Below are 72,089 nucleotides of genomic sequence, written 5' to 3' on the forward strand. Positions count from 1 at the left end.
GAGAGTACAATACCTGTAAATAAAATGTGATCATTCAAATAGACTATAATGAACTAGTAACTGAGATGATTATAAATAGCGTATAGGGGATTGGGAGTAGTTTTTCCATGAATGAGATCTCTGAGGAGTTTTGTTATTGCCAAGACAGATTTGTTGCATGCATCATAAATATTCAAGTTCTAGTTTGTAAGAAAGTAATAGTTTTTTGTAATAAAAACTCTTTAACATATGGCTTGTTTATATCATGAAGGTTACAGTATTTTGTGTACCTTTTTTTTTTGCCCTTTCGAGTGACAAAACAGATTACAAAACATATTCAACTGTTCTGTCTGTATCTCGCAGTCACTAAAAGAAAAAAATTAGTACCCATGCTTCAGACTCACTGTGGGTTTTTAAAGCCCTATTCATCATAAGCTCTCACTTAATACAAAAAATTGTAGTGTTTATAATGATACTTCTTTTATAAGTGTTTTGATATGCAGAGAAATTCTTAACTACTGACATCTGAGCTACTATCTACTGAATGCTCAAACTCTGTAGGGTTTCTCCTTTATGCTGAGACCACTTTACATCTCTCTGACGACATAAAGTGGACATATCACATTTATATTCATTTTTGGGCTTCTTATTACTGCCAGGCTGTTGTAAAGTTGCCTTAGTTTTGATCTGCACTCAAAAGTTCTGTCAGGCACATAAAATACTAAATGGGAATCAGTAATAGTGCAGATACCACTGCACTTTAATATTGGGCTGAAATTCTGAGAAAAAAATCTTGCTAGTCTAAGAGGGTTTCCTTATGAACCATTTGACTTGAACAAAGAAATATGTATATTGTGATAGCAAGTTTGGATAGGTGTTGTACAATATAGTCTTGAGCTTCTTGATTGACTTTTGTTCTGTTCTCTGTATTATAGCTGAAAAAATACTGAAGAAAAATTGGTAAACATTGAACTATGCAGGCAGAGCACACTTCTAATGCTGCATATGTTGTATAGAAAGATATGGCTATGTTAGTTTGGTCTTTTAAAAATAGTTTATTAAATAGTTGCTATTAGAAGAAAATATTCCTGGGCAGTTTTATCTTAATTAAAAAATGAATTTCAATACATTGCATAGAACAGCAGGGCTCAGGCACATGACTAAACCACATAAACGTACATAGCTCTAATGGCATAAACAGTTAGGAAGAGTTGGAATACTTGCAGACAATTAGGTATGCTGTAAAGCATGTTCTATGTTCCTCACGTTGGAAGAGAATCCACATTGCAGGTCAGGAACAGAAGGCTTGCTTAGAAAATATAAAAATGTCTGTTTGCGTTTAGCCCCAGCCAGTGACCAAGCACCACGCAGCCGCTTGCTCACCTCCCCCTCACCCAGGTGGGACAGGGGACAGAATCGTGGAAAAAAACTCATGGGTTGAGATAAAACCAGTTTAATAGGACAGCAAAAGAAGAGGAAACACCAATTATAACAACAATAATAATATTATTACTGATAAAGGACTATACAAAACCAAGAGATGCACAATGCAGCAGTTGCTCAGCACCCGGTGATCGATAGCCCGTCCCTGAGCTGCGATCCCCGCCCCCGGCCAACTCCAGTTTATATACGGAGCATGACATTATATGGCATGGAACATCCCTTTGGCCAGCCTGGGTCAGCTCTCCTGGCCGTGCCCCCTCTCAGCTTCTTGTGCCCCTCCTGGCTGGCAGAGCGTGGGGAGCTGAAAAGTCCTTGGCTGAGTGTTAGCACTGCAACTGCTTAGCAACAAGGAAAAACATCAGTGTGTTATCAACACTATTCTCACACCAAATCCAAAACATAGCACATTACCAGCCATCAGGAAGAAAAACCACCTCTAACCCAGCCAAACCCAGGACAATTCATAAAGGATGCTTTTTTTTTTTTTCCTTTCTTTCTTAACTTTTTTTTTTTTTAAGATGTGGAGAACGTTACTTTTCCTACCATCTCTTTGCTATGTAAGACTTTGCAGGACACCGAACTTACACAGTAATTTTAAGTTGCACATCAATAAGCAGATGTGGATGCAAGAAATCCCCACAACAGTTTAATTCAGTCAAACATAAGTCATAGGAGGTAGAAAAGGAAGAATGTTACATTGTCCCATTACGTATTTAAACAAGCTTGGATGCCTGTCTCAGTCACAAAAAGAAAATATTCTAAACAAGAAATGCCCTCCCCCTATATTTTTCTCCCAGTCCTTCAGAGCTTTCCCACAATTCATAACATTCAAGCACAACATACGAATTTCAATGGTATAAGTGCCTGTACTCCCATTCCTAATGAGATTTTATCTTGTGCAAACATTCTGGTATTTCCAGACTTTTCCAAATGTTTTTACATTATCTATTCAGCCACATCAGATTTCTGCTTCAAAGCAACTATACTTTCTGCTCTCTCAATAACTTTCTTCAGCATGTAGAAGCAATACATGTGAATGACTGATTATTTCAGGATCAAACATATGTCCCATTGCATGATTTCTGACCAGTTTTTAAGAGACCGAGTGCTTTTTGATGTTCGTGTTACTTAGAGCTCTGGGCAACACCCGTCTGTCATTCACAAGATGGATGTTTGTTACTGCTATTATGTCTGCTGCGTGCAGTTTCAGAGTCACTAATATAAATGTTGTATGGTTTATTGCTTCATGGAAAAATGAGCCTCTTAATGCAGCATGGCTCTGGTTATTCTTCATTACCTGAAATACTGTGGAAGAGCTTGTATGTCTAATGAGAATTACAGATTCAGTGCAGAGTGTACAAAATATAATTATCACCGTTTCCAGACCATAAAAATGTCTTATTCATCATGTGCAAAAATATTCAGGCAACATTGAGAAACTTCCTTCTTACTTATTAGGCTGAAACTGACTGCATAGAAAAGTAGATAATACTACGGAAGCAACTATAAATCTTCCCACTTCAGTAGGTCTTTTGTGAAACATTTGTCTGATCATGAATGAAGGTGATGGTCTCTATGGCAGAGCCTTGTGTGCAAGCACAAATATTATCTATTTTCCTCCTTCTGTTTCTGTATATAGAAATGTATAATCGATCATAACAAATACAACTTTGCCTTCCAATTTCCAGTAACGTGCTAAAAGATGACTATAGATTAAAATCTAAATATCTACTAAATATATACAGGCTGCAGAACACTAGGAAAAAATTCATAATGACCTAAGTGGGGAGGTTGCTGTTTAGACCTGGCTTTTCCTCCATAATAATGTATTTGTTCAGAAACATGACTGTGCATATCCATGTGCCATACAACATGACTGCTTCTTAGATGAGAATAAGTAGCAGATAATCACCATGTTCTAGAGTTATAGTTAGCATTATGGCCTTACCATAGACTTTTAGGAAAAATCTAGGGGACTTCACATCTTTATATGTTTTTATAATAAAGTGGTACAAGCAAAAGGCAGAAAAGTCTTATAGAACTTACAAGAGTATTTTGGTAAATATATTTTAATTTGAAATATGCACCCATCTTGCACTGAACGTGACAAATTTCCACACATTCAATCATGGGCAGCAGCTTTTCAGAAGGACTAGAACAAAAAGAACTTTAACTGTTTAGAATTGCCTTCAGTTTAGTTGGGTTTCATAGATTCAGTTTTAGGGATTTTTTTCACTTAGATTAGTCTTAGTCTTTAAGAGGTGTTCTCCCTAATTGCTGGAGCTAATCTCTGAAATGAAAAGCTGTGTCACCAGCATATAAGACCATGTAAGACTGTGGTGTTAGCACACACAGAAGTTGACTGAGATTAACTTCCAACCTTGCCCCAAGGCTACAGAAAAAGTGTGGGGAGGGGAAAGTGGGGTGTCCCAAGTTTCTCATAGGTTTAAAGATAATTTTCCTCTGAGTTGTATAAAGGAGCTAGGCAAAAATAATAAAAATGCATTAATGACTTGGGGGCCTGTAATAAGTGAGAGATGGAGAAGTTTTTCTGTCTGCTAGCTAGCTAGGGGAAACCAGTACTTGGGAAAGGAAAAGACCAGATTCCAGTTTAATAATTAATAATAAAATAATAATAATAATAATAAAGTTTAAATCCTATACCATATGTGAATAATTATATTGCACTGGAGATAAAGATTCAGACCTAAACCATCTTTTGCTAAGAGAGTGAAATAACCACTGGTTTTATTGCCATGCGCTCTCCTTCTGTCTCTTGCCATATGGTCAGTGACTTATTCCATGGAATGACGAATAGCTTATTGGAAAGGGTATTGTGAGGCCTACTCAGGACGTTCTGTAACTTGGTAATTGATTTGCTGTCCATGTAGACAGGTACTAAATGCCTCCAAAATCATGCCTCAACTGCCTCATTGCAGTGACAAAAGTTAGGTGACACGTAGGTGTTGAACTCCTTTCCTGAGTCTGTCATTACATATTAAAATAGTTAATGAACGCAGTATGGTTTTTAAGGAATTGAAATCAAATAAATATAACTGTGTTGAATTGGAGAATTTGTGCGAATATGCTTTGAAGCTCTTCATTCCTCAGATATGCAGTACACATCCTACAGGTTTGTGAAAAACCTTGTGACCTGTTACAGTCTGTTAGTAAGCTCACGATTTCCTGGATGATATAAAAAGGTAAGTTTTCCTCTTTTTTTTTTCTTTTTTTTTTTTATCTCTTTAGCTAATCTAAGCAATTTTTAAATTTGGAATGATTCTCTTTGGCCAGAACAATATTGACCGTAGCATGGTAAAGCTAAGAATGCTCTGCATTTACCTCATTGAAGCCAGTGAAATTACTTTTACCAGGTAAGAAACAGAACTATTGCACCAGGAAAGATGATCATGGATGATTGCATTATTTGTTAAATGGATGGAGGACTTACACCCAAACTAACAGAAGAGTGCTAAGCCACTGAAACCAGGTAGCATTTCTTGAGGGTCTCTCTCTACTTTAATCTGATTAATAAATCATACAAGCATGCGTACCTGCCTAGGTCTTCAAAATCGAGAGTAGAAGAGTAACCATGGGGTATACTGGGGAAGGGAGAGGGAGTAATAAAGCAAAACAGAAACCTTAGTGGTTTGTCATTCAGATCTATTCATTCATCCCTAATTACCATAGAACCCTCTTCACTGGTGTTGCTGATACTTGCATCACAAAGCACTATAGAAGAGATTTATATAACAGTCTAATAAATGAGAATTTCCGAGTGAAACTGGCTTTTTTCTCCCTCCTGTAAGCAGAAAAAAATGCAAATTCAGATAATAAATCTATAGAATGAAGTCACTTCACAGATGTGTTAAATCAAATTAAGAGCGCTTTTATAATATTGAGCAAATGGCAGCTGTACAGAATTACTCATTTGTAAGCCTCATCTATTATAGTTAATTTTGCTGACTTCAAGTACTTAATTTACATTTGTTAAACTAGCTAAATAATGTAGGAGATGGTATGAATGGTATGTTTGTTCATACTAGAATTTATCACGTAGCTTAGGATACAAGTGTTTTGCCTACTTTGGCATTTCCTTGTTTTCTTGATAATTTTAACCAATGAAATGGAATTGCTAAAAGTTAACTTTAAGATTTATTTTAAAGCTGGAATCTACTTTTTAAAGGACAACCAGACTGTGGTAAAAAATTCCACCAAAAGAATGCAGAAGATACAAGAAATTAGAAGGTTGTCTTAAAGGTTTTGGTTTCTGAGATCTCAGAAATGGTCACAGCTTCTTGACCCTTCTTACAAAAGCAAATAAATTGTTGTTCTGTGGGTTTTCTCCCACTACATCTCTTTCTTTAGAGCACGCCAAATAGAATTTAAAAATTGTACAAGACCATTAGGATTTGTATGGCTGGTGTTCCAAGTGGAAGTGCGACACATAGTCTTTCAGGTTCTTTTTTCTATTGATGCAAACACATATACATATTTTAGGAATGTATATGTCACTTACTTTTGGACTCTGCAGAGAACCAACCATATAGGTAGCAGGTAAGCTTGTTCCTGTCTTTGGTTAAAATTGATTCTGGTGCCAGAGTTCCTTGGGAATACTCAGGTGCTAGCATTTTATTTACCTTAGTGAAAAAAGGGAATAGGTTTCCTACGTGCTGTTTGACCTGTTTTTGAGGATTGGCTAGAATGTATAAACTGAAGAAAACCACATTTAAAAAAAAAAAAAGTGCCCTTAATATATAATACACAAAGTCCTGTCACATATTTTCTCTGCAAGAAGTTCTTCCAGCAAAATATAGAGCTGTAGGTATTGCTTGGCAGAGTGAAAATAAAGGTGTCCATGAAGACAGTATAAATTACATTGAAATATTTGGTTAATGACATTGGATAGTTACCATCTTTTCTGAGGTCATTTTTATAAATTGCCTAGCAGAAAATTGTATATAAGAACACAGAAATACCCAGAGGGGGTTTGTGCAGTTAGTAGCTCTCAGTGTTTCTCTTTTCAAAGTGCTTTTTCAGTCTCTCCCTAATTCCGAACATTTTACTTGCGTTGTGGCTGCCATCAAGAACTAAGCTACTGTGTGACCATGCTATTGTCACAGTTTCAAGATTACTCAAGCAGGGTGACTTCAGATGCTATGATGATGGCTTTGTTGCTGTCTGGGGTTAAACCATGTCAGTGACCATTTCTGAATGCTTTGAACAGCACAGGACTCAGCATGCACTCTTGTGCAGCTCCATTGTTGACTTCCTTTTTTAAGAAGTGCTCCACCCACTACAACTGACTATTTGCTTCCACTCTCTTATTTCTCTCTTTTAAAATTTTTAATTTATAATAGGACCCTTTTTTACCCATGGCTGATTAGTTTTCTCAAGAGCCCTGGCAGGTGATACCAACTAGGTTTCCCACATGCTTGCTGACCACTTCGAAGAAGTCCAAGAGGTTGGTAGAACAGGACTTTGCTTTGCAGAACTCTTACTGGCTCTTGCAAAGAAACTTGCATTTTTCTAGTTCACTAATTCTGTCCTTTAATGTAGTCTCTGCTAACTTATTAAATAACATCAAGTTTAGAGGTCTGTAGTGCCCTGGATCCCTCTCCCCTTTTATAAGACTGTTGCCATGTTCGCAACAATTTTCAGACAGAAGAGAAGTTTTAAACATGGGGTTACACTCTACCATTAGCAACTTTCCTATTTCAAGAAAACATACAATCTTAAGCTGTTTTAACAACTCAGTGTAAATGTTAGAACAGGGAGGAGGGCAGGGAGGTTACTGATAGCATGTCCATAGCTGTTACGTACATTGGAAATGTTGACATTCATCACTAGTGGAGTTAAGGCTTGGTTTTTTTATCGAAATGTCAGTGGATGAAGGGAAATAAATGTGAGTTTGCGGCTAATTAACATGAAAATCTACTATATGGTGTTAATCTTAGTGGGTCTCAGTAACTAATATAACGTTAGAAATCTGAGGTACGGGAGTTTAGAAGAACATGAGCAAGTGACATACAGACAGTACAAGCTTACTTGATGTTTGTCACTCGGAGCTAAACAGAATAGCAAGAAAGCACCACAGAGAAGACATTTCAAAAGTATGCAGAACTGGGACTTTTCATTTGTAAAGTTTTAAAACAGGCTTGACCAGAAGCAAATGCCTCATACAAATACTTCTATAAAACTGAGAAGTAAGAACTGTGTACTGAGATGACATACCTTCTGCTCTTTTTTTCTCCCCAGAGAGAAAGCTGAAATATTATATTGCAATAATATGTGATTTTTTTAATGTATTGTTCTTATCTACTAGCTATAAGACATGGCTACATGACAAACTTCAGATGTTGTTTATGAACTGCTCTTATGAGTGCTGTTTCCTTGACATTAGTTTCTAATATCTTCTTCATTGGTCTTTAACTGTTCTGGGGGGATTCAACAAGCAATTTGTATGCGTGACAGTAAAACAGAAATTTTGTGGATAAGAAAATCTGATGCAGATCCCTGGGTAGTATTCTTCAATAGTTGTTTAACATTAAACAAAGCCTGAAACACATTCAAGAGACATAGCAATAGGAACATGCTGGTTTGAACGTCCCAAGGATATTCAAAATTTTCAAGAGCTATTCTAACTAGTCTGGAGGAGAAGGGGAAGGTGAAGGAGAAAGGGAAGGTGAGCGAGCAGGAGAAAGTGTCCCCCCTTGTCTCCCTCATAGACTGGCTCTCTGAGGAGAAAAGGTAAAGAGTGTAATTATTAATAGTTTCCAAGAGACGGTTCCTGAAGTATGACAAAACCAGAAATGCTGAGTAGAAATACCAGATTAGTTTCAGGACCAGTAATTTTATCATATCATAAGCCAGTGTTGCACAGTACAGGAAAACGATAACCTTAATCTAGCCCCCTGAGTTGATAAACAAAACAACAGCAAGTAAAGCGTGACATAGCACAACTCTGAAAACAATCACAACAATTCTGAGAGCAAATAAATCAACACTGTGACCAACAACTATTAAACTAACATAATGAACACTTGTAACAAATTTGTTTTAACACGCTCTGGTCAGATTTGTTGTTATCTCAACCTTTCAAGCCCCTTGTTGTGTGCCAAAAAGACTGTTGTGCTTTAACCCGGCTGGCAGCTAAATACCACGCGCCCATTGTCTTACTCCCCCTCAGTGGGTGGGGAGAGAATTGGAAAATAGGTAAAACTTATGGGTTGAGATAATGACAATTTAATGGGACAGAAAAGAAAGGGAAAATAATAATAATGCTAATATATAAAGCAAGTGATGCACAGTGCAATTGTTACCACTTACTGGCCAATGCCCAAGCAGCAGCCGCTGCCCGCTGGCCAACTTCCCCCAGTTTTATTGTTCAGCATGATGTCATACAGTATGGAATATCCCTTTGGCCAGTTGGGGTCAGCTGTCCTGGCTGTGTCCCCTCCCAGCTTCTTGTTCACCCCCTGCCTCCTCTCTGGCAGGGCAGTATGAGAAGCTGGATATCTGAGAACCTTGACTTAGCGTAACTATTGCTCAGCAACAGCTAAAACATCAGTGTGTTATCCACATTCTTCTCATCCTAAATCCAAAACAGAGCACTATACCAGCTACTAGAAAGAAAATTAACTCTATCCCCGCCGAAACCAGGACACAAACCTATACCTGCAGTTATACCAGAAAGTTTGAAGTGGCTCAATTAGTGTTTTGCTTGACTTTAGAATGTTTATATTAGTGAAATGAATGTGTACTTTCATTGATGTATCAAAAAGCAAGGGAATACAAATTGTAACAAACCTATTGTCTTCAAGAACATCAGCAGTATATGGTGATTGTGTCTAACAGGTTAGCCAACTGCTTGTCTTAGCTTCGATTCCACAAAGAGTATCCCACTGTCTTTGCACAACCCTGATGTTGTCATAAGTAGTTTTAAGTCTATAATAGGAGAGGGAAAAAGTAATTGGTAGTTTCATGATACATTTCTAGCTGTCAGTTTAAGGGACAGTACAGAAGAACAACTCCACTAAAAGCTAAATTGAAGTAACATTCAGGATTCTGGGATTCATCTCTCAGAGATGATGCTGGAGTTCACTACCCACAAAAAAGAAAGGCACAGTCAGGCATACCCATAGGAGGAAGCTGAACAAAGAAAGAGAGCAGAACAGAAGATACAGAAAGATAATGTAATATCTCCAAGAAATGTTGATGCCATCCTTTTACCAAAATGCACCTGCATGTTATATTTGATTCATAGATTATGAAAAGCAGCCCTCTGGAAGTTGTAGGATATAAAAAGGGTGTAGGAATGCTAGTTTCACATGGCAGTAAGAGATAAAAAAGAAATGATAATACCTCAGATGAAGAAGAATGACATATTTTCAATATTTGTGTTAAATAAGGAAAAGTGATGTCATCTAGAACACAAAAGGGTTAAAACTCCACAAAATTGATAAATTGTAATCAAAGTTCTGAGCTATGCTGAAACAGTTCTAGAAATGCCAGTTAATAATGTGATTTTTTTCTTTTATTTAGTGTAGTTTTATCAATAAATGTTTTCACATAAAAGCTGCCTTTTTTTATTAGAAATGCTGTATTTATAATCATACCTTACTTCATGAATAGGTTTAAGCTACTTGTGTTTTTGTATTGCTGCTAGCTTATCACCAGGAGCTGTCAGCCCGCATGAGCTGGCACATTGATTATATCAGCATGATTAGTAACAGTAAAGCCTGAATTGTGATCAGAAGTTCCTTATCCTAATCCCACAGCGTACAACCAAATGAAAGAACCACTGCATTAGTGCAGAGCTTCACACCTGTCAACCAGGTTCTGCCTGGTCATCATCTCCTATGAATGCACCGTTGTGTTTCAGGCCAAGACAACAATGGCTGCAGAATGATGAAATAGTATAAATCTGAAATGCAAGGCCTGTAAAAATCATTGAGGATGCCTGAAGTAATAAGTGAAATCAGAAACAACCAGCCAAACAGTAGAGAAAACAAGCTCAAAATTCCACGCATTGCTCCAACCCCAGGAAGGGCAAGTAGACAGGCAAGAAGTCAGTAGGGTGATTCAGACACATAAGTGGAGAGTTTAAAATGACAGATGGGACCCATGTACCTGGGAGTCTGACGCATTTCGTGCTCCTGTGTTCATCTAAGGTTCTAAAGTCCGTACTCTTGCGGTGACAAAAATCTTCCTGATAAACAAAATGACAAAGAGGCAAAGCATTGAAATAGGAAAGGAAGTAAAATGCAAAGAATTCAAGGAGAAGTGGGGGGAGGGATTGTGAAAGGGTAGAGGAGAAGAGTGCTGGGAGAGAGCTACTGGTAACACCTCTTATGTGAGGTGGGGTCTGGACTCACTGTGCACATCAGCTCAGACGCTGCATTAACATCTGCAGAAGATGACGAGAGGAGACCGCTGAAGTGTTTAAAGTAGTAGGGCTTTGGCGTCTAAGGGAATGTGAATCATCCATATTTCTGAGTATCTAGTAGCACTGGCAACAGCATTATGGTGTATTGACTAATGGCCAGGCATGAAAGCCTTTATAAAATAAAAGGGGTGTGTGCGTGATGCAAAAAGCAGTAGTAGATTTAGTACAGAAAAATCATGTCATCTCCTCCTCGTCAGGACTGTTAGAAAAAGATTGTTTGGAGCAGTTTTCAACATTGACAAATTTCTCAGCCAGACAGGGAAGCCCTGAACCTTGTGGAGAAATCCAAGCAAAAAACCCCAGACACTAAAAAGAACAAGCCTTTATTTGCACCTTTTTTTCCTGATAAGTCCTCTGAGGCATGTTAAAGTTAGATACTTGATAGGAAATTTCTGTGTGAATAAGCATGGCTCTAAATTTTTCATATGAGCATCATTTTAGACCACAGACAATTCAATATTATTTAATTTAATCTAAGTATTTAATCATTAGATAAGATTTGATGTTCACTACCCAGTTTTTGTGAATTCCTACTTGACCTGGTAGCACATGAATTAAAGTTGCCTTATTCTTATCTCAGAAATGTGATTTTCGTTTTGTTAAAAGAATTAAGAGGCATAGATACAGAGTGCTATGGACCAGGCAGAAAGTTGCTTGCAGGATAAGTGCAAGTGGAGGCAGGAGGGAATGGAGGGGGGGCAGGGACCTGCTCTGCTTCTGATGAAATTCCAGTTAATAGAAAAATTCCCGCTGACTTCAGTGGAACAAAAATCTGCCCTTTCAAAAAGGATACAGACCTGTAATTTTGAATATTGAAGTTTTATTTTATTATTTGAAAATAGGATTGAAAAAATAGTCTGGAACATGCTTTCATTTAAAAAATAACTTATTTGTTCCCATTTTTTAATGCTCTATTATGCTACTAAAATGAACTGCTACTGACAACATGGGTAACTGGTGTGTGTACCTGCTATAAATACCTTTATACATACTTTTTTAACCGTTAAAGATCTTACTTATCATACTCACGAGCAAAGCACTTGTAATGCTTAACAAGTGAGCAGGAGGCAGTCAGTGTGGGTAGTCAAGAGTTCTATCACACTCTCCCAAGACAATCTCTGGCCCCAAACACCTGCAGGTCTTATGATCTAAATCCTATATAAAGTGTATGGATGTAATGGACTGTATCCACTTGTTCTTAGAGAGAGATGAAATAAAAAGCATGTAAAAGTTTCCAGGATGTCCATCAGTTCCTAGTTACTTGCAATGTTTTTAGGGTCAATGCTTTTTATTTCAAGAAGGAAGTTGACCTATTCTTAACATTTAGTAAGTGCCAGATATTCTCATTATTTCTGCCAAGAAAGCTGCTGCAGTGTATAAATGCTTACAACGGTTTTCCAGCCAAAAGTAGATTGGTAGCACTTAACTTTTTTGTAGGAATTAACCTTTCTTGATTTTTGTTCTGCACACTAATGAAAAAAAAAAAAGGCAAATCAAGGGAGAACAGGGTGGGGGGAACCAAAACCCAGAGCCCTGTGGAAGCTCTGAAATACTCTTTCGCTGGTTACTGTAGTGCATACAGAATGCAGATCATGGTTTCTGAGTTAGAGCGCTTAGGGAAACAGAGGGGCTTTTTTCAATCTTCTTTCCTTGCTGGTGCTTATATTGAAGGAAAAGTTGTGTGAGGTCCGTTACAACAGTTGCCTGCAAAGACTAGGGAAGAACAAGAATGAAGTGGGAGTGGGTATCTAAGGATGAAACCCTTCAGAGCAGGAGAGAGAAACAGCAGCACAGGCCAGTGGGAGACACTACTGGATAGTCTGGAGATGAAGGACAGAAGACAGCAGCTTCAGAGAGACAAATAAATGCATGACAAACCATTCCAGACATGGTGCAAGAGAGAATATTGTGAGAAAAAGCAGAGAATATAGGTCAATAGAACTTTGATGCAGTACACAGAGGCATAAAAAAGATTCCTGAATCCTCTGAAGTTTTACTAGCTACTTGGCAATAGAGAAGAAACCAGTGCAATTTTAATGCTACTGAGGTGTCCTGTACATTGAAAATTACACATAACTACACTAGGTCCATGCTCCTAAAAGGCAACTTAGGTTTCTGGGATACAATCCAACTGGCATGATCTGCAACCGCTAGTCACAAATGCTTCATGTGGATGTGTCCACATTCACTAAACACCCTCTTTTTCCAGGCACATTGTGCATCCAGAATTCAGCATTGTGTAGTCTTCAGAGTTGAACCGGCAGGCACATGGTCCCTCACAAATGTTGTGAGGAGGGGCATGGCCTTCCGGCTGCTCAGAATTACTTGTTTCCTGTCTAATAGCTGATTGATGCATCCCTGGAGTCAGAGCTTCAAGCTTGCCTTTATCCAGCTGTTGTACTTCCTTCTGCTTGACATTTTTCTGATACCCTGAGTTTTGTGTGTGTGTTGTTTTTTGTATTGTTTCCACAGGAAGGATGCTTCTATCAAACTATAGTTTAATCTGAGTGGTTAGAGGTCTTGTTTGGAAATGGAGGGTGGGATTCTGTGTCTGTTCAGGTTTAAGAAGGTGAAAAATATGGATCTTCATTGGAGAAAGCTCTGCCTACCAGATTGCTATATAAATGTCTACTGAATATCTAGAAATTACTTGGTGATCTGCATTAGGTAAGATTCTAATGTTTCTGAAAGATTATGTGAACCACCTTTTGAATACATAGGGAAAATTAAAAAATAACTGTGTTGTTTTAGATAGCTCTACATTTTATCTAAGAAGTCTTGATAGAGTTTGGCCTTCCAATGAGGATTGCTTAAATACTTTTAACTTATTCCTTAACTACATTTGGTACACCTCATCTCTTGCTATCTGCTGTCTTATTACTGTGACAGCTCTCTGGCTACATGATTCACTCTGTAACTGATTATCTACATTAAATTCCTTATTAATTGAACAATCTCAGTCTGTGTTTTGGTAGATGTTTCTTTTCATTCTTAGTGTAGTTGGTTTCTGTTAATTTTGTTAAACTAGTATGTATGTATGTATGTATGAAGAACATTTAGACAGTAAAATTTGTTAGCAGTACAGTAGTCTGGTACCTACACTTCTGAACATTTGCTGACCCTTCTGTCACCCTGTCCCATCTAAAGTTACCTCAGTTTTGCTTAACCTTGTTATTTGTTGACCTCTAAATATTTACTCATAGCCTGTCTGATAGCTCTGTCCTTTGAGGGCTGTCTGTCTTGAGTCCCTGGCTTCTCACAAATAGATGAACGACAGTATTTACTGCCTCAGTTTCTAGGAGGGAAACTTTATCTCCACTTTACAGATGGGTCTGAGGAACTAGTGACTGAAAACTGGCCTTGTGTAATAGCATAGACACCAAAAAATCTCCCAGATGCTTTGTTAAACCCATTATCAGTTAAACCTCTATATTCTAAATACTCTTTTCCATTGTCACCTCACTATGAATACAGATTTTCATTTCAGTTCTCTCTTAGATCTCTACAAGTTCAGAGATAGTTCACCTTCTCTCTCAAGGCTGTTCTGGTGTGACAGACAACAGAATGTGGAAGGAAGGCAAACATTTGGCTTGGCAGGCATATAACTTGTGAAAGTGTATAAGAAGGAAATGCTGAGGCTTTTAAAAGCATATGCTTAAAACAAAGAGTGTGCTAAGTATTCGCCTACATTGGCAGGAGTGAATTCCTGAATGAATTCCTGAATGGAGAAGACCTAAGAGGTTAATTAAAGGAAAATGTTATGAATTTGATTTTTAAGTCTGTGAATCACAGTAAAAATCAAACTTCAGAATATTATTTCTACAGTCAGTTTTATAGAGTCTAACTTTGAACATGTTATTATAAAAAGAAGTAAATAAATTAATAAATCCAAACCTTTACATTGTTTTCTTGGGATTCATTCACTCTTCATATTTAGTTGTAAGTTATTGTTAAAATGGTCTAAATTTTAATTATGATTGGAGCTTCTATGTGACTAAAGTAAATTGAATTGTGTTCTACTGTAAAAAAAAGTTGGTCTACTTAATTGTGTTTGAATGGTATTTAATTTATATGATCAGTGTTGATTCTATGCTGTTGAATATTTTATAGTTCAGAATCATGTATTATTAACCATGTTGCAATCACTGTGAAGTGTATCATTACTTAAATGAAGATGCTAACTTTGGTGTCGTAATTTTCATGTCTGGAAGCACCAGTGCAAGCTTCAGTAATATTTATAAATATAAATAGGTTGCAAACAAATGTAAGGCACCATTTAAATGAATAATTCTCCTCTGTTCTATGCCTTTTAAGTACAACTGTGTAGGTTATAGTCAGCAGAAGGTCTAACCTGATTATAGCACAGGTTTTCTGGGAATGACTGAAATAGAGCATAACTTTGTTTTCAAGACAACTGAACTTGTCTGTCTTCATAAACGCTATGGAGAGCAAAGGAAGAAGCAAAGACCAAATTTCAGAGAGATGTCCCTTATTTGGTGTGTAGGGGAGCTCTTTTTTTCCTAGCTGAACAAAATACACATTTAAGTCTCAAATTGTCTGCCACATCAATGTGAGAATGAACTGATTCAAGCCGGTATATCAAGGCCATAAGATAGACATGCATGTTGATTGCCTTACGGGATCTGGATGGGATGGAGTTCACTTTCTTCATAGCACCCCATATGGTGTTGCATTTTGGATTTATGATGAAAACACTGTTGAAAATGCACCAGCTTTTTGGCTATTACTGAGCAATACTTGCATAGCATCAGGGACTTGCCTTTCAACCCACTCAGAAAGTAGGCTGAGCGTGGGCAAGAAAATGGGAGGGTACACACTTGAGACACCTAACCCAAACTATCCAAAGGAGTACTCCATACCATATAACATCAAGCTCAGCAATGGAAAACTGGTGGGGTTTTGTCTTCTGAGATGCCTGTTGCTCAGAGACTGGCTGGGCATCAGTCTGTTTATGGGCGGTGATGAGCGATTGCCTTTGCATCACTTGTTTCTTTTCCTTCACTTATTAAATTGTCTTTATCATGACACATGTGTTTTCTTGCTTTTGCATTTCCTATTTTCTCCCATCATCCCACTGGGGGCAGGAGGTGTGAGCAAGCAGCTTTGTGGATGATTATATTATCGTCAGAGCATGGTTTTCACTAGCTGATTGAGTAACCTGACACCAGAAGACAACTTGTATGAGGAGACCGAAGGTGTTTTACACTGGTGTGTGACATGCTAAGAGAAGCTGGAATTTGCTACATCATTAATAATTAAATTGCATGTTTGTGATAAGGTGGCATGACTATAACACCTGGGTGGTCTTTTTTAACATAAGCTCCCAAATTACTGAGCAGAAATTCTTCATTATTTGCACACATTGCCCATGTGAGGCTCTGTGAGGTGTCTTGTCTGTATTTGCATAACTGGCTACTTTTTATAGTGTAGTAATCAGCAGTCTGTATGATGCGTTTATTTTTGTTACCCTTATCATTCCATAGAAATACTGTGGACACCTTTTTCATGGCCAGTATCTGAAAAACTACACAAACATAGCAAGTCATTCGGTCCCTCTTTAACCTGCCTGAATTCCCTGTCTCATAAGGTGGGGTCCATTTCTTGCACTGATGCTGCAGTCTTAACAAGAAGGAAATCTCTAAACAGGCAAGCCAAGGAGCCTTAAACCCAACCTCTAACATAGTTCCTGTTCTATAATCCCATTGATCTCTCACTGCTTTTGATGCTGTTGATTTCTCCGTGGATTGGTTGGACTACATGTGAAGTTTTAGTCTTCCCGCCCCCTCTCCGTGTTCCCCTTTCTCATGTGCAGGTGTTCTTTAGCCTTTGTCCAATAGGTCTGTGTTTGGAAAGATGAACAAAGTTGTGTTCTGGCTCTTGTTCACAGATTATTGTAGTGATGCTTCTGGCCACAGAACTTATGAATTTATAATGAGAAAGAAATAAAATTAATTAGTAGGAGGTATTTTTAAACCATTTCAGGGAAGCTTTTTTTAGAAAAGCTCTGCATGTCACCAGGTCACCTGCTCCGTACCTTCCTCCAGTATTTTCAGGTCTGCTTTGAACTTGAGTATGTCAAGTTTTAGATCTTTGACTTGAAATGCTTTGGGGTAGATTCCTCTCCCTTGACTCATTGTTAACTGTACAGAGGACTTTAAAGAATCTGCGACAGGTCAAAGAAATTATGTTGTAGATATCTAAGAAATTCTATGAGATCTTGTCTTTGCATCTTTATTTTCTGGAATGAATCTTTACTTCAATCTGAGGCAAAGTGTTGTGTTTCTTCTCTTCCTCCAAGAACAAATTAGTGTAGAGGAAGGTGGACTGGCTCCGAAAATAAAGAGACATTAACAGAATGGTGCATAGATTAATATCCATTATTTTTATAAACAATTAATCCATTTCATCTCTTAGAAGTTTCAGTTACAACATTGATTTAATCAGAACTAGTCTCTATGTAATGTTGTATCACTTAGTAGCCTATTATTTATGATCACATTTGTCAAAAGGCTGCATGTCATTTTTATTTTAGTGTTTGCCAAGTAGTAAGTACAATGAGTCTTACATTTTTTATTGTCTTTGTGTAATAAAAATTGACAATCATCTTTATTGTACTGGACTGAGTGTGAGCTTGGTTAGGTTCTCACCTGCCAGGGGAATCTCACTACCACTAACTTGATCCACTGAACTATCAATAGAATATGGGAGAAATTCAGATCATCTCTCCCCAAAGTGAATGCTCAAACCAAAAACTGGTGAGCTGAACTTACACGTGTCCATTTTCCAGATGATTAACGCTTACAAGGAGTAGCAGCTTTAACACCAGGGAATGAAATGCAGTAACTGAGCTGTGTCAAGGGCAATAGCCCAATCCAGCACAACCTGGCTGAGGCTCTGGCAAAACTTTCAATGCTCTTCTAATGTCACAGGCTTTAGCACTAAAGTTAAAAATTACTACATTATCACCTGCCACGGGTGCCGATACATTGGACATGCACCATTTCCTGAGGAGAAGCTTAGTACAGCAGTAGAGGTGAGTGCAAGAATCATGAAATGGTATCCCTTGTATGCATGCAGGTTCCAGACAGGGTGGAGAAAAAACACTGGAATATGTGTTTTCTTCACAGCTCTTATACATTTCAGGTAGTCGAATAAGCTACTGCTCCCAGACTGCACAATATAAGTAGAACCCACTACCTTGAAATCTACAGGAAAAGAGAGACATGCCCATCCTGGCTTCTCTGCTGAGCAAGTTAAATTGGAGAAGAATTGAGAAGGGTGCACTGAGGACATGGTGGCTGCCTACAGAAAGTGGACTGAGTTTTGAAACTCAGCAGAGGTTAGCTGTCTTCACATAGCCACACCCTAAATCAGTGTAGTCAATGTGGGAAATATCTTCTACCTCCAGCCAAACTTGCCAGGTTGCGTACGGGAAGCAATAAGAACCTCTAGCCATTTTTTAGTTTTAAGTTCCTTGTTGCTTCGTTATGTAGAGTCCAGCCTTTCAGACTTGCTTTCAAAATATTTATTAGTCTACCAGGCAATGTCACAAGGACATTGCAGATATCCTGTTGGCAATGAAGTCAATGTGTTAGGTAGCATCTTCTCACAACAGTCAGGACTGAGCAGAAACAGGTTTTTCAGGTCTAGACACCTTTCCAGGCTAAAAAATCCCAGGCATCCACAGACCACAGTCACTGCTTGTGTTAGGCAACAACTGAATGGGTCTTGTAAGATCTGTTGTTTTAACAGTGTACCGAACTAACAGCAATTATTTCAGTGATCTCATTTCTTCAAGTAAATGAATCTTTACAAAGAACCGAGAGAAAATGAAGGTTAAGAGTATTGCTAAAAGTTTTTCATCCTTGAAAACACTCACAAGCTGCTTTTATTTTTTATGTAATCAAAGTTGTTCTTGTAACTGAAGGCTGTTATTCTAGAACCTGTCTTTGCATCAGATGTTAATCAAATTGTATGATTATTACACAGTTTCTATTGTAGATACCAGTTACCTGTAAATAAGCACTGTTGCAGCATTCAGAGTCATTTTGCAGGGAAGCAAGATGAACTGTCATTTGCCATTGTCCATGAGCTGCTTTCTAAATTTGTGCACTTCAGGTACAGCAAAACTTAAACTGTGGCAAGACAAATTTAAATTATTTTCTTTCACACAAAAAATGTGCAAAAAATCAATGAAAATAACATTAAGGTTGAATTCTGTGTGGGAAAAAGAAAAAATTTGATTTATGCTGCTCAAAATCTGGTCAACTTAAATTGAGATAATGTACAAGAGTTATTAGACAACATACATGAAATTATGTAATTAGTTGGTTGCATATTGTACATCAAAATTCTGCTTTCTCTCAGAAAAAGGAGGGTGGCATGAAAGCGTATTCTGATATTCCCACTTCTAACACTCTTCATTGAATTGCCATCTAGAAAGACAGAAAAAATGCTTTATTTGTGTTAAGATAGAACTGTCTGGCAAATTTTTGAGAAAATTTAATTTATTTCAAAATGCTTGGGTTTTGTTTTTAACTAGGGAAAAAAGAGATGTTTGAACTGGATGATGGGCACACAGGTAGGCAGTAGAAGTCATAAGTCCTTGGTTCCAAATTTATCTTTTCAAGTCATCACAGTTTTCTGCAGCGCTGCATGATTTAGGAATAGGGCTAGCACAATACCTCTTTATACCCTGATATTCCATGAAGTTAAAAACTGATCTGTTCATGCTGACTCAACCTATCTTGTATCAGGTTCAGACATTAACTTTTCTCATCATAAAGCTTGCACTTTTCAGATGGGGGTGTTTCAGATGGCAATCATCACAGAAATATAGGTCTTCACATCTCCAATTCATCCCAGCAGTTTCACCTTGTACTTGCAATTCTTTCTACCTTTTAATAAAATAGTATTTTTAATAACAACTTAGAACTAATTCAAGAGTAATTTTGTCTTTTTTGTTTTCTATCATCTTTATCTTCACTGTTGGAAAGGACTATCTTTTTAGTTTTTGAGGAAAATTTTATTTAAATTTAAATTTCACTTCTGTTTAGTATGTGGTGTGGAATATCATGGAATGTTTTTGATGAGTTTGTAACAGCTTATTGATGCACCTTCAGTTTATTTTAAGTTATGAGATGAAAAAGTTCATCAGTTGCAGGATATTTTGTTAACATTACTGACTTTGAAACATTTTTGCTTATGCTCTTCTTTACTCACACTCAAGAAAATGTTAGGAATTAATTTTCCTGACATTAGCTTCACAAGACTTAAATTAGCTTTGTTCTAACTCAAATATGACAGATCTCCCTTTTGCCTGTCTCTGTATACTGTGATGATTTCACAAATGATTTGCATTATTTTCTGAAACTTACCATAATCTCTTCCCCAGTGTTCATTTCTTTATGAAAGTTGCAGCCTTTTGACATGACTTCTTGATGCTGTCTGAGCTCACTGTTTTAAATCAGATAAGGAAAATTAAAAAAGGACTTGTTGCCTATTATTTCTATCAGTGTGATTAGTTGTATCATTTTTGTTCTGTTATTTAAAGATAATAACTATAACAATTTAACATTATTTTGAAGTAATATGAATTCAGAGTTCTAAGTTAGCTAAATGGTTCTATAATTTCTGCTCTGTGCCTGTATGTTTAATATAGGTTGAGGTCCATCAAGTCCTGTAAAAATGATGAGTGAAACTTGTGCTTTTGGTTTCTGCTCTGCAATCACAGTCCTGGCTTTTCACACATTTACAGAAAAAAGCAGCAGCTCACTTAGGGGGTGCCTACTGAACAAAATTAGAAAGATGCCCTCACACTGTGCAGTATACAGTGTGAGTCCCTTTTCAAATGGGTTCTCTCTTTTACTTGAGAGAGGAGGGCACTTTTACTTGAAAGCAAATAAACACCATAGCTTCTCCTTTATCATCTGATCTACCTTGCCTTCCAGAATACAACTGTGCATGCATGCTTAGATGGTAAGATTTTCTGAGATGATTTTATAAGATGCTGCCTTATTGCTGTCCCTTGTTATGCGACTCAAGAGTAGGTGTTTATGTGCCACAGTGGCAATACGCGGAGGGGTCTGTTACGCATCCTCTCAGCTGCTCTTTTTCTTTGAACACCAGATTAGGAAACATAGTACTGGACCATTTCTATTTTTCTTCCACACTTGGTCAATACTTTTCATCACTGTTCAAAGAAGAAAAGCAGTAGACATTGCATGCTTCTGAGATGTCAGATATGGTGAAATGTTAATTCAAAGAAACGGCTTACTGTTTTGATCTTTTTGGTTGGAGTGTCTAGAATGGTGCTAATTTATACACATTTTGTTCCTATTGTCCCTTGAGAAAATCTGTGGGGAACAAAAAATGTCATGAATGTTAGTTGCAATGCTTAGTATTACCTACAGATGTTTGGATACTACAAAAACCAGTGCAGTATCAGGACTTCAGACTAGGATAGTTTTTCCCAGGAGAAGATCTAACAAAAACATTCCATGAAATTGCCATGTGAGAATAAGAAAAATATGTAATTCATCATCAAAATGCCTTTTTCCTTTAATTCTTCAAATGAGGAAGACCTGAGGGCAAAAGAAGAGTTTTTCCCAAAATCTCCTGAATAATACCTTGAATTCTGTTAACCGAGAAGCAGTTTAAGTATGTATCTCATCCGTGGTAAGTGATTATAAGTTGATCTACTAGTGCTATTAATTTATGAACCATTATTTTCCCAAAGGCTTCTGCAGGGGTTCTCAGAAAGGAATAACCTGTAATAGTTAACATTAATGTTATCAGATGGTGCTTCTGTAAATATTCCTTTAAAATAACTTCAGACATATATTGAAATTAAGTAGCTGTTTAAAATTAGAAAATCAGCTTTACATTTTAAGAGCTGACAGTCCTTCAAAATATGATCTGAAAGTATTCAAACTACAGATGTAAATTGCACTGAATATATATACTGAAAATACAACTGAAATTGTACATGAAGAATGATGATCTCTGTATCAGTTATTATGTACAAGAAAGGGTTGCATGGATCACCATGCATAGTTTTCTAAATGTAAATTCAATGTTCTGTGGCTGTTTAAAAAAAAAACAAAAAAACACAAAAACCAGGCAAATGACAATGATTAACCTAAAGATATTGGAAGACTGAAATTATCAGAAATTTTTTTCAGAAGCACTGAATGATTTCAACATATGGGCAGGTTAGAAAGGCTAGATAGGCTTAGATGCTTTAACCTGGGAAAAGAAAAAAAAAAAAAGTGAGTGGATGGAGAATATGCAAGGAGAAGGTAGCAAGGGAATGATTAACAACTCCAATAGCTCAAGAACTAGAGAGTTTAAAATCAAATTATTACATATCAGGCTTAAAACAGTAATGAGATGAAGTTTTTTTCATCTCATGTGTCATTTAAATTACGGAACTTTTTGTCAAAGAGCATTGTGAAGCTTAAAAATATGACCTCAAAAGGGGCTTAAACAAATCCATGGGCAGGATCCGTCAGGCAGTAAAGAGCTATGAAAAGTGATGCTTTGAATAAAACCTCCAGCTCATGCCAGAAGCTGGGGCAGAACATACCCAAGGAATACACTGTACTTGCTGCTTCCTACTTGTTCTTTAGCGAGTGCTTTAAGATTTCTGGTACATGAGAACGGTTCTGTTAAAACTTTACATACAGGCAGTTGCTGAGTTAACTATACCTGCAGAGAAAAAGATGACAGAAAAGCAAAGAGTGGTGTGATGAGGAATAGAAATTACAAGAATTTTGCCAATTTGATCCCATTTTATGGGAGGTGGAACACAGATAAACCACAGCTTTTATTCTGGGGCTTGTTGTTTAAGGCATCCAATGTATATGCTAGACTCTTCAAACATAAAGTTACTGCTTCTCAGGAATTAGGTTTTCCAACGCTGACCAGGAGTCCATAGAGCTACCACCCAAACAGATAACCTGGATTTTAAGAAATCCTTTCTTAAAATAGTATTTAAAAATATTAACATTCTTCCCTTTATTGTAAGAGTGGTACTGCTTACAAGGCTTTTCACGGCTTCCTAAGAACACTGCATTTGGAGCCACAAGCCTATGCCTCTTTTTCCAAGTGATATGACAGTTTGTGATCCATTCACTTCATGATTGTCTCCAGCAATTTTGCCAAGCCAATCCAATTAGCTGCATTGCTAACAGGTTTCCTTGTGGCAATCACGAAGAATAATAATACATAGTACCACTAAACTGGCTTCTATTTGTGGAATTTAATACTTTTTGAGGTCATTTCAAAGAAAATACATGAGATTTTGGACAAATAATGAAAACTTAGTTGCATATTGTATTTCTTAGGGTAGCCATCATCCTGAAGTCAATCATGATTTAGATATGACTTTGGGTTGATCTCTGTGATTTCTTGGGGATCAAAGTATCACCTACGTGCAGCAATCCTAGGCTAAGACTGCAGCAGCCAGTCATTTTAGCCCTATTTCTATGCATGGCAGGCCTTCTGAATGACTTTGTTGCCCTGACCAGGTGTGAGAAAGCTCCTTTTCACATCTGAGAACCTGTCCACTGCATTTGAGAGTTTTTTGGGTGTACACATTTTTTTAGTCTCTTGCATGGGCTCTTTCTCTTATCTTTTTGAATATTTCCCTCCTGATTTATCTGGAGACTGTTATAAATATGCTTGTATGTATACGATATTTGCAAAAGTTGTTGCAATTAATGGAATGATATTCACAGAAATTTAAAAAGCTTGGTAAATACATTTAGGTTGAATTCTTAAGAATAACAGCCAGTTAATATACAATAAGGTTATAAAACCTTTTGTCCTTTCAATTAACATGGTATCTCAGTCATTTGTGTTGTTCCACAAAAACCCTCTGATTGTACTACAGGACTCCTCATTTCACATTTCGATAAAAAAAAATTATCAGGAATTTAGATTAGAATAAAAAATGAGATGAAAGTCTCTCTCCTCTGGTTGCGCATGACTACCTGGGTTCACTTCCTTCGCTCATCAAAGCATCAGGCACAGCCAGGATTTTGGGATTGTTCTTTTAGGAAATTTAAGAAATATTCCAGAGTTATCATTTTGCCTTATCTCAAAGCACCAAAGTTACAAAACAAAAAGTTTTCATGCCCAAGTCACCATAAAAGTGTTTTTCAATCTGTGTGAGCAATGAAAATTTGGTTTAGAACTCAGCCCTGTGAAGGCATACGTATTTAACCTTGAACATGTGAAGAGTCTCACTAGGTCCAGCGAAACTCATTTTCATGCATCCCTTTCTAACAGTCACTGTGATATTAATAAATGTACGTGTGTGTAGACTTAGAAGGAAAACATCAAAACTTGCACCACACAGTATGAATAGGCAAAAGTATTTCTGGCAATCATGTAGCAGTATTCATTGTCCAAAGCAGTAAAAATAGGGGCATGAATATATTTAAAATTCTTGGCTTTGTATAGTGTCTCTAAATCTAACTGTACTGCCAAAATTAATTTTCCCTGCTAGTGTGAAATCAAACTGTTTTTTTTTATTTAAACGCAATTAAAGTTGTGATTATCTCATTATCAATAGCACAAATTCTAAGTACACCTAGCAATTTATTCCAGCTATCTAGTTTAGCAAATTAAAATACTGCCTCTGTGACATCTACCCTTTTTTGTTTATGTAAAAAATGTGATCTGAGAGTATGAAGTGTAGTTTGACATGAAATGATATTGTGCTGGATATCCTGGGGGTCCAAAGCCAAATAAAGCAAGAGAAAGATGTGTAAGTATTACTTGCCATGGAAGTATAGACAGTAGGTTAAGATTTATATACAATTATTTTTGTAGCAGTTGTAGAAAATCATCAGTCTGTTATGTATAGTGTTGCAAAACAATTCTGTTTAAGGGGCTAATTTTAATTCAGAGATACTGAAATCTGTTAATTGCTTTCAAATTGGTATTCTATTAATCTAGTAATCAGTAGAGTGAAATCCTGTGTGGTTCATTGTAATTCCAAGACCTCCTATATGAAGCTGGATCGTTCCCCTCTAGAAGACCAGATGCTTTAGTGTCAACCAAATGAATCAGTTTGTATATAGATTAATCTGACATTTTGTGCTACACTTTACCCATTTAACATAATGTTTTTTGCATGCTGTTTATGTCTAAGGTAAGGAAATGAGACCCAACTCTGAAAATATGCAAGGGCTTTCTTTTTTTTCTGGAATGTACTTACAGGCACACTTACTGTTAAATCCCATTGACATTTTGGGGGGGGGGTGTGTGTTTTGTTTTGGTTTGGTTTTTATCCTTACTGGGCTAATAATTCTAAAAAATTGTAGAATTAAGCATGGATTTTCCAGAATCTGAGCACTGGTGATGAAAGAGCAAATGGTGACTTCAGGGAGAATTTTCCCTGCATGTGCACTGTAGGACTCAGTAAAGAATTCCAATTTAGGAACCTCTTTCTCATTATGCTATTTTACACTTTGAGGAATTGTTAACCATAACCTATGAAATAAAGTAAGTCTGAAACAAACTTGGAAATTCTAGAAAACAGTTCAAAGAGTCTAATTAAATTTGAGTTACTCATTAAGCTTAGCAGTCAGTATAAAAAACAATATCTAGAATTTCATCAGCTGAGTAAAAAGCTAATTAAGAATTAGCATTGTCTTTAAAGTTAGAAATTATCGCAGCTTCCAATGCTTAGAGAATACATGTTGTCTCATAATGCTTCGTTCTGAATTGTACCTTGTTAGAATGAATTGCATTCATTCAGTACTGTTTTTTGTATAGAATTTGATGTGGAGGGGAGTTAGCATCTTGTTTCAGCACTCTGCAAAAGATTACTGATTTCAAATCAATGTTAATTTATGCAATATGTTAATTTATGTCATGGTTTAACCCTATAAGGCGGCTCAGCCTCACACAGCTGCTTGCTCACTCCCTGCCAGTGCAATGGGGGAGAGAATGAGAAGGGTAAAAGTGAGAAAACCTGTGGGTTGAGATAAAGGCTGTTTGACAGGTAAAGCAAAATCCACACACACAAGCAAGGAAAAAGTAAGGAATTTGTTCACTACTTCCTCTCAGCAGGCAGATGTTTAGCCATTTCCAGGAAAGCAGAGCTTCTTTATGTGTAAAGGTTACTTGGGAATACAAACACCATAACTCCAGATGTTCCATCCTTCTTTCTTCTTCCCTCAGTGCTTATTGCTGAGCATGATGCCATATGGTATGGAACATCCCTTTGGTCAGTCGGGGTCAGCTGTCCTGGCTGCGTCCCCTCCCAACTTCTTGTGCACCCATAGTCCACTCACTGGCAGAGAAACATGAGAAAAAGAAAAGGCTTTGATGCATAAGTGGTGTTCACAACAGGTGAAACATCAGTGTGTTATGAACAATTATTTGGTCACAAATCCAAAATATAGCACTATACCAGCTATTATGAAGAAAATTAACTTTTTCTGCGCCCAAAACCAGTAGAGAATTCAGTGGTTAGTGATATATTCCCTTAACTGAAAGTATTGCAGTCCTCTGTAAAGGCCTGTTATTCAGCAACTATATAAGTGTAACTATTTCTTAATTTTTTCTTTTTCTTTTTTTTTTTTGTTGGTCTGGTTTTTACACAACAGCAATGAATGTAAATCTGTGCCTACATGATTTTCAGGCAGGCAGCTAACTGGATCTTAATGAATTATACGAGGAAAAGCTACAGATCATACAATCATAAAATAGTTTGGGTTGGAAGGGACCTTTAAAGGTCACCTGGTCCAACATCCCCTGCAATGAGCCGGGACATCTTCAACTAGATCACGTTGCTCAGAGCCCCGTCCAACCTGACCTGGAAGGTTTCCAGGAATGGGGCATCTACCACCTCTCTGGGCAACCTGTGCCAGGGTTTCACCACCCTCATTGGCAAAAATTTTCTTCCTTATGTCTAGTCAAAATCTACCCTCTTTCAGTTTAAAACCGTCACACCTTGTCCTGTTGCAACAGGCCCTGCTAAAAAATCTGTCCCCATCTTTCTTAGAAGCCCCCGTTAAGTACCAGAAGACTGCAATAAGGTCTCCCCAGACCCTTCTCTTCTCCAGGCTGAACAACCCCAACTCTCTCAGCCGGTCCTCACAGCAGAGCTGTTCCATCTCTCTGATCATTTTTGTAGCCTCCTCTGGACCAGCTCCAACAGGTCCATGTCTTTCCTGTGCTGAGGGCTCCAGAGCTGGACACAGGACTGCAGGTGGGGTCTCACCAGAGCAGAGTAGAGGAGCAGAATCCCCTCCCTTGACCTGCTGGACATGCTGCTTTTGATGCAGCCCAGGATATGGTTGGTCTTCTGGGCTACAAGTGCACATTGCCGGCTCATGTCCAGCTTTTCATTCACCAGTACCCCCAAGTCCTTCTTGGCAGGGCTGCTCTCAATCCCTTCATGCCCCAGCCTTTATTAATACCGAGGGTTGTCCAGACCCAGGTGCAGGACCCTGCACTTGGCCTTGTTGAGATTCACACAGGCCCATTCCTTGAGCTTGTCCAGGTCCCTCTGGACGCCATACTGTCCCTCAGGTGTGTCAGCTGCACCACTCAGGTTGGTGTTACTTGCAAACTTGCTGAGGGTGCACTCAGTCCCACTGTCTATGTCACTGATGAAGGTATTAAAGAGTACTGGTCCTAGTATAGACCCCTGAGGGACACCGCTCGTCACCTAACTGCATCTGGACATTGAGCTATTGACCACTACCTTCTGGATGCAACCATCCAACCAATTCCTCATCCTCATTGAACAGTCCACTCATCAAATCCATATCTCTCCAATTTAGAGAGAAGGATGTTGGGGAGTACCGTGTCAAAGGCCTTACAGAAGTTCAGATAGATGACATCAGTAGCTCTTCTCTTGTCCACTGGTGTGGTCACTCCATCATAGAAGGTCACTAGGTTGGTCAGGCAGGACTTGCCCTTGGCAAAGCCATGCTGGCTGTCTTGAAATGGCCCCATGTCCTCCATGTGTCTTAGCATAGGTTCTAGGAGGATCTGTTCTGTGACCTTCCCAAGCAGAGATTCGAGGCTGACAGGTTGGTAGTTCCCAGGGTCCTCCTTGTTACCTTTTTTAGAAATGGGTGCAATGCTTCCCTTCTTCCAGTCACCAGGGACTTTGCCTGACTGCCAGAATTTTTCAAATATCATGGAGAGTGACTTGATATTTACAAGGGCTAATTCCCTCAAGACTCTAGGATGCATCTCATCAGGTTCCATAGACTTATGTATATTCAGGTTTCTCAGGCGGTCATGAACCTGATCTTCTTCTACAGTGGAAGCGAGTTTGCTCCTCCAGTCCCCATCTTGCGGTCCATCTACTCAAGAGGTGTGGGAAGAGAGACTGTCAGTGAAAACTGAGGCAAAGGAATTTTTTAGTATTTCAGCCTTTTCCTCATCCGTTGTTACCAGTCTGCCAGTCTTGCGCATCAAGGAGGGTACCCTTTCTTTGACTTTCCCTTCCTGGCTGACATACCTGTAGAAGCCCTCAGTATTCTCTGCATGCCCTGCCAAGTTCAGCTCCAGCTGTGCCTCGGCCATCCTAACCCCGTCCCTACAAAACCGGGCAACATCCCTATATTCTTCCCAGGATACCAGTCCCTGCTTCCACTGCCTGTGCATTTCCTTCCTGCCCTTTAGTTTGCCCAGCAGATCTTCACTCAGCCATGTCAGTCTCTTGCCTTCCATTTCCTGATTTCTTACATCTGGGGATAACTGTGGATGGAAGATTGCACCCAGTACAGAATTTTTTCTTGTAGAGCTGTGTGTGTATGAGAAGAAATATTTAAAAATCATCCTGAAATACCCATACAGAAGATGGTAACTGCTCTTACAGCAGAAAACAGAAAAGAGAAGGAAATAGTTTTATTTTTCCCTGCTGCACACTTAGAAAAAATGCCAGCAAATATTATATTAAGTTCACAGTGTTTAGTAATGAGCACAGGTGTCTGAAAAAGAGTATAAGACTATAATAAGCAGAGTTTGGAGGTTATTTTACATGCTATAGGTTTTGCTTATTTTACATGAAACACAGTTAGTTAGGGCTACCTTAACCAAAATACATCTCTAAAATATACACAACATGATATCGAGAAGCAAGTGTTCAAAAGCTGACATGTGAAGTACATGTGCAAAATATATGTATGTGGATAATTATGCATGGAAATATGTATTTGCATAGGTAATTACTTCTGTCAGTAACCAGAATGGATTTGGGTTAATGGTAATACTTGTATAGAAATTGCCTCTGACTCACATATTAATGTGGTTTGATATTACTCTAGCTTTGAACAGCTGCTGTTTCTGGTTGTTGGGGGTTTTGTTTTTTGTCTTTTTACTTTAAAATACCTATTTAATAGAGAGAAAGTAGATGACAAGATAAAAGGCACATTTCTATAATTTTGCTGTTTCCCATATCAAATTCTAAAGAAAGTAGAGCGGGTTTCCTGCCGGGAAAAATGATTTAATTCTTGAAATTTCAGAATTTTCTCTACTAAATAAGAAATTGTGTAAGAGGACTACTTTGCCTTGTATCTGGTAAATGAAAACTATAGGTTGATAAGCTTGATTTACAGTTAGCTGATGCTGATTAAATTCATTCTGGTCTCAGTCTCCTATTCTGTGGTCTCACCCACTGTGACAGAGAGAAAGGGACTTCACTGGAAAGTTCAAATTAACAATTTATTTGAATTTCACTCACAGGTCCAATATGCCACTATTGCAGATTTTTTATGGAAACAATGGACGAATGCACTATTTCAATTAAATACACTATTACAACCTACAAGTCATTTCCGGAATGTACTAACACAAACCACAAACGTGCTAGAAATTAATACCTTAAAAGAGTGCGCTAATCACGATCTTAAAGCATGCCAAAGACCATGCCTGTGTTTCTTAATCACTTACCCTCTCTCTCAGGTAAGGCCTCTTAATCCCTGGGAAGTTACCTTGTACAGCGTCCTGGACAAGGGGAGAAGAATCTCCTACAGGCCAGTTGTATCGTTGGAAAGAGACTCCCTCATTTTCTGCCCAAACCTTACGGTTTTCATTCCCTGATTTGATGGGTGGGGGCAGGATTATGTCTGAGTGGATTATACTATCTGGAATGTTTCTCTCTGGTGCCCTGAGGGCTCCTTAGTCTGTGTTGCTAATTGTGTGATGTCTAGCACACAAAGTTACTGAATAGTGGTGGAATGGTACTCAGGGCATCTTGTTTGTTAAGGGATTATTCAAGGCTCCATTCGGTTTTGGTTGGTATCAAGATGCGTTGTTCAGGCAACCCTGGGTTGAGCCGTTTCCGCAGCTCCCCACAGGTCATCTCTGCATAGATCAGGATCTGCCAAGGTGAGCCAAGTGGAATCACAACTCCCTGCCTTTGTGTTCTGAAGCTGGTTTAGCCCAGTGATCCCATACACCCAGCAGGAGGGATGAAGCCAGTACATTCAGGCCCTGCAAAATAAAGATGTGTATATAAACACATTTGTGAGCTTCTGTATAGTGTCTACACTGTGTGTTAACAGAAATATTTTTATTTTAAAAAAAAAAAAATTTAATTAACAAATGGCATAAGTGTTTATGCATAAGCAGCATAAAGTGCATGTGACTCAGCAGATATAAAAACATATGTGCCCCTATACGATAAAATACACGTGTATATTCGGTATAAGTCACACATGTATATTTAATATCTCTTGGCTGTTGGCCAAGAATAAGAGGAAATAGAATTCCCAGGATTTTATAGGTCGTAGTTTCTGCTATATCAAGTGACAAAATCATATTACGGCTCCAGTTCTTGTGTTCTCCACTGTATGCTGGAGACAGAAACAGAAAGTAAAAATACATTTTTATAAAGATACTTACAAAAACCTTACAGTAGTACCTCACAGTCTGAGATGAATTTGTCTGCCCAATATCACTGTGAAGCAGGGAAGTCAATTTATCTTCTTTTCACAGACAGGGACCTGAGGCACAGAGAGGCTAAAGCCCAGATTCAGACAATCTGAATGCCAGTTAAATCCCAAAGTCTTGTGTATCCAATTGGCCAGGTGCCTCTGGCACAGTGTCCAAGGTCATATAGGATGTCTGTAGCAAAACTGAAAACTGAATCTAATTTTTCCTCATCTCAAACTAAGGCTCTAAATCACAGGATGATTCTTTTTTAAGGAAGTCTTTGGGTCACGTAGAATTGAGGGGCAGCTTCCACCTCTCTGGTCTACCTCTGTTCCTCAGAATTACTTTCATATCTTGAAAGGTCCTGAACATGCAGACATAGTCGAGTTAAGGAATTTGTAAGTCACAAAATTCAACCAAGATACACTAAGTACATGTACATTGAATTGATCGCAACCATCAGACTACAGTGACATTTACATTCCAATTACATGGAAAACTATGCTGTTCGCACTAAATTTGCATTCTCCAAACGCTCTCCTCCATAGCATGTAACTGATCTAGTTCCACTTATCAGAATGCACGGGAACTAGGAACTTACTCTTAGCTAACTTTCTTTTTGTCTGTAATGCAGCTATCATTTTAGTTGTTAAAGACATCACCAACAAATTATTCCTGCCTTGATTGTCTCTCTAAGAATTTGTGTGGTAACGGCTGCCTGTGGTTTATTCTCATGCAAGCAAACATATGTCTCTCAAAAATGTTATGCACTGGTAATAAATACAGCAAATATTTTCTAACAAGAGGCAGAAGCATATTTTTATACCATTCGAAAACACAATTTTGTTCATCATTAACAGCTACAGCTCAGGCAATGTCTGTGATGATTCCTCATATTGTAAGGAGTGACAGCTTAGCAGGCAGGCAAGGCAGAGGACTACTGCCTAACCAAGACTAATTTCACTTACAGTTTCTTGCCCCAAACCGAAGGAGACAGCACAGTAAATCTTTTCTTAACTCTGTCTCGTAGATTGTCTAATCTCGATGTCTAATCCTCCAGAGTACCTAACATCCCACGTTCTTAGCTATAGTTCTGTGCTGGTTTTGGTTGGGGTGGAGTTAATTTTCTACATAGTAGCTAGTATGGGGCTGTTTTGGTTTTGTGCTGGAAACAGTGTTGATAACACGGGGATGTTTTCATTACTGCTGAGCAGGGCTTACACACAGTCAAGGTCTTTTCTGCTTCTCACCCCACCAGGGAGGAGGCTGGGGGTGCACAAGAAGTTGGGAGGGGACACAGCTGGGACAGCTGACCCCAGCTGACCAAAGGGATATTCCATGCCACATAACGTCATGCTCAGTGTATAAAGCTGATGGAAGAAGAAAGATGGGGGAAATGTTCAGAGTTATGGTATTTTTCTTCCCGAGTAACCATTACATGTGACGGAGCCCTGCTTTCCTGGGGATGGCTGAACACCTGCCTGCCCATGGGAAGCGGTGAATGAATTCCTTGTTTTGCATGTGGCTGTGGTGCTCAGCTGCTGGCTGAGTGTCTATGACAAGTTTACACAAATCCCTTTCACTTAGCTGAACATGGGTCCCTCACCTCTAAAACTGGCTTACATAAAAAGTAGAGAACTAGGTTAGACCTCTTATTGACAAATGCCACTCTTGAAGCCTATTCAGAATCTCTATGAAACTGTCATATCTGCTCATATATTCATATTCAGTGCAAAATTCCTGGGATTTGCACTGATTAAATTGTAATATACATTATTTTCTTCATTTTGAATCTTAAGTTGATTCATATTCAAAAACATATTCAAAAAACTTCCTGAAATATAGATATGTGTTGGTTGTTAGGTTTCTTTTTTCTTTCTGTTTGCTTTGAAGTAGAAACTTTTTAATGGGTTGGTTCATTCACAGGACAGAAAGCATCTGATTGATTTCTATATGGTATGCTCCAAAACTTAGAACATAGTCTTACCCTGTACTTCTGATGACCATTTCAGATAAACTTGCTTTCTCCTGTATATCCAGGTCAAAGGAGCAAATGCCTGCTTGTACGCAGCAGTGGGGAATGCCACTGTGAGCATCAGGTTAAATTCAAAGGCAAATAATAAAGATGCAGGTAAAGAGAAGAGCTGGGTGCCATTTTAATGCATACAATTAATAAATACATAGAATATATGGTCATTTTAATCTTTTTGTTTCTTTGTCTACTGGAAGAAGAGGCCTCTTCTTGCTGCTGTATCCTCTTGATCTTCACACAGATTTCCTATTTTCAACAATTAAAATTCCTTTTCCCATATCCTTTCCAGTAAAAACCAAGGGAGCTGATTTTTTCTGTTTCAAGGAAAGACTAGATTTACTTGATGTCTTATATTTCATACCTCTTGTGAAAAATGTGGGTTTATTCCTTTTACTAATATTTTTATTATATTTATTATATAATATAATTTGTATTCTATAATATTCCCCTCAGGCACACATGGGAAAATCTGTTATGGGAGACGCAGCATCCCATCCCATCTGTCTCCCATAGCCTAGCTGACTATCTTATTCTTCTGACTATTTTTGAACATGTTTTATTTTTCTTTTTTAAAAAGACTGTTTTGTCACATTGCATAGAATCTCCATCCTGAACTCAAGTAACCTTTCTCATCTCATTTTCCTTGATAATGATACATTTCTACCCCAAAACTTTCATTTTAATTGAATGGTGGGTTGTATGAAATACCCTTGCATAAAACTTTCCCTAACTCTATTTCTCATCCTAGTTATCCTCTGATCTTTAAATCTGAACTACATCAAATTTTTGAAGTATATCAAAGTCCTTCAACATGTGAATAGCATTAAAAAGTAGTTGGATCTTCACATTTTATGACTTCCATACTGTGCCACTTATTTTCAAGAATGCAAGATCTTTTGTGGGGAAAAAACCATCTGTCCAAGAGAAAATATTTGGCAACAATTTAAGGCCTTTTGAAGACTGTTTTCCAGATTGTCATCATTGATTCATTGCTATAATATAATATATAATAAATAATAAATTTGTAATATAATTAATATATCATATACAATGTATTACATATAATATGTAATATAGAATATAGAGTATACAAATACTGATAAAATGGAACATGCTGACCACTTATTTGAGTCCTGGCCAGTTCTTGTTTCTCTTCATATCAGACCTGTGGGAGCAGTGATCTCTTCAGTATCAGGATATAGGTCCTCATCGCTGTTCTCAGTGGCTAGATGTATCCCTGATAAACTGATGTAAAGTAAAACGCAAAAGTAACTATGAGATCATTCTCTTCCCTATCAAAACCTAATAGATGGGAAAATCCTACTTTTCTTCAATTCTTTTTCCTCCCCGACTCTACTTTTGTCATATACAAAATATTTAATGAGATTTCTATTCTGTGTAACTGTAGAAGCTCTCATGTGTATCAGGCAATGATGGTTAGCTGACAAAGAGAAAAAGAAAAAGGTGGTAAATCTTGCTCCTTGTAAGTGGGGCTATGAATAATAAAAATATGATGCTGCTCTTTAATTAATGATGGTAACTTTTTGACATATGAGCACAGGACAAAATTTTACATAGTACAAACCTGTGCAGCTAGAAGCTAGAGTATGGCTAATACTCTAATGTGTAACTGATTTAATTAAAGGGGATCTCCAGAGAAAATTTCTAAAATTATAAAATTATAAACTATCAATATTTACATCCACAAACAATTATAAACTTTAACTTTTCAGAAGTTAGCAGACGATTCATCTCTCATCTTTACTGCACTTACATGGACCAAAATAGAGCCTGAAATACCACCTTCGGTATTAAACAATTCACTGAATGATTGTTTCCTGAAGTGCCATGCATTTCAGTTGTGTTTCAAAGGAGCATCTTGCTTTTCAAAACCTACAGCAGAGCACTCGTACTTCTCAGAACTCCACATTGCATCATCCAAAGGCCCAAGCTAGTCCAAATACTAGAAATAGTCTAGCTATGGTGTTACAAGGTAATTCATTGACTTCCAAGATAATTCATATCTTCCTGAGAGAGAAAATTAGCTTATGTACAGCTATGGGCTGCACTAAAGTTACTGTGCAGCTCCCTCTGATGCACTTCAGTCTGTGATGCAGCCATACCTAATGGCAGGATTATTCCACCTCAGCATGAAGGAAAATATCTTTGTTGCAACAGGACAACCACTTATGCATTAGAGCTCTTGCCATTTGGGTTGCACGTTTATAGAGGATGGCACTGCATGGAAGTTGCTAGTTGCTAGAATGATTGTCAGATGTATTTCGTGTTATCCCTTTATATTTTCTGAGCTGTATTTCCCTCTTTCTTGCTGTTCTTTGTGCACTTCAACAGATGAAATTGATGCGAGTTACAAGAGGTACCTCAGATAAGAAAATATGAAGTTTACATAATTTGACCCCTGGCTTTTGCTGTTTTTCTAATTCAAATATTTATAGTCTAGGGGCTTCTACATACACTTTTGGCAACCTGAAAGTTAAATGGTAGAGACATAAATAAAATTAAATACACCTAACATGACAACATGATAAAGTTGAATACTCTGTGGACCCAAAGTACATTTCCCAGGTTTTAGAAAGATGGACAGGCTACAATGGAAAATTTACATCTTGAAGAGCTTTGATAATAGAATCACACATCAATGACAGTGTATTAATGAACTGTGCTTTAAACTTTAAGTTAATGGGTGACAGCTCCATTCAAAGGGAAAAAAATCCTGAAGTCATTCTTTCTATTTTTATTACGGTGTGCAATGACTGCTTATAATGTTGAAGAAATGAACATTCTACTCCATTTTTAGCTGTTAACCACATTTATTAAGAACCATTAACTTACACTGATGGAATTTTATTACACGAACACGACAATGCATATTAATTGGTTTGTCTTAGGCTTTTTTTAGCAGGCTTTTTACAGATTTCCCTTTTTCTGTTCACCCTCATACCTATTGCATCCTCTCAGAAATTCCTAATGACAATGGTTTAAACTAATGTGAAAAGGATTTCAGAAGAATTCCTTTGACCAAATCTAGAAAGTAACTTATAGCCTTTTCAGTGACTTTCAAAGTTACTTGACACGTAAGCAACATGAAAGAATGTATTGCTGTGGTGGATTGACCTTGGCTAAGGGTCAAATAGCCACCAGCTGCTAACTCATACCTCCTGTACAAGGCAGGGTAGAAAATATGATGGAAAAGGTCTTGAGCTGAGAAAAAGAAAGGCAAATTGCTTATAATTGTCCCTTGGGAGAAAGAGACTTAACTTGGTGAAAATTATTTCATTGTCAGTTAAAATAGATTTGAGTAGTGAGAAACAAAGACAAAAAAATATTAAAACAACACCTTTTCCTCTGTCTTTTCCCAACCTCAACTTCAATCCCTCACTCCCGTCTCCTCTACTTTGTGCTCCCACTGAGCAGCATGGGAGGGATGAGGAATGTGTGTTACTGTCAGCCAGCCCATAACCATTCCTCCCTGCGGCTTCTTCCTCTTCCTCACATTTTTCCCCTACTCCTGTGTGGGCTCTCCATGGGCTGTAGTTCCTTCAGAAATACCTAACTGCTCCCTCCATGGGCTGCAGAGGAATCTCTGCTCCAGAGCCTGGAGCACCTACCTCTTTCCCCTCCTTCGTCTCTGAATTTGGTGTTCCCTCTGCTGTTTCTCATTCTTTCCTGCCCCCTCACCCCAGCATTTCCTGTCCTTTCTTAAACATGTTTTCCCAGAGACACTGAGCCAGACCTTGTCTGAGGGGCTCAGTTGTGTCTGTTGGAGCCAGCTGGAACCTGGCCTTTTCTCACAAAGACCACCCCTGCAGCCCCGCCGCTGCCAACACCTTCTCACAGACATCTAATACAATTCCATGTTATAAATTTTGCTAAAAAAAGGAACGCAGTTATTTATGACGTTATTATTTGCTCATCACAGCAGTAAGACATTTCATAATAAAAATATTAGGCCCCATTCCTCACTCCTTCTGGCTATACCCATGTTACCTTGCTGCCTTCAGCATAACTGCTCTTGACCAGACTCCCCCTGAGGAAGAGGATGGTCAGGCTCCCCAGCCCTGGGCATACAGACCTGCATGCCCATGATAAAGTCTTTCAGCATTATGAATAGAGTAAGTTGTTTAGACTGTTTACTAACCGGTTTTATGTGACGCTATCAGTTTCTTCATGAATTTTACTGTGGTGTAGCTCTCAGCAGTCATTTTTGGTCCTCACGTGAACACCAAAAGCAGAACAGAAACAGATCCTTTGTTACTAAGAACCAATTTTCTGTCCTTTAGTGATACAAACTTAGGACATCTCCAATCCACTTAGATACTTGCCCCAGCCTTAGTTTGGGGGAAGGGGAGAACAAGTGTGACAGGAAAGAACAGGAGTAATCCAGTCAATCTAGGATAACTGCTGAAGCTCTCTCGTTGACAGGGTTTGTAGAAGGAGGTCCTAATCACCTAATCTGAGCACTTCTTTCTCCACTAAACTGATAGGTGCCCAAAGTATCTCCAGAATGCCTCAGTCTATTTTAGGTAGGATTTGAATTTATCTCCGCTGACTTTAGTTGTCCAAAACTAGGCATATAATGTTAACAACTTCTCTATGTATCTAGCTACCTATTATACAATATATGTGTAATAAGTACTTCTGGTGGGTGAGACAGGATCATAAAATGAGATGGATCACTATCTGGAAGTACTTCTCTCTTGCTTCATTAACTGTAGAAGATAAAGATGATGAATTTTATCTACCACTGAATGTATATAGAATTAATAGGAAAAAATGGATGCCCCTATTACATTAAATTCCAGTTCACCTGCCTGTCTTTGAAGATACTCAGATTCTGTCTAGCAGGTCAAATGTTGCAAGAACACACCCAAAAAGACAGGAAAATGGATTCCAAACACTCAGCATGTGGGAAAAAGAGATCAAACCTGTAATTCTCTTATCCCAGGAAAGACCATTAAGTATAATCGATCAGGCTAATTGATCACTAGGAATGAAAGACTCAAATGTTCAGGGAGGCAACAAGTAAGAGGGACTCTGAATTTTGCATAGTGGCTATAGCACAGGACTATGTCCTGTTTTTGTCCCAGAACACAAAATATAAATAAACAGTCTTGGAGCAATATCAATAAAATTTTACTTTCTGGAACATCTACCTGATTTTAACTATATTATCTAATGTTCTTCCATGTACTGATAGACCCAGAAAAACTTCTTTTTATGACACACATTTATGCAGCACTACTACTTATTCCACATTAGTTCTTAGTTCTACCATCTTTATTGAATAACATGTCTATAGCTGTTCTAGTAGGGGTTTTTTTTTGTGACAAATAGTGGTGTCTTTAGCCCTGATGATTATTATTTTTTCTTTATGTTCTTAGATTTCTTTTTATAATTTTTTCTGTATTTCTTCTTGTTTACAGTCCAAGATGTGTTGATTACAATTTTCCTTTTTATGCAGAAATATATTGCTATTTTTCAATTTCCTATTTTTAACCTGTTGTAAACAGTAAAAATTCATTTTAAATGTTTGAAGAGCAAATACAAATGCATTATTCAGTTATAGATCTAAACACATCTTAAAATGGATTTAAATGCATAGGAAAGCATACCTTAAAACTGCCTTAAGTAGGCCAGAATGTAGCTTGCATATACGGGCTTTCTTAAACCAGAGTTAAAAAGCACATAAATGGTATATTAAAACATCCACGAATTAGTAAAGTGATATTTCCTATGCAAAGTATGTTATAAAAATATCTTCCTGCCTTGGATACCTGTCTGTAAGGCACTACTGAAAATGCAGACTTATAAAGAATAAAAATACATTTTACCGAATTCACGAGCTATACAACAGACTCATGAATTATTTTGCTATTCATGCTTTTCTTGTCTTTGATTTTCTGACTGATCTATTGCAAATGCCTTGTGTCATTTTGTTCCTCCATCACATCATGTTAGGAGTCAGGTAGCATAACACAACATGATTGAGTCAATTGAAAAATTAAAAAAAATATTAGTGAAAAGTGTGGTTAAAGCGACTGTGGTTTGGTTTAGAAAACTATTCAGTCACAGTGGCTTCATGCTATCATTTGTTTTCTCAATCCACAAAACAACACCATGGTGTTTCAGAGTGATAATAATTTTGCGTTCATCTATCACATTGTAGGCACCTGATTTGATCAAGCTAGAAAGAGAAACCCTGGAAAATTGTATTTCTATACCAAAACCCGTATTATTTTTTCTATTAACAGTCTATTTGTTTTATATATTCTATTTGTTTTATATATATATATCTATTTGTTTTATATATTCTCTAATATAAAACATCTTTTGTATAGACACAAACAGAGGAAATCATGTTTTAGCCACATATAAATATTATTGTTAGGAAATTTTTAGATTAATCAAGTGATTCAGTTACTTACCATACATTCTAGAGATAAGTAGTTTGAATTTGAAAAAGAATCCTATTGACATAAATATTTTTTTCCAATAATTTCATATAGATTGATCATCATCTAAACCCATTATACCAGATTTTTGTAGCTGAGGGATGAAAGTATTTAAAAGCTACATATCAGAACTGCACAGACATTTATGCCACTGTAGTAATTGCAAAAACAGTGAAAAAATTGATTTATTATGTATATTACAATACATTACTAGATCCCCATTGTCGAATCACTTGTCAGAAATACAGTTTGTCCTAGGAAGCAGAGGCAAAACTGATAATACCTAGAAGTCTCATTAGCTACTGAAGCTCAGTATTCAATGCCACTGATCTTTGTAATTCCCAGCTCACCTTCTGTTTAGCCTTGTAGCTGCCAAAAGACCTCAACTGTTTAAGGGTATAACAAATTTATTTAAGAGTACATTCAAGCCTGCTGTTAAGATCGAATTGTCCCAATACCCACATTTTAAACCTAAACAGATCTATTTTGGGATACACAGAGCAAGAGTATGTTTAAAATTGTCTCTTCCCACTCTTTTAAGCCCAGTAGCCAAAGCTTAGAGCTCTATTAGGTGGGGAGAAAGTTCCAAGATCTCTATGAATTATGAAACAGAAACAAACCTGTATGTTTTGTCCTTTCAGTGAATGCCTTAAACACTGGACATTTGCTGTAGGTCTGTCTCTGGTTAATGCAATTGCATTTGTTGTTTCAGTGTTGACTTGATCATAGACGGAGTGAGAATTCTTCTATGGCTAGCTAGTACGTGCACCACCTGAGAGATCCAGGATACAGTGATTTTCTATGGGGCATTTTTATGGTTTCTGATTTTTACCTCACGGGCAACAAGGCTTCTTCATGCCTAATGTATAGGCTAACCTAAGCATTCCCATAAATCAGGATTCCCAATCCTCCCTGAGAATTTAGGCCCACATTTACAAAGTATTTCGGCTTTATCATTTTGAGTGTTGTAGCACTGACTCCAGGACGGGAATTCACAAAACTGAACTTACTGCTTTCATTTCCTGAGCAATGCAGGGGAAAAATCACCATCTATAAAACCTCATTTGCTAGAACTGAACAGTTTGCAATGCCTAGGTCAGCCAAGAGTGCTTGACAGACTTTCTTTACCTCTTGCCCCTGTGGTATTACCTCTTGCCTGTACGAATCTGAGATTTCAGTCCGAGCTGCCCTCGGCGGTGGAGGTTGCTGTGGTAGGCTGAGCAGGGCGCTGGCCACGGCGCTTCCCTTCGCACTCGCCCCCAGATCAAGGGCATGTTAAATTCCTTCCTCACCGGGGGGAGTTCAAACCCATATTTCTCTACCTTCCAGGATAGCATGTTGACCAGTGCTGGAGCTCTCCCTCTAAGCTATTGAACTATCAGTGGTTACGGCAATTTTCTGAGACGCAAAAAGCAGTGAATTCTCATGCTGAGTAAGATGTGTCCATGTCTTCTGTATTTTTGACATGATCTCAAATGAACATGAAGCTACTTTAAAAAGCAAATTATTTTCTATTATATCAGACAGGTACCTAAGTTTGGGCTGTATGCATTTAGGGTTGTTCAGCATCTAACTATTACATTGAAATTTTTTCTCACAATTTAGGTACTTAAATTACACCAAAGTAAAATGCATTGAGTCTTTCCAGTTACAAACACTTCAATATTATTAATAGCACTGTTTGGCAGCACTAAGGACAGCTGGCAGTATTAAAATGTTTCCCCCTTCAAAACAAGGGAACTGCCTCAAAATGCCATATAGTGAATGTATCTCTCAATTCCCTGACCCATGATAACCTTCAAGCAACACGAAGAAATTATCTCAAAAAATACCTGACATCAAACAACAGCACGCCTGGGACTGTGGTATAAATTTAACAGAACAGACAAACCAAGTCTGAACATTCAGGTATGCTCTCAAGTGCTGCCTGAGTCACTGCTTGCTATGGGCATCGTCCTTGTAAATCTGAGATAGGTTTTAGAGCCAGAAGCAAGCAAGACAGAGAAGGAACAGACAGTGACACCGGAGCAGCACTAGAGAACAGAATAAAATCAGAGCTTTTGAGTTACTGGCAGTGTCCTATAAGAAGCGGTACACTCTTTTTGACTAGTTCTCAATGCCTGAGTGAAATTTCCACAATTATATAGCAACTTAAGGTAAATTATTGGGACATGTTAATGATGCACAACACCACTGTAAACTTAAATCTTTTTAAAATGTCAAACCTATTTTAGTTTGTGATGGAAGAAGTATTATACACTGGCTATAAATTATCCCTGGTTATCTGAGTAGAAAATCTATGTGGTGAGAGACTAAAATAATCATGGTTAGTTCTTCAGTGCCTTTAAATATGGAGTTGTCTAAAATTAGTACTTCAAAGAGTATGAGCATAATTAAATACTCTTTTTCTTTAGACAAATAGGAATAGAATAGAGAACATTAAAGCAGGAATATATATGTATATATTAATCTGTATTAATATAGTGATCATTGTGATGTTAATGCTTGATGTGATGAAAGCTAATAATGACTTCCAGCAGTTTGAAAGGACTGTATTAATAGCTTTCTATATTACTTGCAGTATGTGCAATTCTGGAAAACAAATTAATACCCTGTAGTGAAGTCTTGCCTATGCAGCAAGGACATTCATTAATTTATCCATTAAAAGATTTACTTTGTATTTCAATTCTGGAAATGTGTTGTAGCATTGAAACAAAGGTGGTACTAAAAACATTTTGGAATAACCTATTTCTTCTATGAAAGGGTATACTAGCTGAAGAAGAAAAAATAAAAAGTAAATATATGTAAATGAAAAAGTAGTTTGCAATGAACAGAAATGGAATTTATTTTAGTTAAAGTTTCTTGGATAAAGTGAAAAAATAATGAGGAGATCAATTACTGTCAAGTATAATGACCATTGTAAAGCATGTGAAATCCAATGCTGATTTTTAATCTTACACCCTTAAATCAATTTAATCTTCTAAATGCTAACATGGGACCTGACCTTCCCACTGGCTTCAGTGAGTTTCAGAGACTATAAAATGAATTTACAAGTTTCTATTTGATTGATTCCGTGACATCTTTATGTTGGTTTAAACATATTGGTGCCACTCATCCAGTAATAGTGCAGCAAGAGAAGAGGATATCAAGAATAAATAAATTTTTCTGAGTTCCTAAAAGGTGACATACTGCTAATCAAGCAACACTTGACCTAATTCTTGTTATTTTCTCTGCTACTGATGATCAGACTGGAGTAAGAACAGATGGGGAACAGTTAACATTTCACATATTTCTTAAGTTTGAGTCTAATCGGTAAAATTATTTCTGGGTTGACTTCAGAAGAAAACAGGTAGAAAAGGTTCTGTATTAATAAAATCAAGGAAGCATCCTTTCAAGGTGAAAATCTTAATAACTGTATGTTTTCCTCATGTTGCCTTGAAGAATATGTTTGGCAGATATAAGAGATATTGTCATGAGAGACACTCCAAAAACCACTCCTCTTAGCTGCTTTTCATGATCCAAACCCCAAACAAATTGATTTACGTATGAAATAAATTAGCTATTCAATAATATGGTATTCCATTGTTAAAACATCAACTAATAAACACTTATATCTCTTCAGGTCACAGCGCCTGAACCAATATAATGTAAAAATTCTTAAATATCTTTTCAGAACATTGTAATCGGAGAGTCTAACAACATTTCAATCCAACAAACTGAAAAACTCACAGATCATTGCTGGTGGTTAAACACTGGAACAAGTTGCCCAGAGAGGTGATGAAATTTGCATCCTTGGAGACATTCAAGTCTTTACTAGAAATGGCCTTGAGCAACCTGATCTAGTCAGACCTGTTTTGAGCAGGAGGTAGGATTAGATGACCTCTGAAGGTCCCTTCCTAATTAAATTATGGATTTTTTTTATGGTACTAGCATAACCCTAAAGATCTAGAATACGGTTGCAAAATCTGAAGTACATGAAGAAATTTTGTGGGACCATGGAGGGATACTGAGGAAACACATGCCCTGAAGGTCAAAGAAACCTCTAGGAACACTGCATGTCATGTTACGCTATTCGGAGCAGTCTAGGAGGCCAAATAAAAAAGCCTTGTGGGCTGTGATTGAGTTAAACTTCAGTTTAGTTAGTTTAGCCTGGTTATACAGGTATTAGTCTAATGTAACATTGGTCATTAAAAGAGACTTTTGTTCTGTTTCAGTGTAAATGGTGGTTGTGGAATAACATCGTCAAGATATTTATTAGCAACAGCCTACATAAATCAATAATTGTTGATACAAATTTCTGAATAAGGTGATGATATTAGTCTTATTGGTATATGGTTTGTAATTTCTTTATGTTCTTGTTTATTCAGTTTTATTTACCTTACATGTAACAGAAAGAAGGTCTTTTTCTGTGGCACTCAAAACAGAATTCCTTAAAAGTGTAGTCTAACATATACTGTAATGGCTCACTGCAAGGTATGACTTGAGTAATACGAGGAATTATTCAAGAACATAACCTTTGATTTCATCATTTATCCATGATACTGCATTCAAATTTGCCTCCACTATTCCTAGTGTATGTTTCCATTTGGGAAAATGCATGGTTTTCTATGCTTTTAACATATATTTTCTTGTATTTCTTCCTATCTGCACAGTTGTGTATCAGTCCCCAAAACTAAGTCAGTCATTAGTTAAGGACTCCCTAACTTATCCCTTTCTCTGCCTTCTAGATTTTTTAAATTGAGTTGGTTTGGTGGATGGATGTCATACACTACACTTTTATGCTGCTGGTAGTATTTATTAATGGAAGAATGCCGAGTAAGAAATATAGTTTAGTGAGCAGAGTTCAAAAGTAAAAAATGGTTCTTTAAACTGACACAGTTTTCTTTGAGTTTGTTCATCCTGTGGTGAACAGTTCAGTGTGATATTTTAGCTATTGGCACCACAGAGTGATAAGCAACACCGTAAGATCCAGCCTGCTGGCGCTGGGAACCCCCGTATGAACACAGGTGGGATTCCTAAACCAAATGCTACTCCCTGTTTCTTCCTTCCTGTTACACATAGAATAGTTTTGACTATTGTGAGACTATATAATATGACTCACTAAACCATTCCTAATTAATTGGAAAGTGTTCTATTTCTAAAGCCTTAAAACAAACAGAAGTACTTTTAGTTTTTAAAAGCAGCCAATCTTTTCTTAAGCCCTCTATTTAATTAAAAAGACTGATTAACCATAATTGAAGAATGACTATTCTTCTGACTTTAAAACTCTGTCTGAGTTTCTAATAATTGAAGTATTGAATTAAGAGGACACTTTTCTGAGCTTTTCTTGCTTCTCTTTAGCTTGAACCTTTTTCACAGACATAGATGGATGTTGTCCACAAAACTGACACAATAGAGGTATATAATATATTTAAGAAAAATAGTAAAACTTCTCGACACTGAGATGTCATTTTTTTTCCAAGAACGAAACAGTGCAAAAGGAACAAAACATCATTTCTTGACCAGGGTATCTATTCTATTGAAATTCCTAGAGGAATTGCAAGAGCAACTGAGGCTACAGACTTTTAAGGAAAAATAGCTTCCTCCAAGCAGCAGGATGAATTTTTCTTCACGTTGGCTAAAGACTTCAATGCAGTGTGTGGGCAGACAGTAATTTCACATAAAATTTTGAGAGAGTGATAGATTCCCAGATCTGAGTTACGGTCTTATGGAATCACTGAACATTTCATTACACTTTCAAACAGCATATCTTTGGGAATTTTCCTGGCAAGACGATCTTTAACCTTCATCAGTGCAGGCTTTCTTTATTTCTGTCTGTCTTTCTATCACAAGCTTTCCATCTCTAATGAAGTTGAACACTTTTAACATTGGCAAAACTGACCTGTGCAACACTCTGAATTATACAGTGTTTGAAGCACTATCGAACATTTATTTTGGTAAAAAGGAGGAGGATGCTGAGGTAATCATCTGTTCAGCTCTATTAAACTTCTATTTTTCATGGTCCTTAGCTTTCCAAAGATTTTGTTGCTAAAAATGTAGCTAATGTCAATCGCCATGGTTTCATGGAAATGAGGTCTTTTCAAACAAATGTGTTACCTTTTTAAACAAAATTATATGTCCACTTAGTAAAGGCTGCTAGGCTGATAGTGCATACTTCAATTCTTTATCATGTTATGCTTTGATTTGAATGGAATGAAGTAAGTACACATCAAGCAGAAAAATTACTCTGACAGACCTCATAAAGTAATAGTAAATGGCTAGACATTCTCTAGTGGGACTAATTTCTAGCAGGTCTTCCTTGGTTTGATTCTGTTTAAAATCGATATCAACAGTCTTGTAGGGCCACAAAGACAAAACAAAGACTAGAAGACAAGGCTCACAATTTAAGGAGTTCGATCTACTCAAGTTATTAAGGAGAAAACTGAGACATGATTTGACTGTTACTTATCTATACTCACAGTTAGAAGAAAGATCTGAGACAGAGGAGCTTTTCAGCCTTGTAGGAAAGGAATAATAAGATGCAGTGAATGAATACTGGAGTTAGATAAATTCAGCCTTGGAAGTAATTAATGTGGTGTAATTAAAGATTAGATCAGCTACTATAAGAAAATCTGAAACCTATGTACATAGGAGGTGAGAGCAGATGATCACAGTGGGACATTATGGACTTAACATCTACACAGATGTAGATTTTCAGATGAAATGCAATTTAAATATTGGTGTTTTCAGAATATACTGTATATGGTATATTGCTTATATATATGTGAAAACTACAATGTATTTCTTGATAACAATGTTTATTTGAGATAAGAGAGATTGTTACATGATATCCTAGGATTGGTTATAGATACCAAATATTCTATTTCTAATACTTATGAATATTTCTTAAATGTTCTCCATCTGCTTCCTTTTAGATATTCCGTATTAGTAGTATTGACATTTCTATAGTTCATGTTACGTATTGTCTTCTGACTTTATTTCTGAGATTATGTATTTTAGCTACATGATATGGTTTGCATTATAAAGGTCTTCGAACCTTGGAAAATACAGCAGAACTTTAATTCTTTCCTAAATAAGAAGTGAGGTGCATGACGCAAACCATGGATATAGCCTTGCCTGTTACTCCAAAAAAAGCCTTTAAATCATCAGTTGAAATGGCATAGTCAGTCAGTCATTTCTGCCTTGTTCTTTCTCCAAGGGGGTTAAGTCTCCCAGTTAAACCTCCTGTCATGTAAGTACATGTCTTAGATTGGGTAGTGTGTGAGTGAGAGACACTGTCACTGACTTCCTGAAACTCTCCCCAGAACACATTATGGTGGACCAGCTATTTTTAAAATTGTGACCTTTCCCATTAGCTAGCACAGATCCCAGAGGAGAATCTATCATCTGAGAAGATCATCTGAACACACACATAATTTTCTCTTTTTTTCTGATCACCTCCAGAATCCAGACACTTCTTCCGTGCTTATGTCCTTTGATCTCCCTTGAATTTTGCCTGGCTTGGCTCTGAGCTGATTTAATACATGGCATCTGCAAGGCTTTTCTTTGTTTTTTTGTTTGTTTTGGAAAACTTAGAATGTTTCTGAAACATTGAGAATCCATAATAGAAAGCACATGGCATTTCTAAAACTAGTAGATACTGCTGTCTAAGTTTCTCTGCTATACACACTGTGTATACATGCAGGGACAGATGATATATTCTAGCTTAGTGCTGTGCATGCTCTACACTTTGAAGAAGGATTAATTGCCTTTTTTGGTTTAAAAAAAAAAAAGAAAACAACATTGCAGAATAAAGCATCTTTTTTACAGCTGTAATCCACTTACAAGGAAAGACAAAGTAATTCCCTAAAAAAAAGAAAACTCTAGTAAATAGATAAAACAAAACAGAGACACAGTACCTCCTCAGTTTATACACGTAAAAATGAAAACATAGAGGCATATTTAGATTCTAAGGAAAACTATAATTGTTGGTAGAAGTTTCATACAAGGATTTTTAACTAGGGACTTTTTATGAAGATGCTGCTCTGCACTTTACTGATAATTTCTTAGCTACTTACATTGCACAGAATACACAATAGATATTGCAAAGATATGGATAGACTTGTTTCTACCACTCCACTATTTAAATGATTCCATTGGAGACTGCCAGAGAAGGACCTGGGCTGGGGAACTTTCTGTAAGAACACTGGGACTGGTATGTCACATTCATGAGCTTTGCAGAGAAGACAGCAGTGGAAAGAGCTGTTCATTTGCATCTGAATTTATGATGACAAACAAGCATTAAGGTGGACAGCCTGCTTTGTGTAAAGAACTGTTTTCACAGTGGCAGCATTACTTTTTCCTGAGATGTTAACCCTTTCTTTGGAGGTGAAAAAAATTAATTGCTGATGTGTTTGCTTCTTCCTGAGTGTTCCCTAACTAGTGGAAAAGCAGTTTTCCTTCTCATATGGTCCAAACCCATGCCCTGCATCAGCACATATTGGAACACATTGCTGTTTTCACAAAGGCACAAGATTTGCAAAGGTTGGCAGAAAGCATTACATTTGGGAGAGCAAAGCATCTCACTCCTATATAGATCAGGAAACAATCTGCCCTTTTCCACTTCTTCCCTGAACTGCTGTAAGTCTGACTCCCTCAGGCTAGGTTTTATGACTTGACCTTTGGACAAATGCCATAGGTCCCTCCATCCAACTGTAGCAGGCCAATATCATGCTTCCTCACAGAGAAGAATTGGGTGTAGCCAGAACTAGAAGGATGTAGGTAGGGAACAAGCACCAGGCATCAGCAATTCTTGGCTGGGAAGCACAGCCTGTGCAATGCAGTTCCTGTACAAGATCTGATGTATGCAACCATGAGACTACAGTAGTATGTATCTCCCAAAATACTGGGCTTACGCGGCTCACGTGGTAAAGAAATACCTATGAATGCATAAAATACAGCTCTAAAATAAATCTCCTTTTTATTTGGAAGAAGGTTCTGTGGTGAGTTGGAAATGTCCACTAAGCCCACATAAACATCTGTGATTTAACTTAAAAAATATTTTTCAAGAAAAATTGTGTTTCCTACAGAGGTGTAAACTCGTGTTTATACAAATGAGAACGGAATATTGTTGAGAACATCGTATGCAACGATGCTTGGAAGCATTGGAGTGTATTTCTCTCCTGGATGTTATATTGCAGTTCAGCTCTATGTTTAGTACTCTCAGAGGGTTTGATTATGCAAGAGGATAGACATTCTCTCATCCTGATGCTTTTCACAGGGGTTAAGAGTACTTACAACTTTCCAGGACTGAGTGGTTTAGAAACACTCAGGATCTCTTAATGTTTTGCCGTACTGTATATGGCTGTGCTCATTTTGGCTGGGATAAAGTTAATTTCCTACATAGCAGCTAGTATGGGGCTGGTTTTTATTTGTGCTGAAAACAGTGTTGATAACACAGGGATGTTTTTGTTATTGCTGAGCGGTGCTTACACAGAGCCAAGGCCTTTTCTGCTTCTCACACCTCCCTGTCAGCGAGGAGGCTGGGGGTGCACGAGAAGTTGGGAGGTGATGCAGTTGGGACAGCTGACCCCAACTGACCAAAGGGGTATTCCAAGCCTTATGATGTCATGCTCAGCATATAAAGCTGGGGGAAGAAAAATGAAGGGGGGGGCATTTGGAGTGATGGCGTCTGTCTTCCCAAGTAACCATTACGCGTGATGCAGCCCTGCTTCCCTGGGGATGGCTGAACACCTGCCTGCCCATGGGAAGCAGTGAATGGATTCCTTGTTTTGCTTTGCTTGTGTGCGCGGTTTTTGCTTTACTTGTTAAACTGTCTTTATCTCAACCCACGAGTTTTCTCAATTTTAGTTTTCCAATGCGCTCCCCCATCCCATTGCGGGAGAGTGAGCAAGTGGCTGCATGGTGCTTGGTTGCTGGCTGGGGTTAAAGCACGACAGTGCCATAGAACTGACTACCCTAAAATATACTGATTCTCTTTCCCGTGTTTGCTAGCTACACCAGGAAAATAAACTCCATGGAGAGATTTTTTTTTTTAAATAAAAACAGTAATAACACAGAAAGAAATGGATATAAATTCCCTTAATAGATGTAGGTTGGAAATTAAAAGAAAGTCATCAAACCATAGAGGGTATGGTGCAATCAAGTATGATCTGTTGTAATAAAAGAAGTAACTTTTTTTTAGATGAAACCTTCATCTTTATAAAGCTTATTATAATCTATAGGTACTTATAATAACCAGAACTGGAGTCAATGACCCAGAAAATTCCTTGTCTGGGTCCTTTTCAGTCTCACAGAAATTTCTAAAACAATCCCAAGAGAAACGTAGTCTTATTGTTTCACAATTGAAAACAAGTGAAAAAAAGATAAATTAATTTTCTGTAAAGATAAATCTTTTTTTGTTACATTCATGAACAGATTCCTCCACAAAGCTGCAATAAATACATTGCTGGAAATAGATTTTTCACAACTATTGTTTTACTTATTATATTGAATGGTAGCATAGCTTTATTACAAGCTTGATCTAAAGTGGAATAAAATGGTAGAATTTTCACTGATTTTGGTGGGCTTTTCTGTCTTTACTAAGAAATTTAATAGCCTGTAAGCATGTGCCATCTGTACTCTTCACAAGTCTTGCACCTCAGAGAGTGTTTAAATGCAGAATAGTTTATTTCTTACTGCAAATTTTAGAAGACCGCTGTAACCTTACATTGCCTCTAAGGATTGCCTTGCAAGTGTAATACTGACTCTAAAATGACTAGCAGGTGCAAAATTAATTCTATTAACTTTGATTTGTAATGAAGCCTATCTGACTAATCCTCCTTTGGCAGCTTGTACTATCGAAGTCAGGTGTCAGATTGGCTGACTGGACTCAAAAATTCTCAGAGAAATTTGAGACAGAATTTACCCACCAGCTTTCACAATACTGCTTTTTCTGTTCTTTGGCAATGTTGACCAAGCTGTTAGACTGGATGTGGAAAGGATTTTAATCTTTTCCATCTGTGTGACTGGAGTTTAATCTTACAGATTTTCCTGAATTCTCTAAAACATGGTATGTTCAGAAAGTATGTACTGGAAGCCAACAAAAAGAAAAAATTACAGGAAAGAGTAGCAGAACACCCTTTTTCCCCCGTGCCCTACGTCATATTCTTAGTTTCCCAGAAATTATCATGAGGAAAATCATGTGGAATGGAAGACATCCCAAACATGTTGGCCACTACCCAACAACCAGTAGGCTCACACCAACCCCATAGAACATACTCTGTAGAAATTCAAGATTTTGGCATTTGCCAGAATGAGGCTTCACATTCAATTGAGTTAAAAGTGAAGTTCAATAATGATAACCCAAACATACTGAAAAATTTTACTTGCTCAGAAACAGTAAAAAAAAGAATTGATAACAAATCAGATATAAATTTTAGCAACCTTCATTACAGGAGGATTTTTAATAACTGCACCTTTATTCAAATCTCTGTTCTGTTTCTGCTGTTCCTTCTGGTTTATGCAGTCTTTCAAAACTGGTAAATACAGGTGACATTTCAGTTCAGGCTTAAAGGAACATGAAACGCTGAAGATTGTACAGTTTTCTTGTCTTTCTATGATTAGATTTGCTTCCTGATTTTATTGATTTAATATAACATTCTATATTAAAAAAATTATATATTTTAATCAGTTATTCAAATTAGGGTATATGATTCCATAAAATAAAATGAAAGCACTGAATGTTACATAGCCTGGCAACCATAAATGAAACATTTTGCTCTGAGTTTCTGCTACTAAATATTGCAAATCTGATCAATTAACAACTTAAGCTGGATGACATCCTTATGTTGAGTAATTTGGCTTTAGGTGTACTAAAGCAACTATTTCCTTTGATTTATGTTTTTCTACTTTTCTTACTTCTTTTCATGTGTTGTTTGAGAAGGAATATGACATTAGAATCAAATGCAGGCCATCAAAAAAAAGATGTAATAAAAGAAGTTTTGCACACAGGGAACTCTTTAGTTACTTTATTTTCTTATGGAAGTAATTATTTTTTGAAACAGATTATCAGTTTCCTGGAATCATTTTTCTTTCCCCACATATTTGCTTTGATGAGATTTTCACTGGGCACCTCTCCCAAATGTAGGATGGAATTATAGAGCAAAGTCAAAATAGTCGCCAACAGTGTAAGAAAAGGGTCTTTTTCTGACAACCAGTAGCATCCTGGTTGAAATCCTCACTTAGGCTGTGTAGGAGGCTTGAACTTTGTTTTTCAGTGTACAGATGCACAATTTTTATTAGCAGCTGATCTCATCAGGTCTGGTTTGCTGTCTGGATGTGAAAAATTAACGTAGCCAGGAATGCTAGGCACTATGATAAGATGTGTAAACTCCTCTGCTGAAACAGAGACATGGCAGGGGTTGGATCCTGTGTTTGCTACATGAACTTTTTAAAACTACTGGCTGTTTTGGGATGGAGTACTTCCTCCCACCCGCCCTCGAATAATTAGAACAACAAAAAAATCTTGCTGCATTGTTAACATGGAATGAATGTAACTTCTGGATATCTGGAAATATTATATGTATCAGGAAAACTGTTACCCAATCAGCTGCAGAAGTCCAAATGTTGTATGAGTGAAAACAATCTCTCCAAGAGAATTGCACTGCAAAATATCAAGCATAATTCTTCAGAACTTTAGGTAATGTGGGGTTAATATGTAAGTATACAAAACAGAAATTTAAAATAGAAACATATCTAAAACTCTATTTGATTGGTTGTTACTATGGTGGAAAAATTCTCTTCAGAAAACTGACTGCAAAAGATCAAAGGTAAATAAGAATAATGATCTGTATTAGGTGACTTAATATTTTATGTGCGGACACTTTTTCAAGCCAGCTTCTTAAATTTATCTTTAAAAAGCTGTACTGGCTCATAGAGGTCTTTCTGGCTGTTCCATGTAAGCTACAGGCAGATGACAGAAGAAATCACTACTGGACAAAAAGGACTACTTCTGTTCACTGTAAATTTTTATATTTCAAGATAAATATGTACAGGATGGTTAAGAATGAAATCAATTTAAGGTTCCTAGCAAATCAGAAAACTGATAAAAATAGTCTAAGTATTTTAAAACAACTGGTAATGTAAACATTTTTTTTATTTGTTTTGAGAGTAATGTTTCTAAAAAAAATGATAAAATGAGAGGAAAACATGATCATCTCTAAACCAAAAAATAAAAATATTAAATATGGAAATGTCTTTAAGGACAACATCTTACATTTCAGCATTATCAGCTCAGGATATTACTTTTGCTTAAGACAGAACAGAATCACTTTCAAACATGCTGTTTCTCCTGATAAAGGAGCCTATTTCTTTTGCCTAGGACTTACAGATGCAGGACTTCATGATCTTGCAAGAAGACAAAGATACATGAGTCGGCTCTTACTTCTGTAGTTACTGCAGTGCAGGAAAGTGGCCTAAAGCTCTCTTTGGATGACTAACATTCAGTAATCCTTTCAGCATTATACTACCACAACTGTTGACAACCTAAAAGACTGAAATGAGACTTTATTTAGCCATAAAGATGAATCATTGCAAAAATGCATCTTTGCTGGCAACTTGGTTTCTGATTCCTGACAAGGAACAACAGAAATAAAAGATAGTCTCTTTCACTGAATGAATTTGTTGTTTTTAACACATAGAATTCCACATGTCCATCTTGGTAAGGGGATCATGCTTTTTCTTGTTGTCTGGGATGATGACAGCTGCTCATTTGCTTTCAGGTCATGACAGCAATGAGAAAACTCGTAGATTCTTTCTCTCTTTTCTTTTGGGAAAGTTTATAGTTTTAACGCACTGTTCCTCTTTTTATGATTCAGTGAAGACAATGCAAAAATAGGAGTACAGGATTTTTAAAAGATTATTTAAAAGAATAATGGACAAATAAAATATTCAAATTTATATAGTGCCCTGGCTAATAGTAGTTTTGTTGAAAAATGGTGTTCTTTGATCCCCAAAACAGTGCTTACTTACAACATATGAGTCAAAAGGACCATATGCTGCTTGTGCATAGCAATAAAACACGATAGAAGATGGACCATAATGTTTATTACTGCTACTGCTTTTTAATTGCAGCTTTATTGACCTTGGACTCAGAACTGAACTGAAACACTTTTGATTTATCTCTAATTGCAGCTAATAACTGATAAACCCAAATGTGGCTGCACATTTTACATGATTTTCATCCCTTGTGCTTACGTGTCACATCTTTTACTTTTTCAACTTAGAGAATCAGCGGATTTTCCATCTGACTTCTACCTGTCTTATTCATGTTTTGTTGAGCAGATTTAACTTAGAAGGCATGTAAGAGTGTATCTGTCTAAAATTGCTATTCTATTTTCCAGCTCACAATCACCTGCAATTATCTTCTGTGACCTGTGATCAGATGGTTTTCTGCCTGTTGAAACTTTCTCGTCCAACTACTTGGTGATTTGGTCACAGATCTATGTTAGCATTGGCAACCCAATTTCTCTGAATTGCTGTTATACCATTTCTCCACTAGGCTGCAAAGAAGTTATGGGGAACAGAAGCATGGTTCTCCTGACCATTGGCACATGTGTTTCTTGCTAGCTAGCACACGGAAGAATGTATTCGAGTGATCCAACATGGCCAGAACAATTTATATGTTTGATTTCACTTGTCTGTAGCATTAGTTGTCATCATCTCTATTACCACCTTCCTGTTGTGATTTTACAGAGAGAAATTCTCGCCCACATTCCTTTGTTTTGAACTTGTCTCCCACAGTGTATCTTTCAGAAGTTGCAGAAATAATCTACTGTGAGTAGGACTTCTTGCAAGTAGAAACAAACTGTTCTCCTCTGACCTGGTCCACCAGTCAAGTATGGAACTCTTGAGATTCTGTAATCTTCCCTCTGTCTGGCTTAGAGCAGGTACTGGTCATTACAGTATCTGCAGACTTCATTCTTCCTTGTGTGGTCTCCTTGGGCAAGCTTCTATAGGTAGATGTGACACATGCCAGTACTTCAGGCTCCTGAGATTTCTGTCTGATCCCATGTAAACAATTTAGCTAACTGGCATGCACAGCATATCTCTGGTTTAGCATGTGGGACACCTTTTTTAACACTGGTGTTTTGAGACCTGGCAAACACTAGAATAAGATCTGTTCTTTCTAGCTGCACTCTTATATAAACCTGGTCAGTGCATTGCTGGGCTTCCTGAAGCCTCCCATCAAAGCTGTAAAGTTGATCATGATGACAAATTCCTGTTCCGCAGACCTATCTGTGCTGTAATAATGTGATGCTCTACACTTCTAACTGTGAATAACATTCTCAAGTAATCTCATCTTCACTGAATAACACTGCATTCTCAAAAGCATGTGCTGTCATTGCTTCATATACTCAGCAATGGCTTCCTCACAGTGTGCTCTAAGGCATGCTCTCAGCGAGCTCGTGCCTGAAGGCAAGCTCAGGTCCAAGGTTGCTGGCATTGGCTCCTTTCCTATGTGGACCTATTCCCCTCCTGCACTTGTCAGTGTTCTACAGACAAATGCAAGGATCCTCAGGTTTTGCACTGGTGCAGTTCTAAGCCTCTTTCTCAGAGTGTTATTCAATGTAATTCTGGCTTCTCTGCTGTCTTGTCATACTTACGGACCTGGCTCCTAACCTGTAATTTTTTTATTCTCTAAAAAATTAGTGCTTTGATCTGACTTTTCCTCATTGCATATTTCTTTCTTAACTATCACAAAATTTGTCTCCCTGTGATGGAAAGTTGTTGCAGCTTGGGCTGATGATCTTAAAAATTATTTCTCCTAAGATAAAAAATATAACAAAGAAAAAAGATCATGTCTGTTTTTCCTTATCCTTATTGTGTTTATGTTGGAATAGTTCAAGTGTATGGCAGTCTACATGAGGGTTCAAACTGAATGATGGCTACTAAAGGATGTGGCAGAGACTGGCAAGGGGCAGGATGTTCTTTATACAGATGTGCATATAAATTGTTATTTCTTGGACAAATAAAATAATACATTCTTAACTTTGATGACGTTTTCAATGCATTTATGTTTTTGAGTTGGTGTGAATCCTTGGTAGGTTTTCTTACCACTATTAAAGTCCTGATCTTCTTTAGTAGGTGCAACAATTCCGTCTTTTCAGGCAACATCAATTTTGCTTGTACATGTCAATACCTTTGAATAACTTTATATGTATGTATTTCTAACTGTTTATACTTTCCCAATAAAGCAAATATTTTTATTAACTTAACTGAACACACAACTCTCTTCAAAATCTCCTTTGTTAAAATGTAATGAGTTTCTTAAAAGACTATTGAATATGTTGTGCATATCTATAATAGGCTGAATTAAAGACTTCATGAGTTCATTAAGTTGTGAACATATCTGATCAGCTCTCATCATGCAAGAGTCACTGGTAGGTTTGATTTATATCATGGAAGTTTGAAACAGAAGTTTTCAAAATGTGAGAGACTGTGGACAAATTTAATTCTATTAGCTTGTGTCATCCTTGTATTATGACAATTAGGCACCTCTGGAAGACAGAGGAGCATAAACATTGTTTTGATCTGAACTCCAGTATGAAATTTTATGCTGCCTTTTAATAATTTGTTTTTAATACTTGCTTTTAGGCTTTTTATACCAATTATATTGGTTGTCTACTTATTCTCTGCTTCCTCACTAAGACCAAGCCTCTAGCATTTTCTCTTGACATACGTAGTATATAGTGGAGATCACGTTGCTTCTACAGTATTGTAGGCTTGGTGACATTTATTGAACATGTCATCCCTTCTTCTTCTTTTTCCAACAAGTTGCACCAGGAATGGTATGTACACTTTGGGTTTTCAGTTTTCCGAGACAAGACAGCACAACCTCTGCACAACATGTGTTACTGTTTTCACATAGCAATTCACACACACAAATCCACCTCCCCTTATGCCCAGAGGGTGCCATATTAAAGCTTCTCTTCTTAACAAGATAAACAGATTTTGCTTTCCCCCCTCCTTTTTAGGATTCTGTCTAGCTCAAGGGCTTTGTATAAGGGAGGGAAACAGACTCAAACCACCAGCTGGATTAGGATGAGCTGATTACTAGTCTATAGCTGTCTATTTTACCATGTACCTGCTGGCATGAGAACCGATGCCCCTGTACCCTTCCCCAAAGACTATAGATAGAGGAGGATGGGCCTTGTCTACACCTACCTATTCACAAGACCAAAGGTGTATGTAGCTAGTCAAAAAGCATGAGACATTTAACACAAGAAAAGGGCAATTGCTGTCCCAGGATTTCTGTGTGCCCTGTGTCTTCTTCAGTTGTTGTTTCCTATCTGCCATGCTGTCTCTCTTTCAACAGGATTTTGGTTCATTTTTATAGCAAAATGACACCAAACATAGAACGAGATTATGTTTTCCTTGAGAAACAATGCCATATTTTTAGCACAGTATCTTTGTCTATCCCCATCTTCATTTGGAAAGAAGAGAACAACCCTCCCACCGCCTCTCAGACGCTAGGATGAAACCAGCTCTTTGAAACAATCCCTTCTTTCTCCTTGAAACCTGCCCAGGGAAATAATAGTAGTCGATATCAAGATATATTTTCACTCTTACTTCAAGCAGCATTTTTATAATCGGAGATGGAGGGTGTCTATGGTGTGTATACATAGCAAGCAGATATTTATGAAGAGTACTGGAGTGTTTTAAATACCTCACCTCCTTTTCAGGGCTCCGGCACTGGTTGTCATGGAAACGGAGCTGAGAACCGGAAACTGGCAGCTGAAATTGCCGCCTCTGCTCGTGGCTGTGCCCATGTCTAGTTCTGCTCCCATGGAAACACATGTCAGAGCAGCAAATGCAAGGTAATGGTTTCCAAAAGCTGCCTTAAAAATAACCCCGAGCTTACTGTTATTTTGTTTGTGACCATCTCCCACCAGGCCTGTTTAAGTAGCGCTCTTGAAGTCTGCAGTATTTACAAGTTTAAAATAACTAAAGGGAAAAAACCCCCATCAAATTCAAAGGTATCCATCCTCTTTAATTTCCTCTACTGGCACATTATCTTTTTGGGAGACAAACTGGTTAACAAACCTTGACCTGCATAGTTACATTAGCAACTGACCGTCAGAATTATCTTTGACTAATTAGGTGTCCTTTCTTATAGTTGTTGTTTCTGCTGAGCATTTTAGAATCTGAGGAATGATTGGCATGGTTTAGTCGGTTAAGTAAGCCTAATTAATTCTCTATTACTACCCTGACATACCACCTGAACCAAAATCCTTCACCAAAAAAAAAAAAAAAATCAGATTCAGGTAACATTTTTAGTTTGCGAAAGAATTAACTGCAAAAAAAGACCAGATAATTTTCTATGCATTTTTGCCCTTTTTTTCTTAAAAATTGTAATCTACCCTCTTTACAAATTTCTAGACTTTTCAGCTGGCTCTAGCTCTTCTGGTTTGCAGTAAACTTGACATATTTAGAAGTTAGGAGGCTGACCGTGGCTTTCTGAGAAAAGATGCTCAGTTTTGAAAAGGCTGAATCGGTTGCTGCATATTTAGTTCAAGTACCTGTTACCCTGTTGACCTTCTTTCCCACGCACAATGTTATGTTACAGACAAGTGAGGGGCCATTTTTTATCCCCCACTGTCCCAGCAAATCTTCCGTTTGTTATGATTCTAGATGGATAGAGAAAGGCTATCAGAATGTTAAATTATACTTGAATAGAGTAAATTTGTCAGCTTTGCTTTGCTGACATTAATATCTTGTAAGACATAACATGCTTCAGAATTCAGGTGCTTCTTCTAACTTGCCATTAATCCTGAGGAAATGTTCATGTCTCAGTAGCCCTTGCTGAAAAAAGAGTATCAATAGACAGTATTTGTTAAAAAAATTTTTAAAAATCCAGTTGAGATAGTGGAATAGGTAGCCGTGTATCACAGCTTGAGGTTTTTGTACAAGATCCATGCTTTATGTGGTAGCAAAGACAGCACATCCTGGACCCCGCATGTGAACTAATAAAAACAAAATCTTGTTTGGAATGTTCAGTCATTTTATTCTAAAGCTTTCTGTGAATAGTCACTATGTAAAACTTCTTAGAGGAATACAGTCTACCACTGATTCATACTTTGACTTAATACCTCTCTCCCTGTCTATCTGGTACATCTCAGACGAATTGCTGAATGTTTTGAAGCAGAGAATATAGAAAAGAAAGCTCTTTGCCTGCAGATTCTTATGGGGCTTCCTGACCCACCAGAGAAGAGTGCAGCATAATTCTGCCTTGGGTCTAGAGATGGTCAAGACGACCTCAAATGTGTAGGTAATCAGACAGGTGTAACCATATGTGCACTATGTTCTGTGCCTTCTACCACTGATTAATTTTCACTGTGTTTTTTCTTTTTAGTTGAAACAGATGTTACTGTTATTCTGAAGTTCTGAAAATGTAGCTCTGGCCCCATAAGCTGTAAACAAACTGCACTTCATAAAAAAAGAGAAAAACTCAGAACCATAATTAATAGAATTTCTTTTTCTCTTTCTTTTTTCTTTATTTGATATGCCTCTTGTTCCACATCAGCAGTTCTATTTCATCTGGTCATTAAAATTACTGAGAACTGTCATTTCTACCTCCATTCTTCTATCTTTTTAGAAGAGTTTTATTGTATTTTTATTTTATTTATCTATTTATTTGTTAAATTCTTGAAAGAAATGTCAAAAATGGCTCTGTGCCCTAAACAGCTGAGTAATATGTACAAAATGAAAGGTTTGCGTTGTTTAAAATAACTGTGACAATATTAACAATATCACCTTTATAACATATTTGACCCAGAGCTGATATATCACTTCTATTAGACTATTTACCAGTCATTGGCATTTTTCATTAAACTTATTTTACCTACTATTTAGAACTCACTTTATTTTTACTTCTATTAATGTAAATGAGCTTTTTTATAACTCTTACTTTTTCTTTCAGCATATTTAAAACATGCCTGTTTATAACGTTATACTTTTAATCTCCATTTCTGTGCATGCCTCTGTGTGTGTATTTATTCAGTAACTTTTTAACCCACTGAAAGGGAGAATAGGACATTTCTACAAGGACAATATAAAACCATATTGAACTTTAGTAGGAGATTTGTAATGAAACTCTGTATGTGCCTGTTTCTCTGTTTTTCCTTTCCCTCTTGTAATTTCCTAAAATTCAGTTAGAGTCTTTCTCCATCATGGTTGTCATATGCTGTGACAGTTCTCAGGCATCTGAGGGGTTCCTTTAATGCTTAAAGTTATATATTTGACTCATGAAAACCAAACTCCTTGGATACAGCCCCTGAGCCTTGTGCCATCCCACAGGTGCCCCTTGTGCCATTCCACAGGTGCCACTTTTAGGCAAATTCTTCAATCACCTAATTTGTAAGCATGCATCTAAACTCAAATTTAAATGTATGTGTTGAGAAGAGAGATGAAAAACACTGGGAAAATAGGATGCAGAACAATGTGCTCACAAGATACTAGGTGCTTGCTCAAAGCGAGAAAGAGGTTGCTCAAGGATGTCAGATGAACGCTGTCTGTGTAAAAAAGGGTTAGGTGTGTATTGATATCAATAATAAAAGGGACTTTTCCAAGCACGAGATGCTGGAACTCCTGGGAAGTTGTTGAACATTTAATGGAAGTTAGATAATGGGCAGGACAGGTCTTAATACAGAGTGCCAGTTAGGTTGGAAACAAAATCAGAAAAGGTACGAGTCTCTTGCGGTTTTGTATATGTTTCTTTCCACCGCCTCTTTTTCCTTACAAGTTGTAATTTCTTAGAAGCTCCTCCCAAACACGTAATTTTATGAGGTACTTAGTTGCAGAAGTCCTCTTCACCTGTCTTCACAAGTCGTCTTCCATGCTCAGGCAACAGATGATGCTGGTCTCTTGGAACTGCCCAGCTAGAAAGCTTTAAAATTCAATGATATGTTTTCAGATTTGGAGGTCCCTGTTTTGCTCCTTTGAGGAAGACAAAAATGCAGGTCGTCATACAGATGACCCATTTCTTGGATCAGCTGGGAACCAGTTAAGAAAACTACAGCTCAACCTCTCTTCTAGCTTTTTCAAGAACATGTAAACCAGTGCATTTCTCCATGCTCTGAGAAAGTTCCTGTCTCATAGACAAACTTGGGATAAAGCAAATATATATACGATGATAGAAGTGGAAAGATTTGAGGGAGGCTGATATAATGCAGTTCAGTTAACAAAGCATGTGCCAGTTTAAATCTACGCTCTGTTGGTTCCCTCAGTCAAAGTATCTGTGTGCATGTCAAAGGTTGATGATCAGATCAGATCAGTCTGTCTGAGTAATAGAGGCTTAGATTTTCAATAGGTTCCCAATTATATAGAAGTTCTCCAAATACTATCACAGTTAAACCAAAATACTTTCAGATGTGAAGAGAGAAATATGGAATACTCTCCCAGTAGGTGACTGATCAGACACTTGATTCTATTGTCATAAAAATGGTAGTGTTTTTTTCCTTATGGAAACATACAGTGTCTCAGCTGCATGATCCTGACAGTTTTCATCTGTATTTTTCATTTTATTGAAATGAAGATGCGGCTAATGGGCCTGAGAGAGTCTGGCTCAATATGTCAATACAATTGTGATTGGGCAAGTTAGTTGAATACTTTAAAGAAAAATATCATCATATCAGTTTTAAACTTTCAATGTGAATACAGAAATAAGTAATCAAGCCATCTGCATGTATTGGAAACACTTTTCAAAATCATCCTGTAGAAATTTCTTTCCCTATTCAGACTTTGATATTGCTGATTTTTCTAACTGCACATCTTTAAAGTTGAAGATACTTCTTCCAAAACCAAAACATTACCAAAAGAATTTCTCTCCTTTTGTTACTTAATTACATCGAAATTAATATAGAGAAACTGGATATTGCATGAATGATAATAGCAATCAGAGTAGGATGATATTAGGGAAGTTTCTCAGTGCTATTTATCCTGCTTCAAGCCATCTGGAGGCATCTGAATGTGTCATTGGAATAATTAAGAAATATCAAGAACAAAATGGTTTTAAATGAATTTTAATGACGAAACTAATTAGGAGGCCATTCCCATAGCACACAACAGTCACTCCATGCTACTAATGTGTCACAAGTGAGATCAGTTTTAAAGGATAAATGGCATATTTTTTGCAAAATTCATCTCTCAGCAGTATCTTTCTGGATTTTTATTTTTATTTTTGATTCTAGAAAATGGAGGTTTTTTGTGACTAGTGTGTCTGAAGTGCATACCATATTTATTTTAACAGTACCTCTTTGACATTTTTAAAATAAAAAAAGTTAAACCTCATTCTCTTCCACTGGCAGGTGGGGTGGTCTAAGTATTTCCTTTACTTAATTTTGACATTTAGTAAGTCTAAGCTGTAAAGTCAAATAACTTTTAGTGGGAACTATTTGATAATTTCTACACATTTCATTGTTTTTGTTTAAATGCAGCCAATGGCACCTCTTCTATGGGTTCTTCTAAACCATTCCTGGTGCCAGCTAGTTGAAAATGTTTTCAAAAGACGCAGCATGCTTTCATTAGTCAGTGGTAACTGTGTAAGTGATAAACAATAATGTTGATGTTTTCTTCAGAAAGAAATTAATATGCATAATGAAAGTTAAGTGGTTAACCTTCATTAGCTGAGAAATACATATAAGTCTTGATACAAGTTTCACTTTTTAAGCATAACTGGTACCAGTTTAGATAAAAATAATAATAATAACAAATTCTGTGTATTTCTTTTTCCTTATGCTTATTCTTTGCACAGAAAACCTTCTGTTGCAAAGGTAAAATATACTTAGTTTTGCCAAGCACTTTAAAATGTCCCCTCTGAATGAGCAATCACTTTAACTTTCTTCGACATGAGATCAAAGAATATCTTGTGTTGAAAAGCTTATCTGTACATCTGATAGCAACTCTTATTGCGAACCATTATGCCAACCATCTGATTTTAACAGCCTTGATTCTTTACTGGTAAGAAATCATAGCCCCGAGGATGACTGTTTCAGAAAGACTGTATGTGATCATAATGACTTAGGGATTATCAAAGACCTCTGCACTTGACGGGAAGTTTGCAAGTTTGTGCAAGTAGAAGAGCTGGTGTAGCCAGGGTCTTACCAGAACGATAGTTGTATTAACCGACTTTGTCTCAGCATAAGCAATGTCACTGGAAATGGAAATAGCAACTTAATAGAAGGCAGAGGTACCAGGCTTAATGCAGACTATCAGGCATATTTGCTTTTATTGTGTTTGAGCATCTTCATATTTACATGTTGAAAGAATAAAACTAGGAGGTCTTAAATCTATTGCCATCTTGTATATTTGTTTCTATACCGAAAGCTAGTAACACGGCAACATTAGTGTAAAGCAAAGCAAAGCTGGAGATATCTATCTGATCTATTTAAGCAAGAAATTCAAGCTCCTGTGCTTTTAGACAGTTACCTCAAAGCATGGTTGTCTTCCAATAATCGCATATGTGACCTGTTTCTGTAAAACATATGTAACCTGAGTCCATTGGACTACACTGCGTTTAGATGATTTATACAAATTGAAGATAGAATAATGTACATAAGCAATTTAATGAACACTTGAAAATCTATCTTATACATTTGTTTATGAATTACTAATTATGTTTTACAGCTAATGTTACTAGCATTTTACAGAGACAACATGTACTCCCTCCTCTTACTGTGGCTTGAAATCTGACTGTGACTTGAAAGCCATGTTTAAGATCAACCTACTCATCTGTTTGACTCTAATAATAAACCACTTATTTAAACAGCATTTGACCTTATCTTACAGATTAATAAACTATTTAAATGTGTATACTTGATGTAAAATTTGATCACTTTACAATTACTCAGTTGCCATCAAATTCAGGTTGTGTTAAAGTTCAGTGATAATTTACATTTCAGGAAAGTGTGATTGTGTTTATTAATAATTTTATGTTTATTTCATAAGGGACCTACCTTTAAAAGAAGTTGGGTTTTTTAAATACTATTTTTTTATTCTTCCATCTCAGATCTAGCTACCAAACATTACTTCTCCTTTTAAATCACTAGACAAGCATGGCATATATCTATGGAAAAAATACACTATCCCTGAGGAGAGTTGAAATATAAAAAAAGCCTGTCAAAAAGGACTTTATGTCTCTGAAAGAAGAAATTAAAACAATTTTTTTCTACAGAAACTGAAGCTTTCTTTTATTTGTTTCATATATTAGACAGCTAGGGCATAATAATATGTAATACAATTCTGTAATCTCATTGTACTTAATATTTGAAATCTTCTTATTTCATATATATATATGAAGTATATATATATTATATACATATAAGAAGTCAGACTTCTTATGTGCTCATCAGAGAAGGCCAAAATAAAATAAAAAAAATCCATCACCACCCACCATCATTTTTTCTTCAAATGTCATTGCAGTACCTCTACTTTTATGAAACATGGCTAATCTACCACAGTTATGTAGTAAATTAAATTTTCAAAGTTAAACTATTTCATACAGCTACCTCCTCTTCTCAGAAATACAATATTAAAAAGAACAGAAAACTCCTTACTTAAACTAAATGTTACAGTAACAAGTCTTTAAATAGCATACAGTGTCCTCTGCCATCACTGAAATTTGGGAAAGGTGAATCCAAATTAGATTAGATGCTGAAAAGGACCATGGCAGTAATATGAGAAATGGAGGAACTATTCTCCAAGAAGAATTTTAAGACATCTACATGGAGAAAATGAATGTATTGTTGAATTTTTCAAGCTGGTAGAGATTCCAGGGATAAGCCGATACAGAATGGCTTAACAGTTACCAGCATATGCTCAGAAACAGGTACTAGTCTAATGGTGCTACACCAAAGGGCAGGGATATTAGCTGTGACATAGTGCTGTAAGAAGAGAGACACACAGTCTCCAGAACTGATTTGGTTGGTGGCCACAGGGTTTTCTGGAGACCTTCTTGCCCATATATTCAGTTTCAGGGTTTATTACACCTGCAGCAGCCACAGGTGTACATAAGCCCTAAAATCCAAGTTTGATTTATCTTGTGTAACACAATTAAAGCTGGCATTTACTCTAAAAAGATGAGGAAGACAAATGTTATAGTAACACCATTTAAAATGAAAGACAACTTTTATGTAGAGAAAAAAAATGGATATCAAGCTGTCTGTAGATTAATTTATACTAGAAATTAGTAGAAAATATGGAAAGATAAAAGCAGAAAAATTTTGAAATGGTCCTCTGATCAAAGGAGTGGATATAAGCAACCTAACTAGCTCTTGATGCAAAACCCGATCTATTTACAGTTGGGACAACATGACAAGGCTGCCTGTAACCACCAGTGTGCCTCTGCCTGTGTACCCATGCTGTCACTATGGCAAGCACCAGAGGAGAAGTGAAAGTACATAAATAAAAATTCTACTGGTAAATTAGATATAAACTTTGCTTTGCATCTTTGTAAATGACCAAAAAACCCCAACTACCTATCGAAAAAGTAGAAGCAATGATCAACAAATCTGAAACAAGGACTCAAAGAATTCTTTTATATATGAAAATGTACTATATTCCATTCTCTATGGGAGATGAAATACAAAATAGAAATCCAGTTCTACTTGGGAAAACTAAGAAAGTTTTATCAGGAAATAGTGATGTTATATGATACTTTCCTTTGTCTCAAAAAAGTATGAATAATTTATTCTTAATCCTGAGAATGTTCATGATTTAATCTCAATTTTTTTGAGAAAAAATAAAAATAAACAGAGTAAGGGAAAGGGGAATGGAGAGGAGGAGGAGGGCGGGAAGGGAAGGCAAGGCAAGGCAAGGCAAGGCAAGGCCAGGCAAGGCAAGGCAAAGCAAGGCAAGTCCAGCCAAGGAAAATGTTTCATGAAGCAATGACCCCTTGGTCTTTCTTGGCTCAATGGAGGTCAGTGTGGAAATTGTTTCCCTTGACCTTACTAGGGATATAATTTAATCTCTACGCATCCCATCAGTGAATACCACAACCTTGGTTCTTTGGCGTGGATGGAGACATAAACTGGGTTTTGAACTCACTGGTCAGGAGTAAGGGAAGTGAAAAGGCATCATCAGGCAACTGCTGTATAAACACCAGTGCCAGTTCAAGATATGGGTGGCATTCACACAGTTTACTGCTGTCCCTCTTCTGGATATCTGAAACAATCTTTATAGAAAATCCAAATTAAGATGTGTGAACTGGATGAAAGACACACAGAAAGCATGCCAGTCTCAGCTTCTTCTCAGCTGTGACTGTCAACAGAAAACTGGTGAGAAATGTATAGGACAGCAATACCTTAATCCACTTTAATAGCAGCAGCCATTGCCCGTGGTCTAATTCATCACTGTGGTTAGATCGGTGCCAGGGAAGATCTAGGTCCAGTTGCTTCTGCCATATTTAATTTCTGGGCACTTTGACACTTTTTGACTGCAAAATATAGCAAACTGAATAGAAGAATTGCTCTTTTAATGACAAAAAGACTACCGAACATTTTATGAACAATTAACAAATAAAGGTAAAAGGATTACTGTGTAATTTATAGATGTACTTCAAAAATACACTTTCTTGAAGAATATCCATGTAAGTATCTACTATTCAGACATATCTTTGTTAACACAGCAAACATTAAGCTATTTCGTATAAAGGAAAAGATTTCCTCAGTGTATTATCAGTTCAGATATATTGGAGAGCAAGTAGCCATGATTCAATCTTTAAAAACATGATGCTGCTTATAGAGTAATCAATCTGGATAGGCTATGGTAAAATGATAATGCATTTAAGCAGAAAATAAAACATATTTTTTCATTTATTTTGTGGTTTTTTTCTTTTAATGGAAAAGAAAGCATCTATCCTTTAATTTTACTGTACCAAGAGACTTGTATTGGTAACCTGAGAGAATTCTAAGAGAATTCTATGAAGAAGATATGTATTACCATTAAAAAGTTAATTTATCCCTCTAAAAGCTGACAAAAAATTGCTGTTCCTTTTTATTTTTCAAATGTATGAATTCTTTACAGCCGTTCTACAAATAGTTCATGAAAGGAGTTATTGTCCTATTGCTAGCTTGCAAGCATTTATTTTGACGGCTCAAAATTGTAACTATTTTATTAACTTCCATGCTTTTGATTGGAGAAATCTCAAAAATAAGAGCAATTTTCAGTAATGGAAAAATAACTTATTTTTTGCTGAACTAAGGTGTACTTAACCAAACTTTCTATGAACATTCTTTCCAGCACCCTTGTAGAGGTCTTGTTTGTGAAAAGCTAAGTAAAAAAAATGAAATGCAAAACAGTGCTGATATAACACACTAATGTTCTAGCTTTTGCTGAACAGTGTTTGCACAGCATCAAAGCCTTCTCTTTTCCTCGCTCTGCCTCCACAGTGAATAGATTAGGGGGTACGCAATAGGCTGCGAGGGGACACAACTGGGCAGATGACCTGAACTAACCGAAGAGATATTCCATACCGTGTAACATCATGCTCAGCAATAAAAGGGAAAAGAGGGAATTTTAAGGGGTTAGCCATCTTTTGCTCAGGAACTGGCTACCCATGGGAGCCTTTGAGTCACTTGTTTTGTTTTCTTCCCTCTTCTTCCACTTATCCTTCAATTATTACTATTTTTTTATCTGTTAGTTCTATATTGATCCCAAGTTTTCTTCTTATTCTTCCTTTCCTTTTCCCCTGTCCCAGTGGGGATGGATGAGGGACGTGAGCAAGTGACTGTGTGGTCTTTATCTGTCCAATGGGGTTAACCCATGACATCAGCATTTTCATCAGATGTTTTTTCTTGTTCTGGATTAATAACTTAAATTCCATTTCCACTTAAATTCTTGTTTAGAAATAGTATTCCCAGGTAGACTGGACAGGTCAAAGAACACGGATGTCACTGATCGGGTCTGTTAGGGACAAATGGGTTTCACTGCACATGAATTACATAGTAGGTGTAGAGTAAGCACATGTGTGTGTACCTCTACCTAAAGTTTTCAACAAGAACTGGCTTATAGCTATTGCTGTTTGTCAACAACAGGACAGCCTTCAAGCACAATTTTGCCAAGAAAAGTAAACTTAAGAGGGATATTTTCTCATCTTCCTCTCTGTGCTTAAACAGCAATGACTGTTTCTTTCAATGATTCCCACCGCCCGCCCCGTTCTTATTCATATATTTTCCTTTGGGAAAAACATGGTCACACCGGAGCTGTGAGTCAAAATATTCTCAGAGGATCTTCTAAACCAAATTCTAACAGAAGTATGACTAACACAGTGTCACCACCATCAAAGACTTCTGTAAGACATGTTTTCTGGGGAAGGTAAAAAAACCCCTAGAAAACAGTCTCTTCCAATCATAAATATAAGAGTGAAGAAAGGGTGAGAGGAGGGCAGTCTTAACCTACCAAAATTTGACAAACTGTTATAAAAACCTACTAAAAAATCTGGAAAAGCCAGAAGAATCTGTGAAACCTGTAAGGAACTCGTTCCCACCTAATTCATTTGGGAAGCATCTGGGAAGCATTTAGGAAGAGACTGCAGAAATTATCTAATTTAGCTGAAACAGAAAAGCATTCTGTAACTTACCATTACATAACAATAGTTTGCTCCTGAAAAAGACTCTGAGAAAAATCATTCTTTAGGATTTATTCCCAGAGATTCAAAGTTGCCTGGGAAACTAACTGCCATGTGTGGTTCTCCTCTTTTCTGAGCAAATGTTGAGTCACGTGGATTTTCCATGTGTCAAGTTCAGTTGCTGAATTTTTAAAAGTAGAATGTATGTGCTCAGCAGAGCTGGATCCTACAGGCCTTTACGGTCAGCTGTGCATCTGTGGGACTTACTCTCTTTCAATTTGTTTTTGACACTGCTTGCATAAATATTCAGAATTAAGTCTTACATAAACAGCACTAGAGAATTTTTCATTAGTGTTTTGATGGTTACTTTCCCTTTTCAATTGAATTATTCTGTTATCTGTGATATCTGTGCTAATATCTCATAAAAATCTATGCAAGCATTGATTGCTAAGAGCCTAGAAATCCACAAACTCAAGAGAAGCTGCTTAAGATTGAAATGCAAAAAAAATCTGTTTATAGACTGAGTTCTTTTCTTGGCCTGTTAACCGTTTGGGGACTGAGCACTAAATCTTATTTTGTGTCTGAACTAAATTAGAAAAAATGTTATCCTTGCCACAGAAAAAGCCATATTAAAATTTCTACACATTTCTCTTAATTGACTTGCAGACAAGTCAGGCATCTACTGTGAAAGTTTTGCTTTTGTTACCTTTGGTTCTGGGTTACCTGAAAGCAGGACAGAAGTAACTTGCCAAGTGGTTGTTGTTCACTGGCTCAGCAAAGGTTTTCGTGTGTGTACCTCATGCCACTACAACGTTTCATCAAAAGCTGGGAAACAGCTCACATGTTTACCTGAGCATCTAGTGCAGTATAAGGGTCTTTAGGCTGTAGCAGACACCTGTACAACAGCAGCACACGTCTTGTGAGATGCTAGTATCCTAGACTTGTACCTGGAATCTCAGTGGGATACTGCAAAGCATCTAATGCCTTATTATGTCTATGTTTAGACAACTGAGTCATCCTCTAGATATTTAAGCTTAGAGTCAACTTCTAATGATATGCTACCAGATACCTACTACTAGGATTCTGCCTATAACAACAGGAACCGTGCTTAAGACAGAAATCTTCTTCTCATTTGAAAACAGCTTCTGAAAAAAAAAAAAATCACAAAAAATCCAAGACATTCATATCAAGGCACATGAAACTGCATCAGTTGCATAGTTTGTATTCCTTTCTTTCAAGAAACAACATTAGCCAAGTCATAGTCCCTATCCAAAGCAAAAGCAACATCATTTCTCCTGCATGTGTTTGAAGGTGATTCAGTTTGAAAAATAATAACTAACAAAAGTAACTGGTGTTTAAAAAAGAAATTAACATGGAGAAATCTAATTACAGAGGTAAAAATATCATTGTGATTTGTGTAAAAATAAATAAAAAACCCCAGTTCAGCCTGTTATATCACTGTTTCTGTTCCTCTTACAGCAGTGATAAAATAATAATGTTGTATTTATTACTGCTATTAATAGCTACTGCTGTGGCTATTATTGTTAGGACATTCTAGGCCTTAGTGGAATAAACTTAAAAACCTCATCAGTGAGAAATGCAATGGTACTGCAGAGCTTTAGTGCCAGCTGTACTGGAACTTTTAAAAGTGATGGTGAAACATTTAGTCAAATCGGAGAAAGACTAATAATCACAAATTGTAAGTGCAGATAAGTTTCACTAAAAAGGCTTTAAACATACCTAAGCAATTATCTTCTCTTCACTGTAAACATCTGTTCACTTTCCCTGCTAACGTAATGTATCCAAGGAATATGCTACACTTAAGGCTTACATATAAATGAAAAGGTAAGCAGCATTTGTGAACACTTGTTTTCTCTGTTAAAACATTGGGTGTCAGGCTGTAAACTGGGTTGAAACTTCAGAAATAGATTGTAACCCCTCAAAAAGAGCTAATTGTGTAAAAGAAGAGATTATTTTATTTATTGCTGACTCAATAAATATATATCTAAAGTGGCATCAATATTCCAGTATAAATGCAGTGTGCTATAAATGTTATTACACTCTATTTGTGAGCAATAAAATGACTGGGAATGCTGAGTTTACATTCTCACCTTTTGCTATGTCCCTGACATCTTAAGCCACAAGTGAGCAACCCACTTTGCTTGCTTATTTGGTTCCGGTTCACCAGGACTTAAATATGTGCAGAAATACTTTGTTCACCTACCTAATTCTTATTTCATTTCAAACGTATTGAAAATCAAGTTTATATTTAAGATCTTTGTAATGATTGTGAACTTTTGTAGAAAATGATGCAATAGAACTTCACTGTTGGCTAGCTATGGTTAGCTATGTACGTCAAGAACAGCTTTCCTACGGCTGTTATTTAGGTGCCTGATATACATACACAAAGAGCACTTTTCAAGACAAGTGGCCAAATTATTTTGGTTTTGTTGTTCCCTTCAGATGACCTATGGTGATTACCTGACTTTATGCACTGTACCTGACTTCAAATTCTCTAATCAGAATTATTATTAGCTAGAGAAGTATACAAATATAGTTTGCTTAGGGGTTTTTTTGTTGTTTTGAGGTTTGTTTTTTTTACTTAAGAGGACTTTCTCTTTCTTATGAGTTCTTCAACACCTATTTTAAGATGGCATGACTCACACTCTGGAGTTCCCATTTCTCAGGCTGAGGTAGTTTGTGCCTTCTTTGTCTCAGTCTTTAATAGTAGGACCAGTTGTTCTTTGGGTACTCAGCCCCATGAGCTGGAAGTCAGGGACAGAGAGCAGAATGAAGCCCCCATAATCCAAGGGGAAATGGTTAGTGACCTGCTGTACCACTTAGACACACACAAGTCTATGGGGCCGGATGGGATCCACCCAAGAGTACTGAGGGAGCTGGCAGAAGTGCTCACCAAGCCACTCTCAATCATTTATCAGCAGTCCTGGCTAACTGGGGAAGTCCCAGTTGACTGGCGGTTACAAAATGTGACACGTGACATCCATCTACAAGAAGGGCAGGAAGGAAGAACTGGGGAACTACAGGCCTGTCAGTCTGACCTTGGGGAAGGTTATGGGGCAGATCATCTTGAGAGCCATCACGTGGCATGTACTGGACAACCAGGCGATCAGGCCCAGTCACCATGAGTTTATGAAAGGCAGATCCTGCTTGATAAACCCAATCTCCCTCATCTGCTTAGTGGATGAGGGAAAGGCTATGGATGTTGTTTACCTAGACTTTAGTAAAGCCTTTGACACCACATCCCACAACATTCTCCTAGAGAAACTGACTGCTCATGACTTGGATGGGCATACTCTTTGCTGGGTGCAAAAAACTGGCTGGATGGCCAGGCCCAAACAGTTGTGGTGAATGAAATTAATATCCAGTTGTTGGCTGGTCACAAGTGGTGTTCCCCAGGACTCAATATTGGGGCCACTTCTGTTTAATATCTTTATCGATGATTTGAATGAGGGAATCAAGTGCACCCTCAGTAAGTTTGCACATGACACCGAGTTGGGTGAGAGTGTTGATCTGTTTGAGGGTAGGAAGGATCTACAGAGGGATCTGGACAGGCTGGATTGATGGGTCGAGATCAACTGTATGAGATTCAACGAGGCCCAGTGCCAAGTCCTGCACGCGGGTCACAACAGCCCCATGCAACGCTACAGGGTTTATGAAAGGCAGGTCCTGCTTGACCAACCTTATCTCCTTCTGTGACAAGGTGACCTGTTTAGTGGATTGAGGAAAAGACTCTGGGCGTTATCTACGTAGACTTTAGTAAAGCTTTTGACACCATTTCCCACAGCATTCTCCTGAAGAAATTGGCTCCTCACGGCTCAGATGGGTGTACTCTTCGCTGGGTAGAAAACTGTCTGGAAAACTGTAGAAAACTGCCCAAAGAGTTGTCACCCAAAGGTGAATGGAGTTAAATCCAGATGGTGGCCAGTCACAACTGGTGTTCCTCAGGGCTCAGTCTTGGGACCAGTTCTGTTTAATAACTTTATCAATAATCTGGATGAGGGGATCAAGAGCTCCCTCAGTAAGTTTGCAGATGACACTGAGTTGGGTGAGAGTGTTGATCTGCTGGAGGGAAGGAAGGCTCTACAGAGGGATCTGGACAGGCTGGATTGATGGGCTGAGGCCAACTGTAAGCTGAACCTCAACCTTGAGGTTCAACAA

Source organism: Phaethon aethereus, assembly GCF_964289735.1.
Source record: "Phaethon aethereus genome assembly, chromosome: 4".
NCBI classification, from domain to species: domain Eukaryota; kingdom Metazoa; phylum Chordata; class Aves; order Phaethontiformes; family Phaethontidae; genus Phaethon; species Phaethon aethereus.